Genomic DNA, 62,970 nt, shown 5'->3' on the forward strand with positions numbered 1-62,970 from the left:
CAATGGAGAACAGAGCTGTAACTTAGGCAGATGAAACCCCTTCTCCCCAGGCCTCAGCCAGACGTGGCACCAGGGTCTACAGGAGGAGCAGGGAGGGGGCTCTAACAGGCTAAGCCACTTGTCTAAGGCCCCACATTCAGGCCCAGGTAGAGCACGGCTCCCACATGGGCTTGGGTTCCAAGGTCTGCCCGCTCCCCTGTGTGCTGGGGGGGAGGGACTGCCCTGCCTCCCATGCCAGATGTTCATGCTCCAGATCTCCAGGAGGCTCTGGATGGAGTCTCCTGCAGAAATCTCACGCCCCCCGGGCATCAGTGCTGCTCCCAGCGGGCTCCACCAGAAAGTGCTTTCCCAAGCTTTCCTGCCCCCCAAGTTCTCCCTATAGCACATGTCCGACCCCGGACTTCCCCCCAGCCTGTCCCCCCTCTCACCCTGGGCTCCAGGACCCCCCCCCATCCTGGTCAGCAAGGTGCTCGGCTAGAGACTCAGCACTTCACAAAGTTGGCATGTTCCCTTGGGTTTTTATAACTTGGGGTATCACTTAGCAAAAGCAGACAACTCAGGTCTTAAGAACAGATACTGGGGGTGCCTGGGTGGCTCAGTCGGTTAAGCGTCCAACTTTGGCTCAGGTCATGATCTCACGGTCCGTGAGTTCGAGCCCCGCATTGCCTGCTTTGGATTCCATGTCTCCCTCCCTCTCTCTCTCTCTCTCTCTCTGTCCCTCTCCCCGTTCTCACTCTTTCTCTCTGAGAGAGGCCATGTCCGGCCTCGTTCGATGTGGATTTTAAATCTTTACTTCCTCTAATCCTTAGGAGGTAAGGATGCTCCATCTCAAGAACACACAGCAACCAGTCCGATCAAGAGCCTTTATGGTTCTCTACAAACAGAAGCTCAACGGTGATGAAGCCAGCCCACTGCCTGCCTCCATGTGTCACAGGCCCCAGGTGGAAATGAGGGGATGTTAGGTACCTTGAGTCAGATGCAGAGAAACCAACGGCAAGGGCAGGGGGCGGGTGAGGGGGTCCAAGGGCGTGGTTAGTGCCTCGAGGTCTAGTCCAGGAGGTCAGCCGTTTTGACAGTTCACGATTTTGAAGCCCTTCCTCCCGTCCCCCAGCAGAGGGAGCACCAAGGGAGTGTAAGGGAGAAAGTGGGGAAATGCAGGAGCACCCCCAGATGGTAATGAACGGGAGTCCCCCAGGTATGGTTGACCGGGGACCGGGATGTGCCTCCGCTGGCCCACTTTTTCTCCCCACCCCACCTTTGATCGCTAAGAACACACTCAGGTAATGAAGGGTGGATGCTCTCCCCACCCAGCTCTCTGCGGGGGGTCCAGGGTGTCCCCTTCAGATTAGAGTTGAGAACAAGGTCAGGGTCTGGGGTTTTTCAAAGACCAGAAGTCAGGGCCCACTTGGGACCTTGGACACTGGAAGCAATAGCCCCACCTAAGGCCCTGCCCCAGGTCCTACCCGTTACAACCCACGGGCCAGGATGGATATGTCTGCCCTCCTTCCCAGAACTCCAGCCTGACCACCGGCACCTCCGTCCTCACCTGGGGCCTCAGGTCCTGTAGGACCCGGCTTGGCCACCTGTCCCCATCCCCAGTGTCCCCTTCTGGGCCTCACCCTCCTCTGTCCCCTCCTCAGCTGGGTTGGCAGCCCCCTCAAGCCTCCAGTGCTGAGGCCCATCTCTGATAGGCAGGACCATGACTAAAGCACAGATTTGGAGCTCCTCAGGCCTCTCCTCTCCTTATCAGCACCGAGGAGCCCTAGGAAAGCAGGTCCAGCCCTTGCTTTATTGAAGGGGAACACCAGAGGGGAGACGCCACTCGAGCCCCGTTCCCCGCCACCCCTTACATCCAGGACACCCAGGACCAGGTGTCCTGCCTGCTGGCTGGGAATCCAGAGTCCCCCTCCAGAGGCCTCACTGCAGCACCCAGCTTTCAGACCCCCCCACACGGACACAGGCACCCATGGCTCCCCATGCCCTGCCCTAGGTGAGGGCGAAAGGGTGGGGCAAATCACATGACTCCTGCCCCCAAAGCCTCACCTGCCCTTCTCCCTCCTCGGGAAACTGCCTGCCTCTGCAGGGCCTGGTCAGACCTGGGGCCCCATGGGAGGTCTTCTGGGACTCAGGCCCTGCCTTCTGCCCCCGCCCACAGAGGGGCCTGGAGACCCTCTGACACCCAATGGGGAGAGCGGAGGGGCTGCCCCTAAGGCCAGCCCGGTCGGGGACGGGCCCCTGCCCCTCGGCACCTCCTGGCAGCTGCCCCCACCACCCCGTGGTTAGAAAAGGAGAAGCGCTGAGGGGCGGGCCGGGCTGAGGCAGGCAGGGAACCGCGCAGAAGAGCAGAAGGGTGGCGTGGTCAGGGCACCTCGGGAGGCAGCAGAGGGGTGTCCGAGTTCTGTGCCGAGACGCTGGGGGACTCAGACCCAATGAGCCCGAGGCTGTACAAATTAAGGATGGAGTCGGCAATGATGCGAGCCGTGCGCTTCTGGTATCCACCCGAGGTCACCATGAGGATGGGCACCTGGCGGCCGCGGACCACCCGAAACACCAGTTCGTCCCGCTTCACGATGCCCTGTGGGGGGAAGGGGGAGGCTGACTCCGCGGCTTCCGGAAGTCCCGCTGTGATCGCCGCTGCTTCCGCCCACCTTCCCTGCTGCACACCACCCCCCCGCACCCCCCTCAGGGCAGGGACGCACCTGGGGGCTGATGGACAGCCCCCCAAGGCGGTCACCCTCAAGGATGTCGGTGCCCGCGTTGTACACGACCACGTCCGGCAGGTGCTCCTGGAGGGCTTTCTGGAGGTTCCTCTCCACTTTATCCAGGTACTCGTCGTCCTCCGTGCCCCACTCCAGCTCCACCTTCCGCCTGATGGCCTCTGAGGGAGAGACAGGAGTAGCCCCGTAGGCAAAGAAAGGCCAACGAGCTCAGGAGGGCCCAGTGCCCCAGCAGGATCTGACGCAGTCTGACTCCAGCACTGCTCCCCCTCATTCATTCCGCCCCAAATGAAACTAAAGAGCGCCAAGAACCGCAAAGGGGGCACGGCCAAGGGAGAGAAGGGAGTGCAGAAGAAACACTTTGCCCTGGGGATTTCCAGACCCCCTGTCGATGACATCTGGAGCCTCTGCCCAGAAATGAGGACCCTGCTGTGCCCTCAGGCCCAAATCCAGCACCTTAATCAGAAACCAGGCCACTGGGCCACACCTGGGGCTGAATGACCCTGAGCAGATGCACCGGCATAAACGTGCCCTTCCTGCACTTGTGTCCCCTATTTGCAAAGTGGGCAGGGCCCTGTGTCTTCAAAGTTCATCTGAGAGTCTCCGCCTTTTGGCTGGTAAGTTTAACCCCCCTGCATTTATTTTCACAACTGTTACATTTGACATCTGAAAATGCATTTTGTGTTTTCGACTTCTATTTTGTATTTTCGACTTCTCATATTTTTCCTCTCATTTCTTTTTTGTCATTCCCTATTTGCCACCAGACAAATGCATACCCAGGAGGGCTCTATTTTTATTCTCCTGGTGGGTACCCTGATGTAAGGACCCACACATGTGTTTGTCGGACAGGTTTATGTGATCTCGGGTGGGTCAAGTGACTTCTTTAGGTCTCAGTTTGCTCATCTATAAAATGGGAACACACCCCCACCTCCAGGGCTGCTGAGGACAAATGAAGTGACTTCTGCAGAGGCCAGCATGTAGGGAATACTCAGGAGAGAGCTCCATATGAGCACGACCGCACTTAAGACTGAGGGATGAGGGGGCAGCTTACGCTTGGCGAAGCGGTCCCCGGGGTAGATATGGCGGTTATACACATCCATGATGTACACACGCTTGTCACCCATGAAGTCCCGTTCATGCCCATTGCCCTGTGGAGAGGACACAAAAGCTGCTTGCACACAGGGGCCCTCAGCAAGGCCAGAAAGCCTGCACACGCCCACCCCAGGAAATGCCCCATGAGCCTGCGGAGCTCGGCTGGTCCCTGGAGGCAGAGGGTCTCGTGGCTATTAAGTAGCAGAGCTGGAATTCAACCTCAAAACGCAGCCCCATGACCTTCTAGCATGACCTTGAGCGGGGCCCAGCCCTCTGAGTTTCCTCTCCATGGAATGAGAAAGGAGTTCTAACCCTGCCACCCTCTGGAGTCTGTGGTGGGATCGGCTGGGATCAGGGACGTGAAAGGGAACCTGTAAAGGGCTGTGCAGGTATGCTCAGTTCCGAAGCTCAGTGTCATAGGACTCCACTGCGGGGTGCCCAGCGGCACACAGGCACAACAGCAGTGGGGGGGGGAGGTGTCCTCAAGAGCCCAGGTGACACCCTGCCCGGTCTGACCGGAGGAGCCAGCCCCATATTTGGAGCCCTGAGGAAGAAGTAACCCGGAACCTGAGCAAGCCTGAACTCATGCGTGTGAGCATCTGTCTGAGGTGCAGCCCCACAGTAGTCCTCAGCTCCGTGCAGGGGTGGCACCCCAAACTGACTAGGAAGCACTGGGGAGCCACAGCAGGCTTCAGGGCGTGAGAATGGTGTCGCCACCCTGGGCTTTAGGAAAAGCCTTCAGCCAGGTGTGTTGGGCAGTCAGAAGGGAGGAAGATCCTTTGGTTTGACCGAAGCAATGAGGCGGACCCCGTGCCCTGGCTGGGCTGAGTGGCGCAGAGGGACAAAGACCGACCCTCCACTTTTGGCCTGAGGCACAGAGGATGAGCAGCGAGGGGAGAGGCAGATCAGGGTGGGGGGAGCAGAGGCCCAGCTTGGGGCTTGGCAATGTTCCCAGGGGGAAGGGAGCCCCCCCGCAGTAGGGGGCTGTGGGACAGAGCTGATGGGCATCAGCTGGGGGGGCGGGACCATGAGACTGCAGCCCCCACAGGGTACTCACCTGATGGGCATCGAGATCAACGATGGTGGCTCTGGAGATGCCCTCCACTCGCTCAAACAGAAACTGCCAGGGGAGGAAAGGGGGAGGTGAGGACTCAGACAAGCCAGAGGACATAGCCCCTTGGGGATTCCCAATTGGCAAGGGGTCAGGTGGGAGGCCTGACAGGCTTGTGGGCAATCAGGCCACCGGGAAAAGACCTCACACACTCAGAACTGTGTGGGTCAAGAGAAGCATGTGTGCAGGGTCAAGGAAGGCTCCCTGGAGGAGGCAGCATGTGCTGTGCCCTGAAGGGCTAGAGATTAGGAGTGGGGCAGTTGGGCTAGCTCTTAGAGAAAGCCCGGGATTCCTAGAGGAATATATATGGGTTAAGAAGGTGAAACCTCTCCCCAAGGCTGTGCCCTCTGCCTTATCCCACAAGGCCAAGTTCTCATGCCTCCTCTGGGAAGCCCTCCTTCCCCTCCCTACCCCCAGGAAGGTCTCCTGTGTGTCACCCTCTCTGAATGACCAGGGTCTGTTGACCTGCTTACTCCCACCATTAGTCTGTGTGCCCTGGGAGAACAGGGGCCACGTCAGTCCATTCCTGATGCCCAGAACAAGGCCAGGCACAGGGTGGTTAAGGGGGGCTCTGCAATCCAGCAGAGGTGTCGGCCAATGCCAGCTCTGCACCTTTTAGCCGTGTGACCTTACCTCCCCAAGCCTGGGTTTCCTCATCTGCACACATGAGGATTAAATGAGGGAAACCTGGGTGGCTCAGTCGATTAAGCGTCGGACTCTTGATCTCATGGTTAGTGGGATCGAGCACGGAGCCTGTTTGGACTTCTCTCTCTCCTGTCTCTGCTCCTCTCCTGCTCCCTCCCTCCCTCCGTCTCTCCCTCCCTCTCTCTCTCTCTCTCTCTCTCTCTCTCCCCCACCCCGGAAAAAAAAAAAAGGCACAGAAAGTGTCAGATCTGCGTTGGAGTCCCTGCCAGCTTCCTCCCCTTCTGAGACTCAGTTCCCTTCTCTGTAATGTGGAGGAGAACCCCAAGTTGGGGGTGGGGGGGGATTCAAGGGAGGGCTCCTGGAGGCGAGCCCCACGCACGCACGGGCGCACCTTGATGGCCAGTGTGATGTCCGCGTAGGCACAGAAGCCTCCACCCCGGTCACTGGAGCAGTGGTGGAAGCCTCCACCTGCGGAAGGGCAGACACAGCGTGGTCAGGGCCAGGCACTGCCCCGCCCCTACATCCTCCCCGCATCCCGTCCCTGCTCAGCTCCCAGGGACAGGCTCCCAGGACTCCAGGTCGGCAAGTTGAACTGAGCACCCGGGCGCGTCACCATCCCTGGGTCAGGAGGTAGCTTTGCCATCACAGCCATCCCTACCCGGAGCAAGAAACCTCGCAGGCTGTCCCAACGAGTGAGTCCACAGTGCCTGTCACAACCCCCAAGGGCTAGGAGCTTATCTTTCCCCAAACTGTCCCTTGCCTCTGCAGAGCCGGGCCGGCCTCCAAGAGACTTCCCATGCCAGGGAGGGGTGGTGGGGCTATGGGGGACCCATTGACCCTGGGACAACCCAGATTCTGCAGGTGGTAGAAAGGGATGGTCAGGAAGGGCACCTTCTGATGGTCTTGGCCACCCACGGCCATGGGGAAGGCCTTAGACACCAGGGTCCGGCCACAACCTCCCCCCTGAGAGCCCATTGCCCTGCAACCTGAGTTTCGGGGGCCTCTGAAATTGAGCCCAACAACTGCCCCACCCAGCAGTTAGGGTCCAGGGCTCACAGCTACAAAGGATGTGCCTATTCTCATGCCAAGAGGCTGTCAACGGATCTTAACAAGATAATAGCCAATAATGAACTCCTAACCAGGCACAGAGCTCACTGAAACCTCCCTACCTCCATTCTACAGATGAAGAAACTGAGGCACACAGAAAATCAAGCAACCTGCCTGGGATCACACAGCTCACTAACAGCAGAACCAAGATTCAGACCCAGGCTGGATCAAGACCTGGCCTCTTAACCTCTATCGGGTCATAACATCTTCCACGGGGGAAGGGCCTCCCGAGGCCCTCGTGGGGACCCCACTGTAGACACACACAGGGCATGCCTCTTTCATCCATCCGTTCAGCAGTAGACCGTCACATCACGGTGATGTCAGATCCGATGTTCAGTACCTGGCAATACCAAGATGGAAGAGACCGAGCCCTGGCCTTGTGGAGCTCACAGCTGAAGGCGGGGGTTCTCCCCCACACCCATTTCTTCATCGATATGATGGGGCTGACATGATAATGCCCAGCTCAAAGGAGAGGCCAGACAGTAAAGAGGTTTGCTAACTGTGAAGTGCTGTACCTCAGTGAGGGACACACAAGGAAGGGATGAGGAAAAACATCTGTGTAACCCTCCCGTGAGCCAGTCTTGGGGGAGAGTCCAGGGGACTCCGGAGTGCTGGCCCTCAGGTCCCTGACACAGCATTGACCCTGGGCCTGTCTGCCCATTACGTGACCGTGGCCCTGAAGGCTGTCCTGGGCCCTGGGAGGCTGATGGAGTTTTTCAGGAAAGACTGTGAAATTCTGCAGGTTTCAGCCCCACGCAGGGCTGCCCAGGGGATGACGCAGGCTTTTACAGACAGAGTGAGCCCCTTGTCACTGGAAGTATGCAAAGGCAGGGCTGGGGAGCCATCTGGAGAACACTTTTAGATGAGAATCCCACACCAGATGGAGGCACTGGTTGGTCCCTCCCAGGCACCAGATGGCCGAATCCCCCCCCCCCCCTCCAGACCACTTTAAGAAGGAGGTTCAGGGTGGCTCTGAAGGCACCAGAGCATCTGAACTCACAGTGGTTGCCTTCAGGTTCCTCCTGGCCCTCCCAGCCCAAGGACCCAGCAAGCCAGACCGGCTGGGGCACTCACCCACATTGATGGCCCAGCCTCGCTCCATGGCCAGCTTCCCTGCCTTTGGAGACAAGCACAAGGTGAGAGGCACAGGCAACCAATTCCCTCACTCATTCATTCACTGATTCACTCATTCATTCATTCATTCATTCATTCATTCATTCATTCCATAAACACCATTTCCAGAGAACTCTGACATAGGATGATCTATGAGGTAGGGTTCAGGAGACCCCCAGCCTCCAGCAGACTCAGACTCAGTCTTGGAAGTACCAGGCTGGCTGCTGTATGAGAACTGCAAAGCCGCAGAACTGTAATTCTGAGAGACGACTAGAAGAAATCAAAGTTAAATAGTTATGATCACACGTGAGCTGACAAGGATCTTGATGAGGCTTTCAGTGGAAAAATAGACAATTTTTGACCCACAGAAATACGGTAGGCTGAATACCAAAATCTTGTAGGAAATCATGGTTTGGGAGTGGGCAGTGATATTTAAAAAAAAAAACAAAAAACAAAAAACAAAAAAAAAATTTCCAAAGCTAAAAAGAAAACTATAGATCAATAGGTCTTGATCTGGCTCTGGATGAATTCATCCCACACCTAGGGGGCGCCTGGGTGGCTCAGTGCGTTAAGCCTCTTCTGACTCTTGCTTGCAGCTCAGGTCATGATCTTGCGGTTTGTGAGTTTGAGCCCCACACTGGGCTCTGCACTGACAGCTCGGAGCCTGCCTGGGATTCGCTCTCTCTCCCTCTCTCTCTGCCCCTCCCCCTGCTCATGCTCTGTCTGTCTCTCTCTCAAAACAAATACTTATGAAATATTCTTTAAAAAAAGATTATCCTACATCTAAATCTGAAATGTTTCTCTACCTCCAATTAACTCGGCAGCCTGTGGCTAATTTTAAAGACAACTACATATGGGATGAAGAAGCTACTTTTGCTGTAAGTATTCTTTACTGTCACCCCCATGATGGGCAGTGAGGGGAGCATCGCCCATCACTGAAGCCATGGGGGCTTGGTTTTGCCATCTTGACTTGAGAACACTATAGCCATAGCTTGAGGATACACCCCCTGGGGAAAAGGGGATATATCTTATACACCAGCAAATACGGTAACTCTCATAGGAGGTCATGGGGGAAGGAACAAGGAATTCTAATGTCCCCAAGTGGGAAAGGCTTTGGGAGAAAGAGTCATTGTTACTGTGCCTTGAGGACTATTTAGGATTTTGTTCAACTACAAAGTGGGAGGAGAGTATTCCGGATGGAGAGCCCAGAGTGGGCAAAGGCCCGGAGGTGTGGGGTCCCAAGCCCAGCCCTTCCTCCCACCTGCATCCCCACCTACCATGATGGTTCCTCCCGTCTGGGTCCGAAGGGGCTTCAGCACCTTCCTCTGCACAAGGAAGTTGGGGAGAAAGATGACAGGGGGGATCTCTGTGATGGTGGCAACAGCAAAGGACCACTGTGGAAGGAGACACAGGTTGTTGTGCCCAGAGCGCAGAGGCAGCAGCTGGGAAATCAGATTGCCAGTTTCCAGGTGACCTGGGAGAACTTCCAGTCAAGTGCAGTTCCTTTGGTAAGAAGTGAGAGCCCCTGACCCAGCTTTGGGCTCAGTAAGAACAGTTCCTTGCCTTAAAGCTGTTGGCCCACATTCCTCCAAAGCCCTTGGCTGCCCTCTTGCGCCCAGAGCGAGAGCTGCAGAGGACGCCAAGTCACAGGGGTGGCAGACCCAGCCCTGGCCCAGCCCACCCACTGTACAGAAGGGGGAGGACACTGAGGCCCTGAGCTGGGAAGACCTTTCTTTCCAATGTCAAACAGTGAGTCAATGGCAGAGCCAGCACTGGAAGCCCAGGTCTGCTTCCCCGGCACATGACCTCGTCATCCACTAGGAATCGGTCCTCCCTTCAAAAGGCATATCAGGCCCTCGTTTCTGGCTACCGAGGCAGGAGGGTCTAGGGTACCCAAAAGGCATTCGCACGAAGATTAGGACACAGCTTTCCCTGTGACCCTCCCAGACCCCGGGGCAAATGTCCATGGGCCCAGATCCCAAACCATCTGCTGCCTGGCTGAGAATGTACCTGGATCCGTGCTCCCTGCTCTCCTCTGACCCCAGGCAGAGCCTCAGAGGGGCCCAGGGCACTCTGTAAATATTTACTGAGGCTCCAAGGTGGGGGCTACTCCTGTCCTTCTGACACAGCCCACAGCCCAGCAGGAAGGCACTCATATGCAATGTGGCAAAGCCTTTTGATGGAGAACATGGTCTGGGTCCAGGTGGGAACACAGCAGCTTTCTGGACGCAGTGACCTCCAAGCTGAGTCTGAAGGTGAACGGGAGTTGCCCGGATGTCACAGTCAAGGTGAAAAGACAACTACTGGCAAAGGGAAGTGAGTCCGCACTCACGAGAAGTTGGGTACAACTGGGGCGGGGCCAGGTCTGTCCCGTAGGGCCTGTGCTGCCAGAGAATGTTCTCTCTCAGACAGCCTCATCAGAGCAGCAGGGAGCCATCAGATGGTGCTTGCCCAAGCTATTCTGGCTGCAGCAGGAGGACCAATTAGGAGAACTTGAATAGAAGCAGCAGCAGCCCCAGGGAGGAAGCGAGAAATAATGAGGGTCCAGAGGAGGGGAGATGGGGAAGGTTAGCAGATAGCACGTAGGGGATGGGCAGACAGAGGAGTCCAGGATGCAAGGTTGGAACCCCAAGACTCCAACCCTGAAGGCAAGGGCCAGAAGGGTAGCCCACTGTGAAAATCGAGGGCTGTCCTGGGACAGGGTGGGGGTGGGGCAGAGGTATGGCCCTCAGGAGGCCAGGCAGAGAGGAGTTTCAGGAAGGAGTAAGCCAAGGGAGGTGTTGAGAACGGGGAGCATGGCCACTGGGTTCTCCCACCAGGGGAGGAGATTTAGGGCAGGAGAGGCATGTTCAGTAAGGGCGAGGAGTCAGCAGAGAGGAAAGAGGATGGGCCAAGGCTGAGGTAGGACAGCAGAAAGGACATATGCCTGGGAAGGTCCTGGCAGGCGCCTTAGCCAGGGGGCACTACTTGAGGCCAGGGAGAGAAGGCAGAACAGGCCCCATGTCAACTTCCATAGGGTCCAGGTGTGCTGGGAAACCCAGGCTGCCTGAACTGCACTGAATACCTGTGTGGCCACCCCCAGCCCCCACCCAGGCCACCAAGGCTGAGGACAGTTGTAGGCTGGGGAAGCCCTCACTCAAGTGAAGGAGCTGGTGAACGTGGCGTATGGCCCACAGACCACTTGCAGTCTGAAAAGGGAGGTGCCCCTCCAGCCTTCCTCAACCCCCGGCCTCCCAGCTGCACCATGGAGGCACCACAGGGCCTGGGAGGTGGTACAGGTGCTAGAGCTGAGACCAGCCAGGAAGGCTGGAATGCTCCAAGACCTGTCCGTGTGCGTGTGTGTGCGTGTGGTGGGGGACAGACCCAGAGAAGGGAAGGTGGCCGGCTCTGACTGTTCCTCACACCAATCCCACTGCCCAACACAGGCTTGGCCTATGGGAGGCATGGAACCATGGTTTTCTTCCTTTCTTTTTATTTTTCATTAGGCTCCATGGGGCTTGAGCCCATGACCCTGAGATTAACCGTTGCATGCTCTACAGACCCAGCCGGCCAGGAGCCCCAGAACCACAGTTTTCTATGAATAAACAGTGAACACACAACTCAGCTGCTGAAGGAACACGTTAAGCCACTGCCTCCCTCTCTCCCTCAGCAAGCTAGCAGGGAATAAGGATTGGAAGAAAATGAAAGCTTATCCCAGCCTCCTGAGGGGTCCCATATAGACACAAAACCACGAAGGGGGCATGTTTTAAAGTATGTTCCGCAGCAACTGCCTAGCCCAGCGTGCTATCAGGAAAGGGGTCCACATCAAATGACTCTGGGAAACACTGCTTATGTTGTCCACCTCTTGGAAACTCACATGGGAAACATGTAAAGGGCTCGAAATTTTGCCGTACAGAATCCTATCCACTGCCCGAGTTTTCTGGCCACAAACCTCTGCCGGCCTGCCTTACTTTTTACACAACGCCTACTGACCTTTGGAAAGCTGCAATCACGTGGGACACACTAGGGAATGAATCTTCCACGGGCCGGGTATACAGTCACCAGAAGCACGTCTGGGATATAGCCAAGGGGACCAGTCCCCTTGGGGGAAGAGTCACGTCTGCCAACGTTTCTCCACTTCCGGCAGTGAGAGATGGTGCCAGACGGCTCAGCCCTCTCCCGGGCCCAGCCGTGGCCTCTGTGCAAGGCAGTGGTGCTGCCTACTGATGAGCTAGACTCGTGCTGTCCCATCCAGCGGCCACCAGCCACACGTGGCTACTTGGGTATAATTTTAAGTGAAAAATTTTTTATTAGAATTTTGTTACTTCAATCAAGAAAATAGAATTTCGTTCCTCAGTCTCACTGGCCATAGTTCAACTGCTTGATAGGCACGTGTGCCTAGGGGCTACTGGCCAGGGCCATTCCAGAACATGTGCACCGTGGCAAAAAGTTCTATTGGACGGAGCTGCTCCAGAAAAACCACCAGTGGCCAGGGTGAAAAATAGACGGGGTGGGAGGGGCAGGCTGGCGGCTGGGCCCTGGAGGAGGGGGTGGGCGGGGAGGTTCTACACAGGGGCGTGCAGGGCAGCAGGCTGGGATGAGGGCACCCAGATCAGGCCCTCTGAGAGCCTGGCCCCAGGCAAGGGCATTGAGGGATGGGCTAGATGGGAGTAGGGTGGGGACAGGGCTCAGAAGTCCTCCTCAGAGTAAAAACTGGTCCGACTCTGGGCTTTGCCACTGCTGTGTCAATTTGGACACAACCCTTACTTCCCTCTCGTCTCCTCATCTATGAAACAGGGACCCCACCCCACCAGGCCTAAAACGGGGCCTTAGACCAATCTGCGTGGCCTGTCCTCAACTCCCCATCTGAAGACCCCCCCGGCTCCACCCCGACCCCTGCCCTTGCCTCATCTTTCTGCACAGCGCCTGTCTCTACCTGGCGTTACGATATGTCTCAGTTGTTATCTGTCTGTTCCAGAAGGATGCCACAGCCAGGAGTGTAAGCACACACTCATTCTCATTCCTGCTATACAGATGATGCTGAGAGTGAAGCCTGCACACAGCAGGTGCTTAGGGCGCATGCTGCCCACCCTTGCCCAGACTCCTCCCTGCCTATACACACTCCCTGGAGGAGGCCACCTCCCCTGCACCCTGCACCACCCAGGAGAGCTGGATGACTAGCTGATAAGGGGCTAGGACACTCTGGCCCTCTGCTCCCAAGACAGCACAAATGCAGAGCCCTCCTGGGGTCAGGTGAGGCCATACGTGTGCCCAGCTGCTTCCCCTCCCCCCCTTACAGGTGTCACCCGAGGCTTGCCCTCAGGGAATCCCTTGCACCTCCAACCCCACCACAGGCTCTGCTTCTACGGCTGTGCTTCTCCAAGTATAGTTCTCAAACCAGCAACACCAGCACTTGAGAACTTGTCAGAAACACAGAGTCTCAGTCTCCTCTCCAGACCTCCCGAATCCAAAACTCTGGGAGTAGGGACCAGTGATCTGCATCACGACAAGCCTTCCAGTGGATTCCAATGCTTAAGCAAGTTGCAGAACCACTGCTCTAGCGAACTTGAGCCCATAGTGCTGAATGAATGAATGAATGAATGAATGAATGAATGAATGAATGACATAAACAGAGGAGGTTTTACCACCCCAGCCTAATGCCCACTGCCCACCAAAAGGCCTGGCCTGCGAGCTTCCCCAGTAGAGACTGGCTACAACCCCATGTGGAGGCCCCAACTGCTTGGTTTGGGTCAGAACTTTCCACCAGTGGAAGTGGGAGCAAAAGGAGAGACAGGAAAAAAATCCACACCATCATCTCAGTTGATGAAGAAGGAGCCTTTGGCAAAATCCAACACCCTTTCATGATAAATTCCATCAACAAACTAGAAACAGAAGGGAACTCTGCCAGGCTGGCAGAGGGCATTTATCATACACACGTGCACACGCAAACACACACACACACACAATCACATAGCTATCACCATACACAGTGCTAAAAAACTGGAAACCTTCAGCCTAAGATCGGGAACAAGAGAGGGATACCCACTTTTGCCCCTTCTATTCAACCTCACACTGGAAGTTCCAGCCAGAGCAATTAGGAAAGAAGTAACAGGTCTCCAAACTGTAAAGGAAGAAGTAAAACTAATCTCTATTCACAGATGGCATAATGTTAGCTACAGAGAATCCTAAAGAATACACACACACACACACACACACACACACACACACCCCTATTAAACTGAAGAACTTATCCAGCAAAGTTGCAGGATCCAAGATCAACACACAAAAATCAGTTGTATTTCTATACCTTAGCAACAAATAATCCATAAAGGAAATTTAAAAAGCAATTCCATTTAAAATAACAATGGAAATAATAGAATACTTGGGAATAAATTTAACCAAGGAGGTGCAAGACCGGTATACTAAACACTACAAAACACGGCTGAAAGAACTTAAGAATCTAAACAAATGAAAAAATAACCTGTGTTCATGGGTTCAAGACCTAATATTGTAAAGATGGCAATACTTTCCGGATTCCTCTACAGAGTCAACACAATCCCTATCAAAATCCTGATGGCCTCTTTTGCAGAAATAGAGAAGCTGATCCTATAATTTATATGGAATCTCAAGACACCTCAAATAGCTGAAAAACCTTGAAAAAGAACAGACTTAGAGAACACGCAATTTCCAATTTCAAAACTTACTACAAAGCTTCAGCGATCAAAACAATATGGCAGTGGCATAAGAGAGACATATACATCAACTGAATAGAACAGAGAGTCCAGAAGTAAATCCATACATCTATGGCCAACTAATTCCCCACAAGGGTACCAAGACTAGTCAATGGGGAAAGTGTTGTGTCTTTAGCAAATGGTGCTGGGAAAACTGGAGACCACATGCAGCAGATTGAGGTTGGGCCCTTACCTCACACCATATACAAGAATTAAGTCAAAATGGGCCAAAGACCTAAATACAAGCTAAAACTCTTAGAAGAAAACATCGGGGTCAATCTTCATGACCTTGGATTTGGCCATGGATTCTTAGATGCGACACCAAACACACAAGCAACAAAAGATGAAAAAGATAAGTTGAGGTTTAGCGACATTCAAAACTTTTATGCATCCAAGGACACCAGCAAGAGAGCGAAAATACAACCTACAGAATGGGAGAAGATATTATTGGCAAATCACATAACATCCAGAACATACAAAGAACTCTTAAAACTCCATAACCAAATGTCTTAATTGGGCCTGTGACTTGAGCAGACACGTCTTCAAAGAGGCGATATAAATGTCCACCAAGTGGCTGAAAAGATGCTCAGTGCTATTGACTGACAGGGAAATGCACATTACAGCCACAATGAGATACCGCTCCATACCCACTAAGGTCGCTGCAGCCAACCAACCAACCAAACAAACAAAAACCATAAAATAACAAGCGTGGGTGAGAATGTAGAGAAATTGGAACCCTTGTGCACAGTTGTTAGGAATGTAAAACGTGCAGTTGCTGTGGGGGTCATTTTGCTCGCCCCTTGGTTACCCTGTGACCAGCAATTCCACCCCTAGGCATGTAACCTAAATAACTGAGTACAGGGACTCAGATATGGACTTGTACATGCGTGTTCATAGCAACAAAAGGCTAAAAGCTGGAAGCAGCCCAAATGCCCATCAACTGAGAAACGGATAAACAAAATGTCTATCCACACAACGGAATATTATTCAGCCGCAATGAGGAATGAAGCGCAGACTCACGCCATGGGATGGATCATTCTTGAAAACGCTACGCTTGTGCTTGCTGATAGAAGCCTCACGCCAAAGGTCACGTGCTGTGTGACTCCACGCATGTGAGGCCTCCAGAAAAGGCAAGTGCAGACAGCTAGAACACAGGCTGGTGGTCGCCAGGGGCCGGGGAGAAGGGGAATGGGAGCGGCGGCTTTGTGGGTACCAGTTTCCCCTCGGAGCGACGAAAATATTTTGGAACTAGACAGCAATGGTCGCACCACATCGTCAATGTAACAAATGCCACCGATGTTTACACTTTAGGATGGCTACTGGCTAAGCTATCTGAATTTTACTGTAATTAACAAGAAAAGGAGACAAGAGCCCCCTCGGAGAAGAAGAGAGAAGTGAGAGAGAGAAATCAGAGGCCCGGGGAGGGGGCCCAGTTCCCCAGAGACTCTCTAAGCCTTTAGCCCCCTGGTGTTCTGGTGCGAGGGTCTGTCTCCCTCCCAGACAGGACTCCGAGTGCTGGGAGGTCGGTGACCAGGCCCAAGAGGTGTCTGGACTTCCTGAGGCTCAGGTGAGCTTGGCTTGTCTCTCTCTCTCGCATGCCGCATACCCAGTCTGAACCGCAGAAAATTCTACTGTTTCCTCTTCTTTGCAAACTCCAACTCCTACCACTCCCCCAAAATCCACAGCCGCTGTTTCCAGCCTCGTCTGAGAGCCCGGATCTCTCACCAGATTATTGCGACGACCTCCTTCCTCACTGATCTTCCTGCTTTTGTCTTGCCAGCCTCTTCTCATCACAGCTGCCAAGCAATCCTGCTAAACCCTAGATCAGACCACATCCCTCAGCTTAACACACTCCTTGGCTCCCACCTCCCTCAGAGCAAACAGCAGTGGCACCAAAGGCCCCCGTGTGGTCTGGCCCCTGATCATTTTCTGACACCATCTCTTGCCAGTCTCCCTCCCGTTCCCTCCGATCCAGTGGCAATACTGGAACACACTGCAGATACTCCTGCCTCAGGGCCTTTGCACTTGCTAATCCTTATACTTGGAATGCACTCCCTCCAGATGCCCACATAGCTCACTCCCTCACTGCCCTCAGTCCATGATCACATGTCAGTAAGTCCCTCCTTGACCTCCTTATTTCAAACTGCAGCCCCTACTCCCCCTTTCCTGCTATACTTTCATCCATGGCACCGAGTGCCTTCTAACACACCGTATCATTGACTTGATTATCGTGTCTATTGGCTGACTCCCCCAGATGTCAGCTCCATAAGGAGAGGGACTCCATCTCTTTTGTTCTATCCTGCCTCCCCTGGAACAGAGCACGGTGCTCATTAAACAGTTGCCGGATTAAAAAACAAAACAAAACAAAACACTTGCCGTATAAAGGTATCCCGAGCACCGCCTAGCTCAGGGTGCACAAGGACGAGATGTCAGATCTGTGTCATGCCACCCCACACCCCAGGCAAACTGTCACTGGGGTTAGCAGAAGGCAGGAGCCTGGCCCTGGCCCAACCCAACCAGCACCTCCAGTGGGGCAAACTCTGGGCCTTTCCCACAGTAGGCGCTCAATACACATTTCTTTCCCTGAATGGCCATCACCTGGCAAACATCAGGTACTGTATCCCCTTCAATGCCTGGAGGACTAAGCATCAAAGGCCACACCAGGCCAGGGCCAGGCGTGAGCCCTGGAACATGGGTGAGGCAGCACAGGGGAGAGGGTGACCTCCCACGGTGCACACAGAACAGCTGTGGAAACCAGCAGGAACTCTCCAGGGCACTGTTCCAGATGCCCGCAGCAGAGAAAAAAAAGAAAAGGAACATTGCAGAGAGCTGGGGGGAGAGGGGAAGGGGATGAGGATGAATAGAGGCAAGGGGAATGCTCCTGAGCTGCAGCCCCTAAGTGCCAAAATGGGCATGGTGGTTCCTGCCTGAGCATCAAGGGCACATCATACCATGTGGCTCTCCCATGGTATCTGGAACAAAATCCAAACTCCGCCCACGGCTTGCAAGATGCAGCGTGGCCTGGTGCTGCTGGCCTCCCTGACCACATCTTGTGCCACCTCAGCGTTTTATTCCCTTGAGCATCCTTCTTCCCTCTAGGAGGCAAAGTCCCCTCCCCCTGTAGGTATGTGGTTCTGGAACATTCTTCCTTCAAAGCTCCACACGCTCTTCATTCTTTTGTCTCAGCTCAAACCTCACCTCTGTGAGACCCTCCCCGACCACCCAGTCACCCTCCACCCTCCACTTAAGTTACCCTCTATTTTTTTTCCCTTCACAGCCCTTGGTACTCTGTGAAATCCTCTTGGGTCGTTACTTCTTTATTTCCAGTCTTCCACAACAAAAATGCAAATCCATGGGAGCAGAGAAACTTGCTTATTCTTCATTTTGTACCCAGTACACAGTCAGTATTTGGTATAGATGTGTTGAATGACTGAATGCTTCACCTTAGTAGGTGTGATGGAAATCAGCCTGTTTCTCTTTTTGCTCTTGCTGCCAGGGAGCTCCAAGCCAAATATATAAGCTCAACCATAGCATCTTGGTTAATCCTTTCAGTTGGCATGTCTGAATGCTCCTGCTGCCCTTGACCTCAATTGCCTACTCAGGTCTCAACCTGTTAATACTTTTTTTTAATTATTACCTATCACATAGTAAGCTGCCTTTAGGCTTTTGGGGGCCCAAGGCCAGGGACACAGTCAGCCCTGCACAGTTCCCCTGAAGGCTCCTCAAGCAGGTGGCATCCTGGAGCCTATCCCCCCCTCCCCCTCAGCCTTATTCTGGCACATTCACATTCAATCCACCCTGGTCCCACTCTGTTCTGGTCTCTCCCTGCCCGGACCCGTCGCCATCGGTCCCTGTTCCCCACCCTCACCCTCTGGACTCTGGAAGGCATGTTCTCCTGGCCCAGCTCCTGGGCTATGGACTGTGACCACGCATGTCCAGGCCCCAGGAAACCAGGGCAGCCAAGGACTGGGCTTCCTGCCAAGGCCTCGCACACCTCTCTCTCCCAGGAGCCAGGTTGCAACCTCTTCCTGGTAATCTTTCATGAGCTGACACTGTCACAGCTTCATCTAGAATTCTCACAGCTCCAGCCAGAGTGGGGGAGGAGGGCGGGTAGCAGCCGTGACCAGGAACCAGGAAGACAGACTGGCTTCTGGATGCCCTGCTTGGGGTCTCCCTGAGGGCTGCTGGACCTCCTGGGTGACCTTGAGCAGGGCCTAGGCTTTTCCACCTATAGAGGGGAGGGGCCTGGTGACCTCTGGCATGTGCTGTGGCACTGAGTCTAAGACAAGGTGGGGGTCGGGGCTCTGGGCTCCCACACTGTTGGCAGAGGACCTGTGGCATCCCCGACCATGCCCCCACCAGGGCAGGCTGGCAGCACCAGGTTCTGACGCACTTCCCCAGCCTCGCTTCCCCTCTAGACGAGCTCCCCACGCAGAGGCCTCAGAACCTCAGCACTGATGACAGCTTCACGAGCTCCTCTGGAAAAAAGTCACAAGCAGGCAGCCTGGAGGCCCAGTTTGGTCTGCAGGTAGGATTTACAAATGTTGAAATGAGCTGCCGCATTAAGAAACCAGGGACTGCCACTTAATCTGAATTTCCCACTTTTCTTTGAAAGTCAGGCTTTCTGGCCACATGGGGCCCCCAGGGCAGCTGAGAGGCAGCCACCCACTTGGGAAGGGGCAGGAGCCCCCCAGTTTGCCCCATACACCACCACTACCACCTGCCTGGCCACTTGTATATATCCCTTGCTCAGACCTGGGGAGTTTCACACTAGTTTTTGGCCCAACAGTTTTCAACAAGTCTTTAGCAGCAGAAGCTCTTAGAAAAGAACCTCAAACGTCAGCCCGATATAAAAATAGACCTATGTGGGACAGCTTTGGTTGGATAAAGACAAGGGGCTGGCGTCCCCTCACCCAGCATGTCAGCAAGGGTCTCCAAGGCCTGTTCATAGAACACAGATTGAAAGGCACTAATGTAGAAGCTCTATGAAGGTGCAAACTCCGCCAAGTGGTCGTCCCTGCTTTCATACCCCCAGGGATGGGGAGCTCACTACCCCCTGGAGCAGCCTAACCCATCCCTGGTATCTGCCTTTTTGACACCTCTCTCCTTCTCTTGGGGTCCACAAACTCACATGATCCCCCTGCATGAGGGGCAGGAATGGAGCCCCTTGGGGCTGTGCTTCCCCAGACCGAGCTGCCCCTGCTCTGACCACCCACCCTGGTCAGCAGCCGTCCCCAGGCCCCAGACCCTGTACCTTGAGCTCGTTGAGATAGCGTCTCGTGTGCACCACCAGCAGATCCTCGTCCGAAGCCTCCCGTGCCTCCACCAGCATGCCATCTGACAGAAGCTTCTCTTCTGAAACCACAAAGTGGGCACCCTGCTTCCCTGATGGCCTCATGGCCGACCCGGCTCCAGACCACCCCTCGGAACAGGCTGCAGGCTTAGCCTCTGCTAGCCCTGCCCCAGAGGAGGTGGGAAACGGCTGGCTTTTGAAAACAGGTCGCCTCCCAGGCCAGTGTGGACAATGGCCAGAGGGCATTAGGCATTGGGCATGAGGCGATCCTTGGGTTTCCCAAGCCACCAACAGCTGAGAGGTGAGCTGGACAGCTTTCACAGGAGGTGGCACATGGGTCGATAAGGCTGACTCAAAATGAGAAAAAGCCTTATCAGTTCTCCCTCTCCACCTTCTGGTGATGTCACGGGAGGCCCAGGGTGGTGTGGTCTTTCAGGCCTGCCTAACCCTCGCTCATCTCCCTTCTTAACCCAAAAAGCAGCGACCTCACAGACTGCAGCACCCTGAAGTGAATCACAGTTTTCCTGCATTTATGTTTTTACCACGACCTTCTATTTATGGCCAGTGAAACTGGCTTTTCCCATTTAGATGATATAATGTTTCCTTTTAAAACAAGTTTACTTAAGTTTTTTTTAAAGCAGAGGCTAAGTCAATTAAAAAAAAAAAATGAAGTAAATAACGGAGCAGGTGGTATAAGGAAACGGCAAGGTCCCCAGAGTGGTTTGCAAATAACTGATGTTGGGGAAACACTGCAGTATTTTATCACCCCTCACATCCACCAGACAAGATTTGCTCTGTTCCGCCAAAGAAGAAACAGGAAGTGGTCTGGGGCACAGTGAGAACAGGACCATGATGCTCTGGGTTCTAGGGAATCAAAGGGACAAGGTCAGAATCCAAAGAAACTGTTTTAATGTGTAACCCTTAGAAAGCAAATGATCCCATACATTTCCTGCACATAGCTCCACATACAGAAGGCACTCTCCATCGCCCCTCCCCCCAACAATATTCCAAGTCTCCCCACTGCCTTCAGGCAAAGGGCCAGCTCTTTTCCTGGCAGCACCATGTGGCCCCTGCCTCCTTTCCACCCACATCCTCCGAGGAGGAAGGAGGGAACTCAGGAGGACGGTCAGCTCAGAGATGAGGGAGACAAGGAATCCTATGTTGAGCTACTGGGTAACGCAGGATCCCAAGAAAGGGCAATGGGGGGAGTGACTCAGGCTGAGTCTGCTGGAAACAGTGCATGAAGGGCCATAGTCAGGGAAGCAAGATGAGCAACAGGCTGGCTCCGCGTATTCTCACCATCCTGGCACACCACTTGTCCTTCTTCTACTTAATAGTGTTCTTTGAATGCTCACTCTGGTTACTATTGCAAATGGAAAATCCAAACCAATTGCCATAAATAGAAAAACCCAAAATAGAAAACATATGCGATACAAACATACTGCTATTAATCTGTAATTTGATTCTATTTTCTGCAACAGTGTGGCTCGCTCTAGATTTGTTAAAAAGGGAGATGCGCTTAGGTGTTAAAGACAGGCTAGCCCCAAAGCGAAACTGTCTCCATGGCATGATCAGGATTGTGTGATTTAAAGATCCACCATGCCTCTTCCTATGCCAGGTAATGTTCCCTACTTCTGTTAACTGAGGAACCCCTAATGCAGGGAAAAGGGAGAATATTCTCGCACTAGCCTGCTGTGATGCCTGAATTTCCCACCCAAACCAGACCCCTGGATTACAAACCGAAGTAGAAAGCACAATCCGGAGCACCACCTTGCTCAGCGGAATGAGCTGTGACAGGTGCGAGCCTGAAGCTCTGGGTTCCAGACCCCACTCTGCTACTTGGTCACTGTGTGACTTTGGGCATGTTTCCTAACCTTTCTCGGCTCCAATTTCCTCCATCTGCAATCAGTAGGGTTTGGAGCAAAGGCTGTCTAGTTCCTGGACTCTCGGAGCTTATGGGGAACAGACACTGGATTGCTCTAAACTTCACCTTCCTGGTGTCCATCCTTAATCAGCCCCCCTTCTACTGGGCCTCCACGGACAGGGACAGGACTTAAGCCCACAGTGATGGGGAGCAGTGAAGGTCTGAGGCAGGGACATATCATGCTCAGACGCCTGTACTGAAAAGACTCTGCCCGCATGAGTGGAAGGCAGTCTGAGGGCTGAGAGTGGAGGTGGGAGACTGCGGCTTGTGTCAGGGAAGACACAGGGAGGGGCCGGGAGAGAGGGGTGGGTTGGAAGAAGCAGCTGTAGGGTCTGATAGGGCCTTCCATACCTTTCAGGAAGCTGATCACCTTGCCCCATTTTCCCGCATCAAAGGGGTGCAGTTTCTCCAGGCCCATGAAGGTTATGTTGTAGCGTGGTGAATACACGATGGGCCAGCGTGTCTCCGGCACATGCTGGTACAGCTGAGTTGTGTGTGGCCTTCCGTGTGCACAGGGACAGACACAGAGACAGGGGCAGTCTCAGTGTGGAAAGCAGCCTCCTCCTCGCTGCCGGCTGACTTTGACCACACAGCTCCACAGCCGCAGGAAAAGGGCCTCTTGGCAACAGCAACGACGGTCATGAGAGCAGCTCCTCACTGAGCATTGGCTCTCTCCCTGCACTGTCCAACCCAAACCTCACCGGAGCCCTGGGAGGTAGGCGCCACCGGTCCTAACAGAGGCTTGGAGGGGGAACCAGGCGTGCCCAAGGTCACACTGCGGGTGGGTGCAGCACCGGCTGTGCACCCAGGTGTATCTGGCTGCCAGGCCTCGGCACGTCCCCTCCACATTATTACAATTATCCTAAAAAGCTGTGTGGCCCTAGGCCTCAGTTTCCTTAAGTAAAACATGTGGCTGTCGCGAGATGATGCACCGAAACAGCTGAGCACAGAGAGCGCCCTATCCCTGAGAGCTGGGGGTGGGGATGACAGTTCCCAGAAACAGCAGGTCGGGGTTCACGCAGACTGAGGCCCAACCCGCAGCCAGGAATGGAGATCACCTCAGCCTAGCCGCGCAGCTGACCCCCCTCCCCCCCATTACACCTCCGCACAGGGACCAGAAACCCGGCGCCAGCTGTTGCCACTGCGGGAGGCCTCCGCACAGCCGGTGGAGCCCGGGATAGGGCAGACGTCAGACCCGCGCCTGTCGCTGGGCCCCGCCCGGGTCGGAGCCCCGCGACCCTCACCGGTCCCTCGGACCGCAGAGAAGTGGCGCGAGGCCGGCCTGGGCGCACCCGACCCGAGCGCCCCCTCGCCCGCCATACCTGGGCACGCACCTGGCGGCCCGCCGGGTAGCCCGCGCACTCGCGCTCCCGCCCACGGGGACCCCTGGGAACCCCGGGGTCTTGGGTTGGCGCCCCACCCCGCGCCCCCACCCCTGCCTCACTCACATCCCGGGGCCGGGCCCTCCCTGCGCTGGCCACTGCTCGGCGACCGGGCGGGGCAGGGCACGGCCCCGCCCCGGACACGCCCCCGGCCTCGGCCTCCTCCGCTGGGGGCGGAGCTCCGGCAGGCTCGACTCCGCCCCGCTCGGGCCCGCGCCTGCGTCACAGAGCGATGGAGTCCCGCAGCGCCCTGGCCGGCCGATCGGGGGCCAAGCCTCCAGCGCCCATCAAGCGCGACGTGCCGCTTTGCGCAGACAAATGCCCAGTAGAATCCCGCTTTGCTCGGAAAGTCACGCCCCCTAAGGGGAGGGCCGCGCGAGTTTTCACCAGGCTCGCCGCAGACATTTGCCAAGTGCGGGGTCGCCCCGCCCCGGGGGAGGGGCCACCCTATGCCCCGCCCCCCGCCGGCCGGGCTCCCCTGCGCTCTCCCAAGGCTGGGACTTAGGCCGCCTGGTTTCCCGGCGGACTCCGCGGCATGCGCGCTGTGTGACCTTGGGCCAAGCGTGCGCGCTCTGGGGTCTCTGTTTCCACGGGTAAAATGGGATGGTGTGGTGCTCTGGCCCTGCCATCTGGAACCTACTGGAATCCATGACCTCGCCGACTTGAGGCCCTCGCGCGCTCTCCCCGCCCCATCTGTGGGGACTCCCAGGTGAGACAAGCACTCCCTACACGTCATTTGGGCTCTCTGAGCCTCAGTTTCCTCGTCAGTACAGCCGGGCTGGTGATCCAGTCTTAAGGGGACAGTCGGGTGTCCGTGCTCACTCCCCTGTCTCCCCTCCCCAAACCAAGCCAAGCCCGAGCGACAGCTGGGAGTGTCTTGGGGCTGGACCCTGGGACGAGGCTCCAACAATACAGCCCCAGAGGCCGGAGACAATGGGCCTCTCTGTAGGCCCAGCTGTCCCCGCCAGCCAAACAAGCAGCTGACCCGAGGGCTGCCAGGAACAGGGATCCCTGGTGGCTCCGTGAGGGCGCCCGTGGGCGTGACAGAGTGGGGCACCGCGAAGGGGAAGGACCCAGACTTTTCAACAGTGCCCTCCAAGTGCCTGTCACTTGAATGCATAATGGCACTGGATTCTCACAACCAAATCCTATGAGGGGCTGCTGTCATCACCTCAATTTTTTCATGAGGTGAGCTGAGGTCTGGATTAAACCTAGACTAGGCCACCTGTCAGCACCATGACCTTGGGCAAGTTGCTTAGCTCTTTAGTCCTTCATTTCTGCATGTGAAAATGGGGTGATGCCTTCCCACCTACCTCATGGGGAAGTTGAGATCATCAAAAGAGATCATAATACTGATTATTATTTAAAGAGCACCTAGTGTGTGTTAGGTTCAATTCTAAGAGCTATGCTCACTTAATCCTTGTAACAACCCTAGGAGGTGAACTATGGTTATTCCCATTTTACAGATGAAGAAACTGAGGCACAGAATGGTGAAATAACTTGCCCAAAGGTCAAGGATATAGACAGATGTAAACCATAGCCACAGAAGGAAAAAAGTAATATCTATATATATCTATATATATATATATATTTTTTTTTAACATTTATTTATTATTGAGAGACAGAGAGAGACAGAGAATGAGCACGGGAGGGGCAGAGAGAGGGGAAGACACAATCCAAAGTAGGTTCCAGGCTCTGAGCTGTCAGCACAGCCCGACGTGGGGCTCAAACTCACAAACCACAGAGATCATGACCTGAGCCAAAGTCAGATGTTTAACTGACTGAGCCACCCAGGCACACCCCCCCCCAAAATAATATTTAATAACAAGAGGCAAGAAAGTGTGTGCAGTGACCCTGTTTCATTGTGAGAAGTTCATCTCTGGGAACTTTGTGTGGTTTGGAAAGCCACACAGATAAATAAGCCCGTTGTTGGGAGAATGAGGGCGTGGGGCAGGCTGGAACGAGGAAAGCCACAACCAAAAAGAGTGTGAGATTGCTCTGGGTGAGAGGGTTTTTAAGCTGTCCCCTGTGTGGCTGAGGAAGGAAGTGGTCTGACGAGCCCGGGGGCTTGGGAACACCTTCCAAACAGCATGCCAGCCTGGACCACTGACCCACACTATCACCCGAGGGAGAAATAAACTGTTATTATTCATACTGAGTGTTTGGGAGGCTCTTTGTTACAGTATCCTAGCCAACACACTGCGCTGGGACACAGCCGTGAACGTGAACCCGGCAGGCAAGATCTGAAAGCCTTGGTCAAGCTTGGTTTAGTGGCAGATACAAATGTTAAACAAGGAGACAATCAAATTGCAAACTAATCAGGGCATGAGCCGAGGAGTGGCAGAGAAAGAAGGTGCCCCCTGATTTAGGCAGTGGTCATGAAGCACCTTTGAAGAGATGGTTGTTTTTCGCTTTTTAATCACGTCTACCTTATTTTAAAATGTCATTGTGATGTAACAAGACACTGACATATTGCACATTACAGACTTATTACCCGCCCCCCCCCCGCTTTGTGCAATCTTAGAATATATTTCATCTTCAGATGAATACAAAACCCTGAAAACATAACACCCCTTTTGGAAAATGCAGGCATGCAAATGACAATGTTAACTGCAGAAATGCACCAAAGAGGAATAATAAATGGCATGGATCCAATATTTCAATATTAGTTAATATTAGTTAAATCGGCATAATATTGAAACCAGGCCCTTTAAGTTCTAGTAAGCACTCTATTTCCATTCCAGTCCCTTGCAACAATAACAACAATATTAACTAGTGTCCTTTAAACTCTTAAGAGTGCCAAGCACTATTAAACATATGCAATGTGGTTTATTATCTGTTTTATTGATAAAGAGATGATTTATTTCCTTATTTTTATTTTAGAGAGAGAGCAAGCTAGTGGGGGAGAGGAGCAGAGAGGGAGAGAGAGAAGAAATCTTAAGCAGGCTCCACACCCAGCATGGGGCTCGAAGGGGAGCTTGACGATGGGCAGATCAACCGGGAGATCCATCCCATGACCCTGAGACCATGACCTGCACCAAAATCAAGAGGGGGCCACTCAACCGACGGAGCCAGCCAGGTACCCCGATGAAGAGATTATTTTCAAAGTTTATTTATTTATTTGAGAGAGACAGGGACAGCAAGGCCGGGAAAGGAAGAGATGATGTTTCAATGAGCGGAAGACGTGGCAAGTGCAAAGACTAGAGGCCAGGTGGAGCAGGAGAAGGTAGTGTATGTTTTATTTCTACCACAATGGGAAACTGCATACCAGGCAGAGTCCCAATAGGATAGAGCAGACCCATTCAATAGGGTTTAATGAAAAGAGTTCAGCAAAGGGGCGATTTACCCCAGTGTGTGGGCATGGGGAGGATGGTGTTGTAAGGAAATCAATGGGCTGGTGCAGTCCCTGGGCTGTCAATAGTGGGGAGCCACTAACCCCGAAACCTGAAATAAGGAGGAGGGGGAGCGGTTTCCTAGAAGCAACAGGAGACTCAGTGATGGGGTGAGGGGCCCCCCGGTGAAAAGCTGTGGCTAGAGAGACACAGTCACTGCCGAAACTGGGAGTAAGTCAGGGAAATACCCCAACTTTTCTCTCCTCCCACCCTCTGACTCCCATCGGTGCCTCCCATTGGCCGAAACCAACTGGGAGCCAAAGACCAAGGACGCCCAGGTGATGGCATCCAGGGGCGTAAGCTTTGTTGGGGGTACACAGAGCAGGTGAAAACTGTGGCCAATGGATCTGGGAGGTGGGGGCTAAGTGGAGAATAACCAGAGGTGTTCTAGATGACCTTGAAGATCTCTCCAGCCCTCTCTGAGCCAACTCTGTAACAGAAATGGATTGGACTCGAAAACTTCCCCTCTTGCTAATACTGGCTGCAAGCATCTTGTTGTTCTTGAGCACTTAACAGGGACTGTCACTGTGGAAACCTGATACTCAGGGTTGGTCACTGGTACCTACCATCCAAACCACCAGCCCTGGAGAGGGTCCAGCCAGGTGACCAGGTGATGCCCAAAGGTGGAGAAATCATGGCACCTGTGAGATCCCCTGGCCTCGGGCTCTGCCAGATCAGGTTGGCGGGGCCCCTGGAGACCAGCAGAGAGGTTTGGACAGCCTGGGAAGGATGAAATCATTACTCCCATCTCTGGGCTCCTACGGGTTTGCTCTGCCAGGGAGGACTGGCCCTGAGGGAGTTCCACAGCCACGAGAACTCATTAGCTCACAGTGCTGCCTGGATACTCACTCCAGGGCATGTGAGGCCAACAAAAAAGCACACAGGCACCCAGATTCTCCCTCAACTGCACACATGGAGGGAGGCACAAACACCCCACAGCTACAGGCACACCCCCAGGCATGTACACACAAATGCACAGACACAGGCACAGATGCTCACAGGCAGACACGCACCAGCCGTGTGTTCGGCCACGGCCCAGCCCACGTCCGGCCACCCTGCTGATTCTTTGATCCTTCCCGCCTCGGTTTTCCGGATGGTCCCAGGATGAAGAGGGTACACCCCGCCATATGCTCCTGTGGACCCCTGAACCTCCCTGGAATGGGTCGTCTTCTTCGTCACTGTCCCTCTGCCCCAGAAGAGTAAGTTCCTGGAACACAAATATTGAAGGAAGAAAGGAAAGAGGGAAGGAACAGGGAACAAATGGAGGGAGGCAGAGACCTAATCGTGATAAAGATGCGACAGTATGATGTAAATATGCCAGGGCCCATTCAGGATTTGTTGGAACCGGTGTCTATACAATGGGGGAGGGGAGGTGTTTTTCAACTAGGAAGACCAAAATGATGAATACCGATGAGAGAGAGAGCCTTGGAAGGGGCCTGTGTAAGTGAGGGCCCTGGTGCTGAACAGGAAGGCTGCACCTGTCAACATGCTTGAAACATGGACATGTTTCTAATACTAACATTCTAACACATGCAGGAACACAGACACTAGAAGCCTTGAGTCCCAGACACGTATGCACATGCACACACACACACACACACACACACACACATGTGCACAGCTCTAGGCTCTGGTTGCTCTCCAGCTGGGCCCTCTGGACACCAGTCTTCAGAGGCCCCTGCAGCCCTCACTTAGAAATTAGGCCCTGGCCCAGCTGCTTGCACATCAAATGAGTGTGTGCTGATGGACCCACCCCCAGGTGTGCACTTTGATGTTTCAGAGGAGTGGACTCTATTCCTGCCTCCTTACCTGCCTCCTTACCTGGAGCCCCAACCCCATGCCTACCTGCCCGCTATGAGCTGTCTTCACGCCACAGGGCCAGGGGGACAAGATGGGCGCTGTCTCCGGAGAGGGGCTTGGCCAACATTCAGTGAAGCGTCAGCCGCTGGCCCTTAGAGCCGGCAACACCCCCCAGCATGCCTCCCCAACACATTCTACTGCCTTTTCCCAAGGATGGGACACCGAGGCCCAGACAGGGAGGTCGTGGGCCCTGTGCGGGTTCTCTTGGGGAACAGCAGTATGTGACACACACACACCCATCACAAGCATTTCTGGAATGCCAAAGATTATAAAAGGTTTTCTTGTTCAATGCAGGAAAGCATAAAGCAAACGAAAATGGCTTGTAATGCTGCTGTGCAGCTAATCCCAGTGGCATTTTAAAAATAATGCAGGCACACATTTAGAAAATGCAAACGGTTCCAAAAGATTACAAAGTGAAAACCCGAACCTTCCTTGCTGTCTCAGTCCCTCTCCCCGGAGATGATCACTCTTTGCATTTCCTTCCCGAATACGTTGCTATACTGGCTTTGACTGAAGAAAAGAGGAGAATCACTCTGCCCACTATTTCGTACCTTGCCAGTTTCCCACCTAAAACACATCTCTGCAGATCTGTCCACATCAACATGGCCCAATCTGCTGCCTTCTTTTTAATGGCTGTGCTTTATTCCATGGTCTGTGCTCTCTGTCAAGGTGTATTTATTCCCAGTTTCTTTGCCCTTAAACACTGTACCTGGATGTACTATTAGTATTTCCGTAGGGCCAGTTAAAGCAGAGGCACTCCATCAAAGAGTATGTGCGTTTTAAATTCTGGTAGAAATTGCCAAAATGCCCTCCAAAAGGGTGGCATTAATTTGCACTTTTATCAGCAATATACAAAAGAGTCTGTCTCCCTACACTGTGAACAATTTTGTCAAACAGAATGAAAAGTCAGATCTCAGTGTTTCTTAACAGCTTTGCTGAAACATAATTCACATGCTATACAGTTCACCCGCTTTACGTGTTTACAGTGAGGTGTTTACAGGTGTGTCTCCATCAGCATGATTAATCGTAGGGCATTTTCATCGCTCCAGAAAGAAACCCTGCAGCCATTAACAGTCACTGCCCAGTTTTCTCCCTCCCTTAGCTTCTAGCAACGGTCAATCCACTTTCTGCATCTATAGATTTGCCTATTCTGGACATTTCATAAAAATGAAATCCTATGGGGTGCCTGAGTGGCTCAGCGGGTTAAGCGTCTGACTTTGGCTCAGGTGAAGGTCTCACGGTTGGTGGGCTCGAGCCCCGCATCAAGCCCGGTGTGGAGCCCCACCGCACGGAGGCTGCTTGGGATTCTCTCTCCTCCCTCCCTCTTCGCTCCTCCTCCACTCGTGTTTTTCTGCCTCTCTCAAAATAAATAAACTTTAAAAATGAAATCATACCGTATGTGGTCTTTCGTGTCTGACTTATTTCACTTAGCATAACATTTTCAAGGTTGTTCCAAGTTGCGGCATGCATCAGCACTAACTCCCTCTGTATGGCACAACATTCCATTATGTGGATAGACCACATTTTGCGTATCCATTCATCAGACGATGGACGCTTTGGTTGTTTTGGGGCTTTGGGGCTCTTGTGAATAAGGCTGCTGTGAACATTCATGCACACATTTTTGCGTGCATGTGTGATTTCATTTCTCCTGGGTATATAGGACTTGGTGTTGTTTTAATAGGCGCTTCTTTTTTTTTTTATTTTTTTTTAACGTTTATTTATTTTTGAGACAGAGAGAGACACAACATGAACGGGGGAGGGGCAGAGAGAGAGGGAGACACAGAATCGGAAGCAGGCTCCAGGCTCTGAGCCATCAGCCCAGAGCCTGACGCGGGGCTCGAACTCGCGGACCGCGAGATCGTGACCTGAGCTGAAGTCGGACGCTTAACCGACTGAGCCACCCAGGCGCCCCTAATAGGCGCTTCTTTTAATTTTGAGTGAGGTTGAACATCTTCAAGAATTGCCTGTTCAAATGCATTGCCTATTTTACTGTGAGGTGGTCTGCATGTTTTCTATCTGTGATATTGTGATTTATGACAAGAAATACGTATTTGGTCTTCATCCCTTTCTGGGCATCAAGCCCCTAAAACCCTTGGGATTTTCTAAGCAATGAGAACCATACAAGGTGTCTTTTTTATGTTAATGGGAGTACTTTGGGAAAGCATCTGTGGGTGGGAGCTGGTTGCCAAGGGAACCATGTGATGAGAGGGCTGGAACTTTTAACTTTTAACTCCGACCTCCAAGGAGGAGAAAGGGGCTGGAGATTGAGTTTGATCACCAATGGACAAAGGTTTAATCAACCATGTCTAGGTAATGAAACCTCCATAAAAACCCTAAAGGACTGGGTTTGGAGAGCATCTGGGCACATGAACATGTGGCGATCTGGGGAGAGGAGGATACGGAGGCTCCTCACCCTTTCCCCACACACCTTGCCCTTTAGCTCACTCTTCTATCTGGTTGTTCCCGAGTTCTGTCCTTTCATAATAACCCAGTAAGTAAACTTTTCCTGAGTTATGTGAGCTGCTCTAGCAAATTAATCAAACACAAGGAGGGGTCATGGGAACCTCTGATTTATGGCCAATCTATCAGAAGCACAGGTGACAACCTAGACTTCCGTTGGCATCTGAAGTGGGGCAGTCTTGTGGGACAGAGGGATCTGAGGCTGTCTCCTGGTAGAGAGTGGCAGGATTGAACTGTAGGATTCACAGCTGGTATCTGGGAATGGCTTGGGAGTGGGGAAAACACCCACACGCTGTACTTGGGGAGCAGGATTATAACTGGTGTCGGAATCACACTATCGATCTGGGCTCTTTGTTAATCAAGAAAATGTAGTATCGTAAACACACTTTTCCAGTTTGCCATTTGTCTTTTGACTTCATTTGTGGTATTTTGTGACATTCAAACATCAACATTCTTTATGTGTTCACAGTTACTCACCTTTCCTTTTTTTAGGCCTATAACCAGCTTAGGCAGGTGTTTCCCACCACGATGATAAATCTATCCATGACATCCTGGTTTTCGTTCCTCCTCCCTCTTCTTTTGTAACGATTCAAACTTGGATCTATGTGGGGTTTATTCTGGTGCCAGGGATAAAAATCCAGTGTTCTTTGTAGATGGTGAAATAATCGTTTCAACATTTTTGATGGAGAACCTTCTCGTCACCACCAGTTTGAAATTTCTTTACCATAAATTTCATGTTCCAGTGTCTTCAAACCTGCTTCAAGACCCTCCAACGCAGTGCTTCTCGATCCTGGTTGCACATCAGAATCATGTGGAGGCATTTAAGGAAGCACCAATATCCGGATCCCACCCATTGGATCAGAATCTCTGGGGGGTAGGGCCAAGTATCGCTTTGTTTCATTCATCTGCTTTTTTTGGAAGCACTATATGGGTCCTAATATAAATCCAGGCCCAGGAACTAGTCACCCCACTGACTCTTCTAGCTATTTCTTCTTTTCTTAAATTTTTTTTAATGTTTTATTTATTTTTGAGAGAGGGAGAGAGACAGAGCATGAGCAGGGGAGGGGCAAAGAGAGAGGGAAACACAGAATCGGAAGCAGGCTCCAGGCTCTGAGCTGTCAGCACAGAGCCTGACGCGGGGCTCGAACTCACAGACGGCGAGATCGTGACCTGAGCCGAAGTAGGACGCTCAACCGACTGAGCCACCCAGGCGCCCCTCGTTCTTCTTTTCTACCAAACTCTGTTTTAATAGGGTTGGCCCTGCCGTGACTCTTCTTTTTCAGAATGACCTTGGCCGTTTTTCACATTTGTATTTTTCCAGATGAACTTTATTATCATTAAAAAAAAAAAAAGCCTGTTATTAAAAATTAGGCCACACTGATCTTATTTTCAGTCAACAAATATTTATTGAGCACCTACTACTTGCCAGGCACTAGGGGATGGAGGAGTGAACATGATAAGAATTTCTGCCATCCAAGACCTCACCCACTATTGGAAGGGACATGCGAGTGCGGTCCAGGAACAGTTCTCTGAGGAGGTGATGTCTGAGTCTAGTCTGCATGTTATTTCTGGTCCCAGGAGGCAGGCCTGGCAGTGGTCTCCCCAACATCCCCTTCCCCTGTGCCTTGCTGATGACACCCCAGCTTTGTTTAGGGCAGCAATGTGGCTTGCCTAGGTGACACTTTCGTTTTCCCGGGCTCTGTTGCACACAGTTCTGGCCGAGGAGGCCAGATTACGCGGGATTACTAAACCAAATGGCATTCAAAGACAAGAAAAGCTGACTCAATGCCAACAACTGCTTACCTCTAGTAGCATGAAGAAAATAAATCCTTGCGTTTAAGTCACCAAGAAATGGACTGTTTGGGGGTGCCTGGATGGCTCAACCAGTTAAGCATCTGACTCTTAATTTCAGCCCAGGCCATGATCTCACAGTTCATGAGTTCGAGCCTCACATCTGGCTCCATGCTGATAGCGTGGGGTCTGCTTGGGATTCTCTCTCTCTCCCTCTCTCTGCCCCTCCCCTGCTTGCACATGCTCTCTCACTCTCTCTCTCAAAATAAATAAATAAACAAACAAAAGAGAGATGGACTTTGTTACTTATGCCTGAAAAGCATTCCTGTTACAGCCTCCACCGGAGGCTTTGTCAAATAACCCATCCATGTTCTTGACATTGCAAATTCAACAAACAAGTAGGAATGACTTGGCAACATACAACAGTAGAGGAACCATTCTAAAACTTAACAAGATGTGGGCACCAGCATCTCGGTTTTTCTTTTAATTATGGTTTAAAAAAATAACAAGATTAACCATAACTATTTTGAAGTTTACAGCTCAGTAGTGTCGAATATATTCACATTGTCATCCGACGGAATTCCAGAACTTTTTATCTTATAAATTGGAAACTCTCTACCCATTAAAAAACAACTCCCTGGCCCCCTCCCCGGCTAGCCCTGGTAACCACCATTCTACTTTGTGTGTGAATTTTTTTTTTAAATATATATACATTGTTTATTTTCAGTAACAAATAGGTCCTATTTTCTATGCATCAAAACAAGAGTAATTGTGGCCTCCTTGATCCGGAAAAGGTATGCATGTGAGTCCAGACAAATAATATTTGTCTAATGCTAACTATTAGTGTTCTTGAAATGCCTGCACCTCTAAAGTAAAATTATATTAATTTGATCACTCTAGGGATGTCACAGAAATGGAATCATACAGTATTTGTCCTTTCGTGACTGGCTTATTCCAGTGAGCATAATGTCCTCAAGACACATCCATGTTGTAGCATGTGATACGATTGCCTTCTTTTTTTAAGTCTGGATAGTATTCCTATTTTCTTTATTCATTCTTCCACTGATGGACATTTGGGTTGTGCCCACCTCTTGGCTAGTGTAAATAATGCTGTTATGAACATGGATGTGAAAATACATCTTTGACAGCCCGCTTTCAATTCTTTTGGATATACACCCAGAAGTGAAATGTGCTGGGTCATATGTTTAATTTTTTGAGCAATTTCCACAGTGCCTGCAGCATTTTACGTTCCCCAGAAGAGTGCACAATGGTTCCAATTTCTCACATCCTTGCCAACATGTGTCATTTGCTGGTTTGTTTGTTCTTGATAGTGGCCATCCTAATGGGCGTGAAATGGTTTCTCATTGTGGTTTTGATTTGCATTTCCCTGATGATGAGTGATGTGGAGCATCTTTTCACATGCTTGTGGGCAAGCATATATATAAGCATATATATAAGATATATTTATAAGCATATATATAAGATCTGTATATCTTCTTTGGAGAAATGTCAGTCTTGTCCTTTGCCCATTTTTTACTTGGTTGTTGTTGAGTTTTAGGAGTTCTTTATATATTCTGGATATCAGCCCCTTATCAGACATACAATTTGAGAATATTTTTTTCCCATTCTGTAGGTTGCCTTTTCACTCTATTGATTGTGTCCTTTGCTACACAAAAGTTGTTAGGTTTGCTGCGGTCCTATTTATTTTTGCATTTGCGGCCTGTGCTTTTGGGGTCACATCCAAAAAGAATCACTGCCCAATCCAGTGTCATGAGGATTTCCCCCTATCTTTTCTTCTAGGAGTTTTATGGTTTTGGGTTTTACGTTTAGGTCTTCTATCCATTTTAGCGTGTGAGTTTTTGTGTTTGAAACATGCTCTGTGTGGCCAAGAAGTGTGTGGGCCTCAGGAAAATCGAGGTTCTGACACTTGGCCATGGTTGGGCCTAGAAACCGTTCTCTTCAGATTATTGGATCACAGGGCTGGTACATCTTTGGTGGGACGGGCCCTTCCCCAGTACCAGTGAGGATACCCACTGGTCCTCATCTTAGGGACCTTCATTCAGCAGTCACCAGACCTTCATCACCCCCACCATTATCCACAAGGTCAGATGTACATCATTCAGGCAGCACACATTACCTTGATCTTCCCAAGGGCCACTGGGGGTGGTGGGCAGGCCGAGAAGGATGTTCCTTTTGCAGACAAGAAATGGAAAGCTTAGAGGTATCCTCACGTCCCAAGTATGATTCTAACTGCAGAACTCTTCCTTCTATACTGAGGTTTTCCTCTCTATGAATGTTTTTAAAAATTGCTGATACAATCATATGGTATGTACAACAATCCATCCTGGGAGAACTGAGCTGAAAGAAACAATTTTAACGAAATTTTAAATCATTATATATAAAAATGCTGCTTTCAGCTTTGTTTGGAGTAGCCACAAACATTGGCTTGGAATTGGGTTGGAATGTTCCCAAATACCAAACGATAAGGAAATGGTTAGACCAATGAGTGGAATCCTTTGCAGTTAAGGGAAATCCATCCCATGATGGCTCTGGGAGATGTAAAAATGCGTACCCTAACCTAGCAGAACTGTGTGGAACCCGTTTATAAATAAACACTGACTACATAAAAGCCATTTATACCGTGTTGGTCAACTTCTCACATGTGCTCACAGCCATTTTTACCCTTCTCTTGCCCTCTAGCATCGCACGCAGCCAATGGTCAGCAGTGGAACAACACTGAAGGATGGGAAGGCAAGAGAAGTCAAAGTATTTCTCCTTTTCTCTGCTCCCTGTGAATCTCTGGCAATGTGGCAGGTAGTTCTCCTCTGTGGCTTCTCCTTCTTGTCCCCCAGGGACTTTTTGTGGCCCTAGCTTCTACTAGGAAGGCTCCTCCCATGATTCTAGCTCTTGCGAGGCAACCCCAGCTCCTGGGTAACATGGAACACTGATGCCTGTCGCTGTCCAGAGGAACGATGGTGGCTTCCTTCTGGGCTAGTCAGTGGGATACCTCACCCATTTGGCTCCCAACTGCTCTATTACCTGAGGAACCAATTCCCTGTATTAAATTCCATCTGAGTGGTTTGCGTTTTCCTGGCTATACCCAGGCTGATACCTACACTGATGGAAAAAAAATTTTTTTTCACATTGTAAAGATGGTATGTGTTCATTGTGCAAAATATGGAAAATCCAGAAACATATACAAATGGAATAAAAATCAGCCATAATCCCACTACCTAAATTTTAGCTCTATTACCATTCCTCACATTTTTAAAATATGTGATACTGTATCCTATATAATTTTATAATCTGCTTTTTTAGCAAACAGCATAGCACTCAATTTCTCCATGTTGTTTATGAATTCCTTATAAATAATGTTTGGATGGCTATGCGTAATATATCATCAACTGGATGTAATCTATTGTTGGACATTTAAACAGGTCTTTTTTTGCTAGTATAACTAATGCTATAATTAAAATCTTTTTGTATATAGGATTTTCCCTCCTGAATTTCAGATTACTTCTTTAACTAAATTGAACCAAAGGTGTGAATAATTTAAAGGTCCTTGGTATACATTGTCAAATTATATCCTATAACTACTGAACCTGTTTACACTCCCAGAACCTCATGAGAGGACCTTGTCTACCACTAAGGATGGGACCTTCTATGCTTTGGATTATAAAGCTCCTTAACTGATAGGAGAAGTGCTCTTATACATGACATAAAATGTCAACAATCCCAGTGGGTCTAGGCAGAAGGGCTCATTTCCTGGGGGCAAGCATAGGAGTACAGGAAAAAGCCATGCACCCATTAGCTATTGTTGCATCCAAAACTTAAAGCCTTAAAACAACAAATACTCGGGGCACCTGGGTGGCTCAGTGGGTTAAGCTTCCAACTTCGGCCCGGGTCACGATCTCGTGGTCCATGAGTTCAAGCCCCGCATCGAGCTCTGGGCTAACACCTCAGAGCCTGGAGCCCGCTTAGGATTTTGTGTCTCCCTCTCTCTCTGCCCCTCCCCCAGTCATGCTCTCTCTCTCTCTCTCTCTCTCTCTCTCAAAAATGAATAAACATTAAAAAAATGTTTAAAAAAAAACCCAAATGCTCATTACTTCCTGTGAGCCTATGGATCACTTTGGTGGTTCTGCTAATTTGGGTCAAGCTTTGGTGATCTTGGCTGGGATGACTCAACCTTCTGAGTTTGTCTACTCTTAACTCACTAAGTGTATCTCTCATATCCTTCCAACCAGTTAGCCCAGGGATGTTGTCATGGCAGTGTCAGGATTCAAGAGACAAAGCCACAACAATCAAGGGCTTTTTCAAGCTTCTGCTTGTATTAAGTCTCCCTCTGTTCCACTTGCCAAAACAAGACACAGGTCTTGACATAGGTCAAGCCTATGGCCAGTGTGGGATGGCACTACCAATGGATGTGACTAGTAGGAAGCAAGAAACATGGGGGCCCTTGCTACAGTCCATCTACCACAAGCTGCATCCTCGGCAGATGGGAATGTGATCGCCATAGCAACCAGCAAGGGCCACTCCTGAGGCCCAGAAGGTACGAAGACAATATCTCAGTGGAGGCTGCTGACCTGCCTTCAACACATACATTGCATTGCATTGCATTGAGGGAATAGGAAGGTGGAATGTTTGAATCAACACCCTAGAGGAATGAGATCTGGAAAGAAAAATTAAGTTGGGGGACAAAAAATAAAGAAAAGTACAATTCTTACATGCCTGAGTTTAGCGACTAGCATTCAAATGCACAATGAATGAGAAAAGAATTGGCCTCGGGTAGAATGGAGAGAGGGCAGGAAAACACTAGCATCTTATGGAAAAATTTCCAATGTTGGAGGGATATGAAGCCTCCCATTCCTTTGGAATTGCCAGTTTGGGGCCAGTAGGGTCCTTAAATATCAACCAGCATAATCTCCTCATTTCAGAGCCCAGGAAACAGAAGCTCAGGGAGGTTAAATAACTTGTCTGAGATCTCCTGGCAAGCTAATAATGCAGGAGGTGAGAACTCGCCTGTGGTTCTCTCTGCTATGCTGAGCTGCTGCTGGGGTTTGCTGCAAACACTCAAATTGCTTCTTAATTGGAGTCTCCTGCTTAATTAGCTGCTTCCTGAGCAGCCTGTGCTCCCTGTTTGGAAATCTCAATCAACATCATCATCTCTAAATTGGTGTGACCTCGCTCTTCTCATGTCTTCCATACAGGGATTTGCTTCATGGTTTTGCCCAGTAGGACAGCTGGGGACTGGAGGGGGCTTGCAAACGGCATTTGGAGAGAGCGCGGCTGTTCTCACCACCACCCCCTGCTCCTGGGACTTCTGAACAATTCACAACCTCACCAGGAGGGTCAGGACTGGGCAACAGGCAGATTGGGCTCAATGCTAAGTTTGCCACTCACCTCCCCTGTGATCTTGGGTAAATCTCTGTCCCTCTCTCAGTCTCAGTGACCACTAAAAGTCTCCCCTACATTAAGGTTACCAGGTTTAGTGGGGCACCTGGGTGGCTCAGTCTGTTGGGCATCTGACTTTGGCTCAGGACATGATCTCATGGTTTGTGAGTTTGAGCCCTGCATCGGGCTCTGTGCTGACAGCTTGGAGCCTGGAGCCTGCTTCAGATTCTGTGTCTCCCTTTCTTTCTGCCCCTTTCCTGCTCATGCTCATGCTCATGCTCTGTCTCTGTCTCTCTCTCTCAAAAATAAATAACATTAAAAAAAAATTACCAGGTTTAGCAAATAAAAATAAAATGCTCATTTACATTTGGATATCAGTGAACAATAAATAATATTTTAGCGTAAGTATATTCATGCAGGATGGGACATACTTAAACTAAAGTTTTTTGTTGTTGTTTAACTGAAATTCAAATTCAACTGGGCATCTTGTATTTTGTGTAACTCTACCCCAAATGGAAAATTCCATTCCATTTTGCTCTATATAAGCTGCCTGGTGCAGCACTCAGAGCAGAGAGAGGTTGGGCTAAGGCATCTGCTGCTAAGTATGAATCCCAGATCTGTCACTTGCTCCTTTGTGATCTTGGGCAAGTCCCTTGCCCTCTCTGAACCTCAGTTTCCTAAGTTACAAAACGGACATGTTAATTTCTGATTGGTTTTCTCTCAAGACTAGGTAAGCATAAGTGAAAAGGTATAATTAGCCTGTTATAGACTGCAAAATGTGCTACAAGCTAGAACATTTTTTAAGAACCCACTGCATGTGACACACTCCACCAGCTATTATAAGACATAGTGATAGCAGTGCAATTGGGAAGACGTTTGTGTAAGAAACGAAATGCCTGAGAGTGCCTTTCAGAATTCCTTCATACAGTGAAATTTCGTCAGGAACCTCAATTCGGCCTGCTATGAACTGATAAGGAATTAGACGCTTTAGGGGAAAATCTGTGACGTGCTGGGAAAGAGTCACGCCTGGGCTTGATTCCAGAAAGAGAAGGAGTGTCTTTGGACAAGTTGGGCTTTCCAATTTCCACTGGGGAGGGGACCTGACTAATCCAGTGATCACATGCTTCGGTTTGAGTAGAATCTTTCCCATCTCACCTTCGGGCCTTGGATATGCCTCTGCTGTTGGGGTGAGCTGAATTTGATTCCCACCTTCTAGGAGCCTGGACTGATGGGGTGCACATCAGTGGAATTGCCAGCCCAGAACAGCCTCTTATTAAAAGAACTCTCTCAGCCACCCAGAGTATGGGAGAAAATATTTGCAAATCATCTATTGATAAGGGATTTGTTTCCAGAATATATAAAGAACTCTTCCAACTCAAAAAAAAAAAATCAAAAATGGGAAAAGGATTTGAATAAGTATTTCTCCATAGGAGATACACAGATGGCCGGTAAACGCACAAAAAGATGGTCAGTATCACTCATCATTAGGGAAATGCAAGTCAAACTACAGTGAGATGCCACTTCACACCCGTTGGGATGCCTATAATTAAAAAAAAACACAAAAACACCAGCAAACAAACAAAAAACAGAAAACGACAAGCGTTGGTAAGAACGTGGCGTCGTTGGAACCTCATGCGCTATTTGTGGGAATGTAAACTGGTGCAGCCTCTGTGGAAAACAGTATGGCAGTGCCTCACAAAATTAAACACAAAACTACTATATGATCCAGCCATTCCACCTGTGGATATGTACCCCCAAACAATTGAAAGCAGGGTCTCCAAAAGGTATGTATACACCGATGTTCAGAGCATTATTCACGACAGCCGAAAGGTGGAAACAAACCAAATGTCCGTTGACAGATGACTTGGTAAACAAAACGTGGCCATACCCATGCAATGCAGTATTATTCAGTCTTTCTTGTTTTTTTTTTTTTAACATTTATTCATTTTTGAGAGACAGAGTGCAAGCAGGGGAAGGGCAGAGAGAGAGGGAGACACAGAATCTGAAGCAGGCTCCAGGCTCTGAGCAATCAGCACAGAGCCCGACACGGGGCTCGAACTCGTGAACCGGGAGATCATGACCTGAGCTGAAGTCGGATGTGTAACAGACTGAGCCACCCAGGCACCCCACAGTATTATTCAGTCTTAAGAGGTAAGGAAATTCTGTGCTCGCTTCGGCAGCACATATACTAAAAAAGAGGGAAGGAAATTCTGATACATTACAACATGGGTGAAACTTGCAGGCATTGTACGAAGTGAAACAAGCCAGACACAAAAGGACAAACACCGAAGGATCCCGCTTATATGAGGTCTCTAGAGGAGTCAAAGGCACAGAGACAGAAAGTAGGATGATGGTTGGCAGGGGCTTGGAGAGGGGGATGGGGAGTTAGTGTTTGATAGGGACAGAGTTTCAGTTCCAGAGGATGAAAAAGTGTGGACATGGCTGGTTGTGATGGCTGCACAATGACATGGAGGTACTGAATGCCACTGAAGTGTGCACTTAAAAACGGTTAAATGGCAAATTTTATGTTATGTGTGTTTTACCACAATGAAATACAATGAGGGGTAAGGAAGTGGCCCAAACGGGTTAAAAACGAAAGAACCCTTTCCCTTTGGAAAGCAGCCCCCACCCCCACTTCAGTCCAAAAGGTTCTCCAGGGGTGGACATTTAATTCACACGCAGCCCATGATTGGTCAGGGACAGGTGTACGACCCGAGCTGGACCAGTGAAAACCCTTTCTGGGACTGGGGTTGGAGCCTTCGGAAAAGGCAGCTTCTCCGTGGAGGCTGCGAAATTAATGGATGAGGAACGTACACCGAGAACTGCTGGTGAGCCCTTTGCCTCTGGATCTGAAGAGCCTAGCTGAGAGTGAGGCCAACTCATCAGGAAGCAAAGTGGGGAGACAGAGAGAGAAGACCCCAGATTGTTTGAGCCATGCTTGAAGCCAGTTCAAGGCCTGCAATCAGTTCCTGCAGTCCGCAAACTCCCTTTGTTTTGGTCTGAGCTAGATTTTCTGTCACTCGCCACTGATGGATGCAAGGCTCCCTTCCGCTAAGATATGCAGAGAGAGGCTTCAAATGAGGGCAAAAGCCTCCAGTGGCTCAGCCCCATGTTACTGATGGATTCATACACAACTCCTATACATTGAATGCCTGCTCCCCTCAGGCCTTAAACAGGCAAACCTCAAGGCAGGCAATTTCCACCAGTGTTTGGGATCCAATAGCCGCACTTTGTGGGCAACCTGAACAGGGCTTTAGGAATGTGAGCCATATCCCATGCCCTCTCCCCCAAACTCACCCCTCATGGTGGCACTCAAGGCTCACCCTAATTTGGCAACCCCCCTAGCTCTCTACCGCAGAACCTTCCCCACCCATGTGACTTCAGCCCCACTCTAAAGCCCAGGAGATGGGCTCTGCTTCCCAGCCTCTCCACTTTCCCTCTTCCTATTCCTTCTGCCTGATGAGCCTTTCTGCCCTGTTAATCCCCATCTTTCACTCATTGACTATCTACACAAACATAGCACATTGCCATCCCCTTGGAGACATGTCCTTGATTCCTGTGCCCCTAATTGACACTTAGCTCACCCAGTTTGACAGCCTCCAAGAGCCCTTGGTCTGAACCTGGAGCAAAGAGCATTCTGGAGTATCTCAAGTATCAGAGCCCCAGCCTGAGCCTATGCGGAGCTTGCCCTGGGCTCAGAGTGGTCCAGGCACATCTGAGAAGCCAAGAGGTCTAAAGAAGAGTCACCAAGTGGCCATTCTCGAGACTCGAGGCTACATATGGGCCCTCTCTGAGCTTCAATTTCCACATCTACAAAGGGTGGATAGGAAGTAATACCATGGGGGCATCTGGGTGGCTCAGTCGGTTAAGCGTCTGACCTCAGCTCAGGTTATGATCTCATGGTTTGTGAGTTCAAGCCCTGCACTGGGCTCTGTGGTGATAGCTCAGAGCCTGGAGCCTGCTTTGGATTCTGTGTCTCACTCTCTCTGCATGTCCCCCGCTTGTGCTCCGTCTCTCCCTCTCTCAAAAAAAAAAAATCAACATTTTTTTAAGAAAGGAAATAATACTATGTACCTCATATAGTTATGATGAAATTAAGTAACATAAGCTTTCCATGACTACTATATCCCGCCATACATTAGCATTTACATGCAGGGGTTAAATCATATGCCCCATTCACTTTCAGTAAATTAACCCCTTAACACTCCCTGAGTTCCCACCCATGCACATTGGGTGTTGGTCTTCACTGTCCCAAGGAAAACAAGGCCACAGCCAAAATGCAAAGAAACAAGAAGTTAATGATTAGCTTTTGAACTTCTGAGGGCCCTAAATTCTGTTAATTTCAGGACTTTTCAAGGGAAAATTGACTATAATGCATTTTGAGTCTTACATGTAGGCTTTAGAACCTAACTGCCGCATAAGACAGAAGTTCCTGTATGTCCTCCAGCCACCTCCTCTGCCAAACCACTGGATCTAGGGTGTTGGAGGCTAGTCCAAAGACCTCAGTTGTGGTGGCTGAGAGGGCCAGGCAAAGAGAGGGCCAGCTGCCAAGTCCCATCCATAGCTCCATTGCCTGAACTGTGGAACACCAGCCCTGCAAAGTCTGGGGGAAGCTCATTTTCTGCCTTGCCGGTTCTCTCCTGGCCCTGATGCCTGAATAGCTCTGTAAAGATAAGTCTGCCTGTGGTGGTCAAGGACAAGAAGGAAACACACAGCCATCATTTCTACGTTGTGACAGGGTGCCATGATGGTGGATGGTCGTTTACTCTGTGTTGCGGTTGCCCAATTGGAGGGATTTAGGGTTTTGGTTTTGTCTTGAAGAGATGTTGCTGTTTAGAAGTTGTATTTCACTTCCTAGTCCAAATGAAGTAAAAAAAAAATAAAGTCACTTTAGAGCAAATTGTGTTTATTTTCAGAAGATTTATCAAGTGCCTCCTTTTATTTTACCTAAGTTACAAAGTTAGCTTACCTAAAAAGCAAGTGTGGAGGGTACCGATTGCCTTGGGAGGAGATTACAAGGGGACCCACTAGCTATTCAAAGCTAGTGGCTGGGGAAAAGTTGGGGAAATTTGCATTAGCACCAAATTACCTCTTGGGCACATAGTAATCAAGATCCCATCCTGTTCTCTTTAGAGATTCCACTATAGTAAACCTGTCTGGAAGATTGGGGTGTTTGGACTAAAGACCCCTTGCAAGAATGGACATGAAGAAATCACCATTGGGACATATTGACTCAATGCTCAATGTGTGGGTGGAGGGAAGACTTGTACCAGAACTAGGAACCCTGGCATGGTGGGTGTGATTTGAAGACGGTGGCTGAACATGAGAGTATACACCACAGCCTCAAACAGTGTGGGACAGTGCTGTGGCCAACTGAAGGATCCAGACCAGTGAGAACATCAGCACAGGATCAGGTTGCATGGGACCAACGTTCAACAGAAATACCCTGTGGCAGGGACAGAAATAATCCCAGCTAAAAACCGGGCACTGCCACGGGCTTGGTCAAACTCTCAAGAGTTCCTCTGGGGAGGGGTGCCTGGGTGGCTGAGTTGGTTAAGCGATTGACTTCCGCTCAGGTCATGATCTTGCAGTTTGTGAGTTCTGTGCTGACAGCTCAGAGCCTGGAGCCTGCTTCAGATTCTGTGTCTCCCCCTCTCTCTCTCCGCCCTCCCCAACTCGCGCTCTGTCTCTCTTTCAAAAATAAATAAACATTAATAAAAAGTATAAAAAGAAAAGCTGTGTTAAAAAAGAGTTCCTTTGGGGGTAAAAAAGAAAAAGGAGAGTTCCCTTGAATTGCTAGACTGAGTAATTCCTCAAAGATTTCAAACAATTCAGGAAGAAAAACAACTTATCTAGTATAGGCAGACTCAAGTCTGTTTTAATATGAAAAATTAGACGTGAACTTCCTTTGTACTCCCAAACTGCTAAATTAAGCACAAGCTATCCTTAATTTTGTTGTTAAACTGTTTTTTCAATGACCCCTCCCCCCCCCCTTTTGTCACAGTCCCTACCTGAGGTTTCTCTTTTCCTTTTTTTGTTTGCTCCTAGGTCTGCAGCTGTGACTGCAAAATCATGGGTTTGATTATTGGGATAAGGTTTAATTACCTCTCACTTGAAACGGAAAGCATAAACTAGACCAGGTAGGCATGTAAGGTAACTAATTTCAATTTTTTCCCCAGCCTCGGCATCCATCCAGGACTGCTAAATTGATCACTTTGTCAATACATCTGAATTCCTTCTAATCGTGGTTCCGTTTCCCAGGAAGCCTTGGTTGTGCTGGAATTTGTGCAGGGCAAGGGAAACTTGAGATTTGGGGCTGGCAGAGAGAGATCACGTCAAGGGGCTGTGTCCAGGTTGTTCTGGGAAATCAGAACCCTCTCTTCCATACACTGAACTTTCCATACCCAGCCTTCCTTTTACTGAATCCTCTGTATTGGTTAGGATGAAAAATTGGCCTTTATAACAGAGACACCAGAAGCAACAACAAGCTTAGATTAGCTAAAATTTTATTTCCCTGTCTCATGGGGTTCTTTATGGGGGGGATGGGGGGTCCAGAACAGGTAACCCAGCTCAGGAACGATCCAAGCTCTAACCGTTGTTCTGACATCCTCAAGCAGGTCTCTGGGTCTAAAACAGGCGCTCCTGCTTCCCACAGCACGCCTTCGATCCCCACTGTAGAAAGAGAAAAACCGGAGAAGAGGGCAAGCACCTTCCTTCAAAGGGCACGCCCACAGGCTGCTTACAGACTCTGCTTGGATACTATTGGCCAGGAGCAGCTCACATGACCCTGCTTACATACTATTGGCCAGAACGGAATGACGTGACCGCAGCTGCAAGCGATTCTGGGAAATGTGTTTCACGGGTTACCCGCGAGCTGGGCCAAAATGCCTGGGCTCCTGTAACCAAGGCCAGAAGAGCAAGAGGGTCCTGGGGGATGAAGGGGCCTCCCCACCAGCCCCGTGGAGTGGATTTTTGATGGGAGAACATGGAGCCGACCAGTGAAAACAATGAAGAGCCAAGTTCTCGGTTGTAGGCCGGGTTCCCAGGGAAGCAGTCTCTGAGAGGTCTATTTGTGTGCAGGAGGTTGGTTCGGGAGTGCCTTGGGGGATGACACCCAGGAGGGCATCAGGGATCGAAGGAAGCAGCAACGCATGTTGGGAGAAATATAACTGCCACACAGTTGCAAAAAGATGCCTCAAGGGATGCCAGGATTGGGGAGCCGGTGGTGGAGAGAGCTCGGGAGCTACAACGTCCGTTGCATCCTTCTTTTCCTACCCCACCCCAGCCAGGGGAGCAGAGAAAGGCGTGGAATTAGGTTTGGCCAATCCCATGCCGTCATCCAGGATTGGATCCTTCAGCAGCAGGAAGCCGTGGTTATGGGTAGTTGGAGGCCATACTGACTGTTGAGGAATAGGGACAGGCAGAGGGCCCACTCCAGCAGCGGACATCTGCTAAAGATCCCACTGCCCAATTCCCTACCACCGGTACCCTGGGTTGTGGCTCATTTTGGAAACCTTTCCTCCAAATATCCCGGATCTCCTAGAATCCTTACAATAAGCCCCCCTTCGGGACTAAGGCAGCCAGAGTCAATATTTGGTCTTTGCAGCCCCAAAGCCGCTAATCTCAGGGCACCTCTAAGATGGTTCATTGAAAGAAGAATGTCAGGGTGTGACTGTGTTTTTAAACACACCGTGGAGCCCAGTAGATGAGATATAAGCAGGAAGCAGTTTTATTCTTTCTCACAACTGCCCTTTTCCAACCAGCTCTGGGGACTTGTGTCTCCCCATCCTTTAGGCAGATCTCATGGGTTTTGGTCACTTTCTGGTGGAGGAAGCAGGTCACTGGGTAAAGCAGAGGAAAATGGGGCTCCCAAAACGGACCTAACGGAGCATCTTCAGACGTTGCCGCTCCTTCCCTTGGCTCCTCATTGTACCGGTAGAGGAACTGAGGCCCAGAGAGGGAAAGTGACTTACTGGGTGTAACTCAGCACAGAGGTGGAGGACAAGAGGGAACTGCATTGGTCTCTCGCGGACAGGGCATGGTACTGGGCAAAGCTCGCCCTGCTGTTGCATGGCTCCAGGTGGATCCCACTCTTCATGGCCATCTGAATTTGTGGGACTGGTTCATTGGTGATGTTTATCCTCCAGATATTGTTGTTCTGGAGCAGCCGAAGGACCACATGACCCAGAAGAAGGCCAAGACCAGGGTTTTAAACTTAGGGCAAGGACATCAACTCGTTCTCCTCCACAAAATGGAAGTAACACAGAATGAGGTTCATCATCAGTTCAAAGGTAACCGATGCTCAGAGAGGGGAAGGTAACCTGGGAAATTCCCACAGCTCAGAACCCAAGTGTGGCGGGTCTTTTGCAAGAATGGTTCCAATCCTCAACCAGTCTCCATACCTGTACCGTTTTAAAAAAAAATTTGGTAAAATACACATAACGTAAAGTTGACCATCTTAACTATTTTTAATTGTACAGTTTGGTAGTGCCGAGTGCCTTCACATTGTTGTACAGCCATTCTCTAGAACTCTCCACCTTTACAAGGTTCAGTTTTACAAGCTGAAACTCTACCCGGTAAACAACACCTCTCCATGCCCCCCCACCCCGTCCCCCAGCCCTGGCACGTGGCAGGGTTTCCCTTTTTAGGGCTGAATAATATTCTGTTGTGTGCATATGTCACATTTTGTTTATCCGTCTGTGAATGGCCACTTGGGTTGCTTCCACCTTTTTGACTATTGTGAATAATGCCACTAGGAACACGAATGGACAGATACCTCTTCAAGGCCTTGCTTTCTTGTGTTTGGAGTATATACCCAGAGGTGGGGTTGCTGGGTCAATTTTTGGAGGAACCACCCTACCGTTTTCCACAGTGGCTGCGCCATTTTACGTTCCCACCAACAGCGTACAAGGGTTCCAATGTCTTCGTGTTCTTGCCAACACTTATTATTTTCTGTCATTCTCCTAGTAGCCAGCCTGATGCATGTGAGGCGGTACCTCATTATGCTTTTGATATGCGTTTCCCTAGTCTGTGCCTTTTGCAGTGTGATGTGGGGAACCCTCCCATCAAGAGGTGGAGTCTGTGCTGGTTTATGCTTTGCTTTGGTGGTTACTGGTGGTTATTTACCTGGACCAAAAGAGGCCCCACACGCGTCTGCTCTCTCCCTGGAACCTGCCCAGCTACCATGTCAACAGGCCCATGCTAGCCTGCTGGAGGATGAGCGACGTGTGGCCCAGTTATTCCTGTTGCCCCAGCCGACAGCTGGCCAACTGTCAGGCATGTGCACGTGGCCATGCTAGACGTGCCAGCCCAGCCAGGCGGTCACTTGCACCTCAGAGGAGCCAAGCCTGGTTCACCTCAGAGCCGCCCAGCTGCCCCATCGAGTCATGAGCAATAAATGATTGGGTTTTGTTGTTTTTTAAGCCACTAAGTTTGAGAATGGCTTGCTGTGTAATGATTGCTCACTGATATATCAGTGTCCGAGCTCCTGCCCTGGGGTTTGATTCTCCACTTTCCATGGACTGGGACTCTCCTGATTTAGGACAGGTGAAACTTTTACCTAATTCCTGGAAGAGAAGACCAGCTCCTTCTCTGGCATCTAGCCCACAGAGGTGGAGGGACTCTTTTGGAATACCTGTCTTTCCCCCCCACCCCCTAGTTCTATCGAGATCCAATTGACCCACATCACCGTATGAGTTTCAGGCATGTGGTATGAAGGCTTGACTTCCATATATTTTGAAATGATCACTACAATACGTTTAGTTAACATCCATCACCTCACCTCACGTAGATACAATAAAAAGAAATGGGGAAAAAAAAGAAAAAGAATTTCTCCTTGTGACGAGAATTCTTGGTTCTTAACAACTTTCAGATATATCACACAGTGGTGGTTAACTACAGTCATCGTAATGTTTATCACAGCCCTCGTATTTATTTATCTTACACCTGGAGGTTTGTACCTTTTTTCCACCTTCTTCCAGTCCCCCCTCCCTACCCTCTGCCTCGGGTGACCACAAATCTTTTCCTATAAGATTTCTTGTTTTTTTGTGGTTTTGAGATTCCACATATAACACACATCATACAGTATTTGTCTTTCTCTGACTCATTTTGCTGAGCATAGTACCCCCAGGGTACTATGGTCTTATTTTTTAATGACCACAGGCATGTGGTCTTGTTTTTTAATGACTGAGGAATATTCCATTGTGTATATGTTTACTCATGTCTTCTACCCATCTCTTGACTGGATTATTTGTTTCTTTCTCTTTCTTTTTTCTTTCTTTTGTGTGTGTGTGTGTGTGTGTGTGTGTGTGTGTGTGTGTGTGTGTGTTGAGTTTGATAAGTTCTTTACAGATTTTTGGATGCTAACCCTTTATCAGATATATCATTTGCAAGTATCTTCTTCCATTCCTTAGGCTGCCTTTTCATTTTGTGGATTGTTTCCTTTGCTGTGCGGAAGTGTTTCATCTTGATGAAGTCTCAATAGTTCGTTTTTGCTTTTGTTTCCCTTACCTCCTATATGCACAACCTCTTTATCCATTCATCTGTTGATGGACACTTAGGTTGTTTCCATGTCTTGGCTATTGTGAATACTGCTACACTGAATGTGAAGATATGTTTTCAAGTTAGTGATTTCATTTCCTTTGGATATATTCCCAGAAGTAGAATTGCTGGATCATATGGTCGTTCTATTTTTGATTTTCTGAAGAACCTTTACTGTTTTCCATAGTGGCTGAATTAATTTACATTTCTACCAATAGTACACAAGGGTCCCCTTTTCTTCACATATCCACCAGTGTTTGTTATCTCTTGTCTTTTTGGTGATGGCCATTCTAACAGGTATGAAGCCATATCCCTCTTGGTTTTGATTTGCATTTCCCTAACAGCTAGCAATGTTGAGCATCTTTTCAGGTTCCTGTTGGCCATTCATATATCTTCTTTGGAAATGTCTATTCAGGTTTTTTGCTCCTTTTTTTTGTTTGTTTGTTTGTTTATATTTATTTTTGAGAGAGAGCATGAGCGGGGGAGGGGCAGAGAGAGAGGGAGACACAAAATCCAAAGCAGGCTCCAGGCTCTGAGCTGTCAGCACAGAGCCAGATGTGGGGCTCGAACTCGTCAACCACGAGATCATGACCTGAGCTGAAGTCGACACTCAACCGACTGAGCCACCCAGGCACCCCTGCTCCTTTCTTAATTGGATTTTTAAAAAAATTATTATTACTGTGTTTGCTATTGAGTTATATGACTTCTTTATATTTTTTGGATATTATCCCCTTATCAGGTATGTGGTTTGCAGATATTGTTTTTTTCCGTTCTGTAGGTTGTCTTTTCACTTTTCACTTCGTTGATGGTTTCTTTCACTCTGCAGAAACTTTTCAGTCTGATGTAATCCTGCCTATGTATTTTTATTTATTTTAAAAAATTTTTTTCAACATTTCTATTTTTTTGAGAGAAAGAGAGAGGCAGAGCGTGAGCAGGGGAGGGGGAGAAAGAGAGAGATACAGAATCCGAAGCAGGCTCCAGGCTCTGAGCTGTCAGCACAGAACCTGACACAGGGCTTGAACTCACGAACTGTGAGACCATGACCTGAGCTGAAGTCGGAAGCTCAACCGACTGAGCCACCCAGGCGCCCCTTGCCTGTGTATTTTTAATATTGCTGCTCGTCATATCCAAAAAGTCATCACCAATGGCCATGTCAAGGAGCTTTTTGCTATATTTTCTTCTAGAAGTTTCATGGCTTAAGGTCTCATATTTAGGTCTTTAATCCATTGTGAGTTAATTTTTGTGCATGTAAGCTAAGGACCTAGTTTCATGCTTTTACATGTGAATATCCAATTTTCCCAGCACCATTCATTGAAGAGACTATCTTTTCTCCACTGAATATTCTTGGCTCCCTTGTCCCTCCAAATATTAGTTGACTGAATATACTTGGGCTTATTTCTGGGCTCTCTGGAATCTCAGTATTTTTTTTAATGTTTATTTATTTATTTTGAGAGAGAGAGAGAGAACACACTGTCATGAACTGTGAGATCATGACCTGAGCCAAAATCAAGAGTCAGACGCTCAACCAGCTGAGCTGCCCAGGCACCCCTGGAATCCCAGTCTTAATTACTGCCCTTAATGGGATGCCTTTGGTTCAGTCCTCATGTGGGCCTCAGGACCCATCATGTACTTATCTTCCTTGTCTCCCCAGAAGGCAGGCAGTCATTAAGCAAGCATGATTGATGTCCATGCCAACTTCTGTGTGCCCTTTTGAAGGTGAATGAAAGTGAGGAAAGAGAACATACTTCCCCATAGGTGGCTGCTTCCAGTTTTGAGACCCTCCACGGGGGCTGGAGAGATCTTTACTGTTACTAGGCCCCCAGGTGGATCCAAGATGCAGCCTGGTCTGGGAACCAAAGTCAGGATGCCTGGGGAAAGGCTCAAGCAGGTGAGACACCAGGTCAGATCCATGTTTTAGAATGATTCCTCCTGGTTGGCCAGCATGCTCACTGGGTTAACAGGCCTCCCCCGCCACACCCTGCCCCCTTCACCATCCTCCCAGGTAGAGTCAGGCCTTGGCCCTGATGGTCTCCCATGGGCCCCTGAGGTACTCTTGTGGCACGCACCCACACATTTGCCATCTCCTTCACCAGCCCACAGGCTCACAGAGGTCTCCCAGTAGCTAGCACAGGACCTAGAACAGGTCGTGGTGACAAAGAGCACAGCCCGCCCCCATCAGACTCCCAGGATTCCGCGCCCGTGCCTGCCGTCCCACCTTGAAAATCGTGGGCGGGGGTCCAGCCGTTCTATAGGCTTACAGATGTGTTTTCTCATCCATAAAGTGGGAATGGGAATGGCACCTGCTTCGCCATGCGCTGTGAGGTTTCAACAGCTTCCTGCAGGAAACAATACATGGGCATGCGCTGGGGTCCTCACGTGTCTTGCTGATTCATCATTAAAATAAAATTTGAAATCTGAATTCAGGTATAATGCACAGACCTAAAATATATATTGTCTTCATTTGCCAAATCACGGTGTGGAGCCCGTCCCACTTCAGAAAGTTGTCCTTTTCCGATGAATTTCCCTCCCCACTAGGGGCCACCACTGCTCTGATTTCTAAGAGGATAGATTGACTTTCGTCTGTTCTTGAACTTTGAGGAAACGGAGGCATACAGATTGCACTGTTTTTGTGTCTGGCTTCTCTCATTCAGCATTACACCTGTGGGGTTCGTGACTTCACGTTTATTACGGACTGACATTCCATTTCCTGAATACACCACTATTTCTGTGTCCTCCTGTTGCCAGACAGTTGGGTCACTTCCAGCCTGGAGCAAAGAGGAATAAGCCTCCTGTGAACAGTCGTGTGCAAGACGGGTGTGGGGGACATATCTTTTTACTTGGGTAAACACCTAGTGGCGGAGTTGCTGGGTATAAGCAATTGTATAATTAATGTATAAGCAGCCGCCAAACAGTCCTCCAAAGCAGTTTTGTCCCCACCAGCAAGGAAGGAGGGTTCCGGCTGTTCCACAACCTTGGGGACATTTGGGGTTGTCACTCATATTTGTTTTAGTTGGTCTGGTGGGTGGGAAATGATGTCTCACTGTGGCATTACTTTACATTTCTCTGATGAATGATGGCGGGCACTTTTTCATGTACTTATTGGCCATTTGTGTATCTTCTTTTATGAAGTGTCTGCTCATTTTTACCCACTTTTTTTTTTCAAACTAGGTTGTTTGTCTTTCCAGTATTAATTTGCTAGAGTTTTTTTTTTAATTTTTTTAAATTTTTTTTCAACGTTTTTTATTTATTTTTGGGACAGAGAGAGACAGAGCATGAACGGGGGAGGGGCAGAGAGAGAGGGAGACACAGAATCGGAAACAGGCTCCAGGCTCCGAGCCATCAGCCCAGAGCCTGACGCGGGGCTCGAACTCACGGACCGCGAGATTGTAACCTGGCTGAAGTCGGACGCTTAACCGACTGCGCCACCCAGGCGCCCCAAGTTTTTTTTTTTTTAAATATATTCCAGAAGCAATTCCTTTGTCAGATATAAGTGTTGAGAATATTTTCTCCCAGTTTATGTCTTGCCTATTCCCTTTTTTTCCCCTTTGGCGTGTAATTGATACATAATAAACGGCAGGTATTTAAAGCATATAAACTGATACATTTTGATATATACATATATAAATATATGGAAACACTGTGAAAACCGTCATCGTAATTCAGACACTAAATACATCTGTCACCCCCAAAAGTTTGGTGGTGCTGCTTTGTGATTCTTTCCTCCTGTGCCCCCCATCTCCTGCCACCCAGCCCCAGACACCCATTTATCTACTGTTACTACAAATGAGTTTATACTGTCTAGATTAAAAAAATTTTTTTAACATTTATTCATTTTTGAGAGAGAGCGAGACAGAGTGCAAGCAGGAGAGGGACAGAGAGAGAGGGAGACACAGAATCTGAAGCAGGCTCCAGGCTCTGAGCTGTCATCTCAAAGCCCGACACGGGGCTCAAACCCACCAACCGAAAGATCATGACCTGAGCCAAAGTCAGATGCTTAATCGACTGAGCCACCCAGGCGCCCCTGTGTTGTCTAGATTTTCGTATAAATGGAACCATAGAGTATGACTCTTTTTATGTCTGGCTTTTTTCACTCAGTAAAATTATTTTGAAATTCATCCGTGGTATAGTATGTGTCAATACCTCATTCATTTTTACTGCTGAAATGTACTCCATTGTATGGATACACTACTCCTTGTTTATCCCTTTTTCTGTTGGTGGACATTTGGATTATTTTTAGTTTTTTGGCTGAATCAACCAAAGCCCCTATGAACATTCATATACAAGTCTTTGTGAGACATATAATTTCTTTTTCTGGGTAAATGCCTAACAGTAGGATTGCAGTGAGATTGCCAAAACATGTAGCAGGTGTATGTTTGACTTTTAAAAAACTGCCAAACTAGGGGTGCCTGGCTGGCTCAGTCAGGGGAGTGTGCAACTTTTGATCTTGGGGGTGTCAGTTCGAGTCCCACATTGGGCATAGAGATGACTTAAAAAGATGGTTTTTTTTTAATTTTTAAAAACTGCCAAACTGATTTCCAAAGTGGTTGTGACATTTTACACTCCTGCCAGCATAGGATTCCAATCCCACTGCATCCACCCCAACATTTGGTGGTCCTTTTCATCGCAGCCATTCCAATAGGTATGTAATGGTAGCTCAATGAGGTTTTCATTTCTTTAATGATTAATTAAAGAAATTTCATTTCTTTAATGATTAATAACGTTGAGTGTCTTTTCATGTACTTATTTGTCACCCATTTATCTTGGGTGAAGTGTTTGTTCAAATATCTCATGTATTTTTTTTAGTGGAGTTTTCTTATTGAGTTTTGAGGGTTCTTTATGTGTTCTGAATACACAGTCCTTTATCAGATACATGATTTGCAAATACCTTCTCCTGGTCTGTGGATTCTTTTCATTCTCTTACCAGAGTCTTCAAAGAGCAGAGATTTTAAGTTTTGATGAAGACCAGTTTATCCATTTTTTTTCTTGTTTGGTTTTGTTATTTAGAAATATCTGCCTGCCCCAGGGTCACAAAAGTATGTTCCTGTGTTTTCCTGTAGAAGGTTTATGGTTCCAGCCACAATAGATTGCACATTATTTTTTACATATGGACTTGATTACTCCGTTGTTATAGCATCATTCATTAAAAAGTTTTCATCTCTTACTTGAATTATCTTTATGTAAGATATCTTTATAAGGACAAAGTATATTTGTAAAGGGTCTATTTCTGGACCATCTTTGTTCTACAGATCTATCTGTCTGCTCTTATGTCAGTATCGTAAATGCTTGACTACAGAAAGCTTGATTGCTAGCTTTATAGTGAGTCTTTCAGAAGTTTAAGTCCTCTGAACTTGTTCTTCAGAATTGTTTTGGCTATCCTAGACCCTTTGCATTTTCATACACATTTTAGGATCAGCTTGTCAATATCTACTAACCAGCTTTGTTGGTTTTATTGTTTCCTTGGATTCGTGTTGAAATTTTAGGTGAATTTGGAAAAAAATTTTTCGGTCCTCTAATGGATGAACATAGTGGTGTATCTGCCCATTTATTTAAATCTTTAATTTCTCTCACCATTGTTCTGTAGTTTCCAGTGTAGAGATCATACCCCTATTTCATTAAATTCATTTCTAAATATTTTATGTTTTCGTTGCTATTACAAATGGTGTCCTTTTACATTCTCTTCTACTTACTTGTTGCTAGTGTATATAAACACGAGTTTTATGTATCGATCTTGTATTCTGAAGGCTTGCTAAATTCACTTAATTTTTCTAGTTTTTTTTTTATTTTGTTTATTAAGATTCTTAAGTTTTCTGAATACAGGATCATGTTGCCTGTGAATAGAAACAGCTTTATTTCTTCCTTCCAGTATGTATTTTGTTGTTGTTGTTATTGTTGTTACCTGTGAGAAATAGGTCCACCGACCTAATCACAGGAGGGACACAGACACTCAGAGCACAGTGAAGCGAGACTTTAATCAACATTCTTGCAAAAGCAGGTATCTGATGGACAGACACAGTCGGGGCAGTTATAGCAGACAATTTATCTCCTAGCGTGCAAGTCCCTCCCCTGATTCCTCATTGGCTGAGCACTAGAGAGGTAAGTCCCTCCCCTGGTTCCTCATTGGCTGAGTACTACAGAGCTTACAGCCTTACCTGGATGTCACCTACGCCCATGTAAGGCAAAAAGTAGTCTGATTGGAACAAATGTACATTCCCTGAGGTGAGGCACAGACTCAGTCCCTCCTCCCTTTGTTCTTTGGTGTATGCTCATTGCAGAGCCCATGAAAACAACCTGGTGAAAATAAGCCCAGGAAATGGACAGGGGAAGAAGAAGCAGGAAGTGAAGTGTCTAAGGGTTTGGGACTCCATTGTGTGTGTGTGCGTGTGTATGTGTGTGTGTTGGGGGGTGGGGGGTTGGTTGTACATATTTCCATTAGGTTGTAAATCTACTAGTAACTAGGCAGCACAGCTTCTATTTGATATTTCTGACAATGAATCCCTCCCTTACTTCTCCCTTCTGAAAATGAATCCTTCTCCCTTACATTACCTTGCTGCACGGGGCTAGAACTTCTGGAATGATGTTGAATAGAAGCGATAAGATTAGACATCCTTGTCTTTTTGCTGAGATGGAGAAGAGCCTTCCGTGTTTCAGTATTTCCAAGTTTCACCAACAACAAACATGTTGGTAACTGAATGCATTTCATACTGCACCTTATTAGCCTGAAGATGTTTCCTTTTCTTCCTACTTTGCTGACAGTTGTTATCACAAATGGGTATTGAATGTTCTCAAATGCTTTTTTCTGCCTCGATGAGATGGTCCCAATATTTTCCCCTTTTATCTTGTAAATGTGATGATGTGTATTGACTGAGTTTTGAATGTTAAACCAAATTCGCATTCCTGGGATAAGGCCCTGGCTTCTATTCTCCCAATATTTTGTTAAGGATGTTTATGTTTCTAGTTAAGAGGGATATTAATCTGTAATTTTCTCTTCTTGTGATGTTTGGTGTCAGAATTATGTTGGCCCACTAAAAAGAGTAGGGAAGCATTCTCACCTCCTCTATGTTCTGGAAGAGATTGTGTAAATTAGAATTATTTTGTCCCTAAATGTGTGATAGAATATTCCCACTGGGAAGCCATCTTGTCCTGGAATTTTCTTTGCGGGAAAGTTTTTTATCGTGACTTTAATTTTTTTTTTTTTTTTTTTTACCAGCCAAAGTGTCATTCAGAGTTTTAATTTCTTTTTTTTTTTTTTTTTCTGTTTTGGTTAGTTGTGTTTTTCAAGGAATTTGTTAATTTCATCTAGGTTGCCGAATTTATTAGCATAAGTTATTCCTGATACTGAAAACGTTAACATCTCCTTTCAGTGGACAAGAAAGTAAAATGAAACATCATGAAGATATAGAATATTTAAATAATACTATCAACAAACACGTCCGAATTGGTATTTGTAAACTATTATACCGAATACTTGTAGGATACACATTCTTTTCAGGTGTCGTGAAGTATTCACCGCATATATACCACATGCTAGACCCTAAAACAAGTCTCAAAAATTGTATTAAATCAGACATTAATCAAAATAAGCTATTCTTCATGCCCACTATGATGGACACAATAAACAGAAAAACAGAAGCTAACAAGTGTTGCCAAGGATGTAGAGAAGTTGGAACCCTTACGTGCTATTGATGGGAATGCAATCGAAAGCAGGGCCTCAAAGGTGGTATTTGCACACCCCTGTTTTTTTTTAATTTTCTTAACATTTTATTTATTTTTGAGACACAGAGAGACAGAGCATGAGCAGGGGAGGGGCAGAGAGAGAGGGAGACACAAAATCCAAAGCAGGCTCCAGGCTCTGAGCTGTCAGCACAGAGCCCTACAGGAGGCTCGAACTCATGAACTGTGAGATCATGACCTGAGCTGAAGTCAGACGCCTAACTGACGGAGCCACCAGGCGCTCCTGCACACCCATGTTTATTGCAGCAGTTTTCACAGTAGCAAAGCAGGGGAAACAACTCAAGAGACCATAGGCCAATGAATGGGTAAACAAATGTGGTCTACACACCCAGTGGAATATCATTCAGCTTTAACAAAGATGGAAATTCTGTCCCAGGTTACCACAGGAATGAACCTTGAGGACACTGTGCCATATGTGAAATAAGTCTGTCACAAAAAGACAGATCCTGTACGATTCCATTCATATAAAGTTCCTAGAGTCAGATTCATAGAGATATAAAGTAAAATGCCATTTGCCAAGCACCTGGGGGAGAGGGAAGTGAGAGGTGTTGTTTCATGGGGACAAAGTGTCAATAATGCTAGATGAAGAGAGTTCTGGAGCCCGATGGTGGTGATGGTCATACAAAACTGTGAATGTACTTAGTGCTACTGAACTGTGCACTTAAAAATGGTGAAGAAGGTAGTTTTCGTGTTATGTTTATTTTACCACAATTAAAAATAAAATTAAAAGGCTATCTACACAATCTCAAGAACACTTGAATATTAAACAATCCACTTTTAGGTAAGTGATGAATAGAAAAGCCACAAGGGAATTTGAAAGTATTTTGAACTTGAATGATAGTGAAAACACAGCGTTTTGAATTTGTGAGAAGCCAAAAGGCTTAGAGGAGATTCAAAGCCCTTACGATGGTTAATTTTCATGTGTCGGCCGGATTGGGCCACGGGGGCGCACAGACATTTGGTCAAAGGGTATTCTACGTGTGTCTGTGAGCGTGTTTGTGGGTAAAGTTAATATGTGGAAAAGAAAAGGTGGGGGGGGGGGCGCCTTGGCTGGCTCAGTCAGTAGAGTGTCTGACTCTTGATCCCACCAGTGGTGAGTTCAAGCCCCATGCTGGGCATGGAACCTACTTCAAAAACAAACAAACAAAAAACATCTGACTGGGTAGCCTGAGTAAAGCTGATTGTCCTCCCCAGCGGGGGATCCAATCAGTTGAAAACCTGAAGAGAATAAAAAACTGAATAAGAGGGAACTTCAGTTGCCCGACTATTTCAGCTGAGACATCCGGTCTCCCGTCTTCAGACTGGAACTCACACCTGAGAGCTCTTCTGGTCCCAGGCCTTCAGACTCTGACCAGAACACCATTGGCTCTCTTGGGTCTCTAGCTTGCCGACCACAGATTTTGGGATTTGCAAGCCTCCGTAATCGTAATCTTGTGAGTCATTCCTTATAATGAATCTCTTTAGACATGCACACACATATACTCATATCCTATTGGTTCTATTTCTCTGGAGAGCCCCGCTAATACAGCTCCAAACAGTTATATCAGAAAAGAATAAACTTTGGGGTGCCTGACTGGCTCACTCAGAAGAGCATGTGACTCTTGATCTTAGGGTCATGAGTTCAAGCCCCACACTGGATGTAAAGATTATGTAAATAAATAAAAAAAAAAAGAGAAAAGAATAAACTCTTTTTTTAAAGAAATACTTTTCTCTGTTTTTTTAAAATGTTTATTTATTTTTGATAGAGAGACAGAGCACAAGTGGGGGAGGGACAGAGAGGGGGGAGACACAGAATCCGAAACACACTCCAGACTCTGAGCTGTCAGCACGGAGCCTGACGTGGGGCTCGAGCTCACGAACCATGAGATCATGACCTGCGCCGACGTTTAACTGACTGAGCCACCCAAGCACCCCAAGAATATATTTTTAATAAAGTACAGAACCAACTCGCTAAGGTCAGGCGGAAAGTTGAGATTACTTGGTCCGGCAGTCTGTATGTGGGAAGAGCCAGGTGAATGCAGACAGCCAGGTTCCAGGATCTAGGGCTTAACCCCCAGGCTGCATCTCGGCTTATGGTCCTACCGTTGGCTTGTGTCAGGCTTGCAGGGGACGTCAATCAGATGGAGGCCAGTGGTCAGGCTGACCCTAGGGGCGTGGTATTCCCAAGGGCAGAATTTGGACCGGTGGATGGAGAACAGCTCTAGCTGGCAAGGCAGATTTGGGATTGACATACAGCAGAACGCATGACAGGCAGGTGAGATGGCAGTGAGTCCTTTGTCCCTGGACGTGTTCAAGAGCAAAGTCAGACACTAACTTGTCACTATGCACAGGCAAACCCTATAATTAATGTTCAAACCAGGATTTAATGGACACTCCTCAGGAAGCTATCATGTTCTGCCTAATTTGTCTTGTTTTTTTTTCAAGGATTATTTTTTACAAGTTATAATTTTCTGGTTCTTGGTCTAAAGACTGAAGATACTTTATTTTTTTATTATTGAAAAAAATTTTTGATTTGTTTATTTACTTTGATAGACATGGAGACAGCATGAGTGGGGGAGGGGCAGAGAGAAAGAGAGAGAGAGAATCCCACACAGGCTCTGCTGTCCGTGCAGAGCCCAATGCGGGGCTTGAACTGATGAAACCGTGAGATTGTGACCTGAGCTGAAACCAAGAGTCAGACACTTAACCGACCGAGGCACCCAGGTACCCCAGACCATGAGGATATTTTAAATGGAACATGGCCCATTTCCCTGTCTGAAAAGAAACGTTTAAACAAACAAAATGGTCTTGTCCTCAGGAGTATGGAGAAGCCATTCGGATTTCACCCCAGTCTCAGCCCCCAAATACATCAGGCCCAGGCTCTGGGTCAGGATCACAGGCATGTTACTCTACCTCTCTAGGTCTCAGTGCGCTCATCTGTAAGATAGGTATAATCATAAAAGTGTGCATTTGCTGGGTCTCTTAAAGGACCTTCCCAATTGCTGTGTCCTGCGCTTTGATTTTCAGCGAGGATAAAAAGATCACAGAGGAAAAGCAGCCTCTGAAAAGTAGAAAGCTGAGTGCACACAGAAGGTGTAATTTTCTCCTGCCTGGGAGGGAAAGAATCCTGAACTTTAGAGACGAAGCTTTATGGGATAACGTCTCTTCAGCATCCGAATGCAGCCCATTTTTGGCAAAAGACGCATTTAGTTCCGTGACAGGCAAACATCTCATCCCAGCTCAGGGATCAGAATTTGGCATTTGAGAACAACAAAATGTTTCATGGCAGCAACTGGACAGCCTTTTTACTTTTTTTTTTTTTTTTAATGACTAATCTCCTTGGGTCGGTGTGTCCCTGGGCTGACCCTAGCAAAATAAAACTGAGACTAATTAGTGTAGAGGAGATAATACAGATGGGACCAGTTCCTGTTTTCATGGACATCTCCAACCCAGAGAATAAAAACAAGAAAAGAGTTCTGATTTTTTAAAATCATGTCCTTGGAAATATCCTTGACAGTGGCCTGAATGTCAGGAGAACTGGGTTTTAATTCTCGCTCTACCAACCGAGTGGTTATGTGACCCTTCAGAAGCTATTTTCCTTGCTTGGTTTCCAAATTCGTAGAGGGGATTGGTTTTACTTACCTGCTGTGACATACCCCCAGTTTCTGGCACTGTTTAGAGCTCCTAAAACCCTTGTGATTTCCTATGTAATAATTGCACTAGGAACATCTTTTGTTCTAATATTTTGTCTTTGACTCTGGTTCCTGACACAGAACTCCTAAGTCCCTTGGCACTTCCCGAATGATAGGAGTGTGTTTGTTCTAGTGAGGTGACTCTTGGTGATCTCTTGGCTAGCTTCAGCCTGGAGGCTGGTCCCCAGAAAGACCAAGCCATGATCAGAAGCTTAGAACTTTCTGTTCCCCCCACTCCCAATCCTCCAGGGAGGGAAGAGGAGCTGGAGATTAAATTAATGATCAATCACACCTGAATGATGAAGCTTGAATAAACACCCCAAAGCGGAGTGTTCAGAGAACTTCCAGGTTGCTGAACACATCCATGTACCAGGAGAATGGCACACCACAATTCACGGGGACACTTGGGACTCTTCCTGACTTTGCCCCATGCACTTCTTCATCTGACCATCCGTCTGTAGCCTCTATACTAAACCAGTAAGTGTAAATAATTGTTTCCCTGTGTTCTGGAGGCCATTCTAACAAATTACCAAACCCAAGGAGGGGATCGTGGGAACCTCAGTTTAGACCTGATCAGTCAGAAGGGTAAGTGAGAAGCCGAACTCGTGACTGGTGTCTGAAGTAGGGGACGATCTCGTGAGACTGAGCCCTTAACCTGTGGGATCTGACACTATGTCCAGGTCGATAGCATCAGAAGTGAATTGAATTGTAGGACACCCAGCTGGTGCAGAATTGCCCGATGGGTGGAAAATGCACACATCTGGCACCAGAAGTGAAGTGAAGTGTTGTAGCAGTGTGAGAGTAATGCAGAAGCACAGGAGTGCTTTGTCTATACAGCTGCCGAGCTGTGAGGAGGGAATTACATTAGGAGAACAGTGCTAACCCAGCAAAGAGCTCACCACCCAGCAGAAAAGGTCCATGCTTCTTGCTTTAGAAACGCCCTCTGGGACACCTTCCCCCTTCCCCACCCCTACTTGAGACTGGGTTGGGAGGTGTCTGATGGGCCCCCAGAACAGCCTCTGTTTTCCACTGTCTAGGCTAGCGTGCACTCTGTTACTTTAAACTTTATTGTATTTTTGTTAACAACCATTAGACACGTCCTTGCAAAAACCCAAACTCACCTACTCTTCCGTGCCCCAAATGAAAGCCTTGGTGGTCAGTCTTCCCCACTAGACTGTTCAAAGTTATGGTCACCAGGTCTGATATAGGGCGGGAGTTGTGGGGGGGGGGGTGTTCCCCCTACACCACCAAGCGATGCTCCGAGGCCAGCCCAGCTGTCTTGGAATCCACCGCAATTCTGACGCTCTCTACCCGGGGATAGTGCCATCCCACAGGCTAAGGGCTCAGTCCCACCAGACTGGCTTCCATTTCAGATGCCAGTCGACAGTCCAGGTTGTCACCTGCGCTTCTGACCAGTTGGCTATAAATCAGAGGTTCCCACAACCCACTCCTTGAGTTTCTGTGAATTTGCTAGGAGCAGGAAGCCCATTTACTCACTTGATAGTCGATTTATTACAGAGGATATTAAAGGATATTTATTACAAAGGATATTATTTATTACCAAGGAAAAAATCAGTCAAATGAAGAGATACCTGGGGTGAGGTCCCAGACGAAGGAACTTCTGTCCCCATGGACTTTGGGGCACATGGAAATTCTGGTCCCCAACTTGGAAGCTGCGGATCCCCTCTTTTTTTTTTTTTTCTTAATGGAGGCTTCATTACATAGTTAATTGATTAAATCATTGACCGTTGGTGACTGATTCACCCTCCAGCCCTTCTTCCTTCCCTGGAGGTCAGGGTGTCGGACTGAAAGTTCCAGCCCTCAATTCCTGGTTGGTTCCCATGGCAACCAGCCCCCCACCCTTAGGTGCTTCCCAGAAGTTACTCCATCACCTAAACCCACTTGTGGTGGAAAGGGGCTTGGGAACGACAAGACTCTCATTTTACTGCAAGGGCTCTGAAGCAACGTTGGCAACTGAGGACCAGAGACCAAATACTGTGACCCGAGTTGCTCTTATCGGTCAGGCAATTTCAAGAGTCTGGGCAGCTGTGGGCCCGGAACTATGGACACAGAGCAAGCATACATGAGAAATACATTTTGGTCATCTGAAAGATAAAATACGCAGAAGTTACACTATCTCACACGCTGTAAAAAACCCAAGACGCCATTCACTCCTTCTCTGTATGCCCAGTTCACCCACTGGAGGAGTAACTATAAGGACACTCAACAAACATCTACTAAGTGAATCAGCACTCCGTTGACTTCATTGTTTGTTTGTTTGTTTGTTTCTAAAGCATGCTGTCTGCATGAATAGATGTCTAAAGCTAATCTTTCATATAGTTACAAGAGCTTACAATCATTTTGTTGATATTGTGGCAAAAATTCAATGGAGGAAATTTTCAAAAGATCTTACTGGCTTTATTCAGTGATTCGGGGATTAGGCAACATCCCATCTAGCAGATAGAAAGGAGCTGTACAAAATGAAAGATTTTTACAGGACAAAGGGAGGGGGAAGAGGGAAATTCTACTAGGCAAGAAAGCAGGTTGGTTATTGCAAGGTTACTTTCCTACAGGGGAAAGAGGGTCAGAGAGCCTGTGCTGTCAGCACAGAGCCCGACGCGGGGCTCGAACTAGTGCCAGTGCTAATCAGGCGATTCCTGATGGGATGAAAATGTAACTAACTTTCTTAGGGCCACACAGCCAAAGGTAGGTAGCAGAGTCGGGATCTGGCCAGCATGTGCAAAGGCCATCGGAGTGAGCATTATCCCGGATGCCTAGGTGGCTCAGTCAGTTAAGCATCCAACTGTTGATTCTGGCGCAGGTCATGATCTCACAGTTCCTGGGTTCGGGCCCTACGTTGGGCTCTGCACTGACTGAGCAGCTGCTTGGGATTCTCTCTCTCCTTTTCTCTCTGTCCCTTCCCCACTTTGCACAGGCAGGTATGTGCTCTCCCTCCCTCTCTCTCTCTCAAAATAAATAGATAAATATTTTTTTAAAAAGTAATCAGTATCCAAATGTGGGCAGTAGGAGTGGTCTGCTCT

The 62,970-nt window shown here is 48.9% G+C and overlaps 1 protein-coding gene and 1 long non-coding RNA gene across 2 annotated transcripts; one reads left to right on the forward strand and one right to left on the reverse strand.

Annotated features, from left to right (window-relative positions):
* Positions 1–849: 849 nt before the first annotated feature.
* Positions 850–23,269, reverse strand: HDAC11 (histone deacetylase 11). Its single transcript, XM_043588237.1, has 10 exons — positions 23,161–23,269; positions 22,064–22,212; positions 19,750–19,850; positions 9,063–9,179; positions 7,747–7,789; positions 5,957–6,033; positions 4,867–4,929; positions 3,769–3,865; positions 2,700–2,878; positions 850–2,575 (listed from the first exon to the last, which is right to left on the reverse strand). Coding segments are annotated over exons 1-10 (1,044 nt in total). The 5' UTR covers positions 23,163–23,269; the 3' UTR covers positions 850–2,359.
* An 86-nt stretch (positions 23,270–23,355) lies between these two features.
* On the forward strand, positions 23,356–26,961 carry LOC122487557. The gene is made up of 2 exons (XR_006298403.1): positions 23,356–23,803; positions 25,978–26,961. It is a non-coding gene; the product is annotated as an uncharacterized LOC122487557 (long non-coding RNA).
* The last annotated feature ends 36,009 nt before the right edge of the window (positions 26,962–62,970 follow it).

Source organism: Prionailurus bengalensis, chromosome A2, assembly GCF_016509475.1.
Source record: "Prionailurus bengalensis isolate Pbe53 chromosome A2, Fcat_Pben_1.1_paternal_pri, whole genome shotgun sequence".
In the NCBI taxonomy this organism is placed as follows: domain Eukaryota; kingdom Metazoa; phylum Chordata; class Mammalia; order Carnivora; family Felidae; genus Prionailurus; species Prionailurus bengalensis.

Bases quoted from the DNA above. Each gene is read 5' to 3' on its own strand.
- HDAC11 (XM_043588237.1), bottom strand. The intron at 4,930-5,956 runs GTGCGCCCGTGC...CTCCCCTGGCAG, and splicing joins ACATCACACTGGCCATCAAG to TTTCTGTTTGAGCGAGTGGA. The intron at 2,879-3,768 runs GTAAGCTGCCCC...TCTCTCCCTCAG, and splicing joins CGGGGACCGCTTCGCCAAGC to AGGCCATCAGGCGGAAGGTG.